The sequence below is a fragment of the Elaeis guineensis genome, chromosome 13 (assembly GCF_000442705.2).
Source record: "Elaeis guineensis isolate ETL-2024a chromosome 13, EG11, whole genome shotgun sequence".
Lineage (NCBI taxonomy): Eukaryota > Viridiplantae > Streptophyta > Magnoliopsida > Arecales > Arecaceae > Elaeis > Elaeis guineensis.
In genome coordinates, this window is record NC_026005.2 from 77,020,844 (window position 1) to 77,092,932 (window position 72,089).

Sequence of the window (72,089 nt, forward strand, 5' to 3'; positions counted from 1 at the left end):
AACAAGACTGTGGGGGCACATAAGGGCCGTTGTAAGGGCCTCTCCCTCCATCCGGTCTTTAAGAAATCGGACCTTCGACTTTGCTCATGTTAGGACGAGGTTCTCCTCCTGTTCCTAACAAGCTGTGGGGGCACATAAGGGCCGTTGTAAGGGCCTCTCCCCCCATCCGGTCTTTAAGAAATCGGGCCTTCGACTTGCTCATGTTAGGATGAGGTTCTCCTCCTGTTCCTAACGCACTTAATTTCGTTTGTACGGGGGAGTTATCTCTTATCGTTATAAGCTCATACCAAAAGAAAAGAGAAAAAATGCGCGAATATGAAAAAAATTTTCATTCAGGGTAAAGTTGTTGGTAATACATTCGTAGGTTTTTCGAACCCTATAGCCGCGGAAGGTCTGCTCCCCGCCGGGGTCCCCCCGAGATGGAGTTGATAATCCCAATTGGAGGCCGATCTTCTAGCTGCTCCTCCCTCCTTGGCGGTTCCGGCTACGGCAGGGCCCTAGGCCGATCTTCTCTTCCTTCAGGTCGGCGTCGAATAAATCTGTCGAGTCGGCCTCATCTGATGAGCTCCTCGATCTCGTCTCAGAGCTGAATACATTCCTCCATATCGTGGCCGTGGTCACGATGATAGAGGCAGAATTTGTTCAGGTTGCACTTTCCGGGGTGCGAGCGCATCCTCTCCGGCCTTGGGAGCTGCTCCCTAATCTCCATTAGCACTTGCATTTTCGATGCGTTGAGAGGGGCGTAGCTGTGGAATCTTTCGGGAGGAGAGCCTCGCCGAACTCGACGGTTTGGGCTCCTCTGTTTACGAGCTCGGGGAGGAGTCTGGACGTGCCTATGTCCGGGAGGAGTTCGAGAACGTGGCCGAGCTTCACTCGGCCCTTTTTCGACTGCGGGCTTGCTCGAGTCCCCCGCCTACCGCTCTCTTGCGGTCTCTTCGTCCTTCATCTTGAAGGCTTTTTCTGCTCGGACATACCTTTCGGCCCGAGTCAGCAAATCGGCAAAATTTCTGGGGTACTTCTTTTTCAGGGAGAACAGAAGGTCGTTCTTTTGAAGGCCGCCTTTCAGAGCGGCCATAACGACCGATTGGTCCAAGTTCCGGACCTCCAATGCAGCGACGTTGAAATGGTTGACGTAAGTCCGGATGGACTCCCCCTCTCTTTGCTTGATGTTGATGAGGGACTCCGAACCTCTCCGAGGATGCTGGCTGCTAACAAAATGAGTCGTGAACTGGTGGCTCATCTGATCAAAAGAAAAGATGGTACCCGGCTTCAACGTCGAGTACCAGTTCCTTGCTGCTCCCTTCAGGGTGGATGGGAAAGCTCGGCACAGAATGGCGTCCGGTGCGTCATGGAGCAGCATCATTGTCCGGAAGGCTTCCAGGTGGTCAATCGGGTCCGATGTCCCGTCATAGCTTTCGAATTGGGGGAGCTTGAAGTTCGGCAGGATCGGTTCCTGCATGATCATTTGAGAAAAAGGAGGGTCAGTACAGATATCCTCACCATAAGCAGGGGAGCGTGGCGGAGTTCTTCAATCCGCCGGTTGATCTCTTGGAGCCTTCGATCCAGGAGGTCCTCGCGACTGCGGGTTTCGAGGGTCTTCGGGCAGAATGGAGGTAAAGATCCTTCGGGAGTGGAATCGTGATCGGACTGAGGGCTCTCCACCCTTGGGTTTGTCTTTCTGAGAAAGACGGGGCGACTGGCCCAAGTGGCTCGCTCTACCATCAGATTTTGGAATTCCGACGACGCTCTCTCCAATCGCACCGACGTCTGCGGCTGTTGTTGCTGTTGCATGGCCTGCACCACTTCAGTGAGGCCCCTGACCTGCTGAACCAGCAGGTCGAATTGCTCCGCTCCGACCGTCGTTGCCGGAGGAGGAGGAGGAGGGGTCTAGAAAACTGGAGGTGAGGTCGGAGCCTGAGATCTGGCCGTGGAGACCGTGGATCGCCTGGTGGATGCTCTGCGGGGAGGCATCAATTGAGGATCTAATAGAAGAAGGAGAAGAGAATGTCGGAGAAGATGATCGGAATCGGTCCCGTTGAGCACTCCTTTAAGAACAAGGGTACTGCGAAGACACAGTCGGTCCTTCCTCTAGTGCCAATTCTGTTGGTGCAGAATTCCGTCGAAGTCGGAGAAACTGGAGCTGGGATGACCGCGGCCGCTGTCGGGACCTGCAAAGAAAGTCTAAACCGGAGTTGGGGGTGCTCCGACAAGACCCTCCGACGCTCAAGTCAGTATTCTGCTTCAACAGAAATGGAGTGCTCGAGCGAAAATTTTGGTAGAGTTTCGAGATAGAGTTACTAGCTTAGAGAAGAACGTGTCTGGGGGTTCCTTATTTATAGACGGAGGGTGTAACTGACTGACAGCGACGTCTGTAACCGTCTGGTAGTGGACCTCTCAGAGCCGTGTGGAGTTTGTTACGGAAAGTAGTGGCGTTAGGGGTCGTTCAGGACCATGTGGAGCTTGTTGTGGAGAGTGGTGGAGCGGCATGAAATCTGTTGCAGGGAGTGGAGCAGGAGGGCGGCTCTTGTCGTGACTTGTCAGAGAGCTCTGATCCATCGATTGGAGCTCGACTGGGACATCTGATGGAGCGGAATGGCTCTCTATTGTTGGTCTGGGAGAAGCTCGGATGTCCCCGAAGCTGCTGACGAGTCTACTGTTGTCGGGTGGCTTAGGCGCTGATACTACAGGTGGGAGTTACCTGCTACACAAGCTCAGATGGAGACTTTCCATTGGCGAAGCCCGGTAGGAATCCGATGGTTGGAGAAGTCCGTTTGGGATTCGCCCAATATGGAAACTCGTCTGAAAATGATCCGTTGGAAAAGTTTGATTTTGTGAAGGATCTGGTGGAGGGTCGGCCGGTGATGGACTTCGGATGGCATTGGGGAGGTTCGGCAGATATCGGAGGCGATCGATCATTGTAGGAATCCAGCTGCTGGAGCCCGATCGTCGTAGAAGCTCGTCCAATATCCAACCGTCATGGAAGTTCGGTCGAAGTCTGGTTCTTGTAGAAGGCTGAAAGGAGACCGCTTATTGTAAAAGCTCGGTCGAAGGTCAGTTGTCGCGGGACCCGACTACGAAGAAGCTCGGCTGAAGTCTACCTGTAGTAGAAGTTCGGAAGGAATATGTTTACAGCAGAGGCTCGGATGGGATTTGCTTACAGTAGGGATCCGAGGTAGGCCGTCTGCTGTAAGGGTTCGGAGTAGACTGCTCGCAGCAGGAGTTCGGGGCAGACCACTCGTAGTGGAAGTTCGGAGTAGGCCGCTCGCGATAGAAGTTCGGCTCTCGTGGGAGCTCGATTAGGATCCGGGGGGTGGTCGGCCGCCGTAGAAACTCGGATGGAGTCTGGTTATCGTAGAAATCACATTGTCGGGGAAGCTCGGATGCCGGCGAAGCTCGGGAGAAGTTCGGGGTAGAAACTCAGAGGGTCGGTTACTGTAGAAGGCTGGTAGACAGTGAGTCCCAGAGGGCCTTCGGGGCGGCCCGATGGATGAATGCAGAAGTTCACTATCGGAGAAGTTCGGATGATTGAGGAGGTTCAGAGAGGCGCCATGCACAAGGTCGGGAGCCAGAAGAACCCTGAAAAGATCGGTCCTTCACAAACTTCGGCCGGGGGGGGGGGGGTGGGGGTATTTTATACCCAACAGTATGGATTCTTATTTCCATGTTTCTATACCTTTGAAAAGTTTCTTTGTTGATGTACCTGGCATTAATCACACCTATTTAGTATTTCATATCCCTTAAACAGTATAATTATTTAAAGTTTCCATAGTAGATTTACGAGATAGTTGCCTGCGGAAGTAGATTTACGAGATAGTTGCCTGCGGACACAAGGACCACAAAGGGAAAGAAAGAAGCGTCCAATTACTGAGATATAGAAAAGCATGAAAACATTCTCATTAATTACTCTAAGATGATTGTCACGGAATTTGGAGAAACTACCAAATATGAACTACATTGGGAGTAGATATTTTTTGAGCCATGATATTGCTTATAAGGTTAATTTTCATCAAGGGCAACGGTTAGATTCTGCCAGAAACTCCACTTAAAGTACTAATGCTTGGAAAAAAGAAATATAATGAAGCTTCTGGAGAATTGGTTACGAGCAAATGATCATCATGAAAATTACTAAGCTGCTGACATGGAAAATGCTGAGGACATGAATAAATAATACTCGGTACTTGGAGACATGACTGTTTTTGGATAATAATAAGGATAAAAAATTGCCAGATCATGGGATTAAAAATGCCAGATGAAAGCTTTTAGTGACAGAGTAAGAAACAACCTTCACAACTAAAATACGGAAACTCATGATCAACCAGTTCGGACTTTTGTTAGAAGTAGTTTTGCTTTAGGCTCAACATGTGGGTGATTTTTTCTGTTGATTTGATTGTATAATTAGCTTGTGCGGTAAAATTTAAAATTTTGTTGTAGTGGAAGTGCTATTATAGCTTCTGTGCGGAAGAAGATGAAAACTTATTAAATCCTTTGTATTATTGTAAGAACTAATCAACCAAATCTTCTGAGGGAAGCAGAAACAACATATATGAGATTTCACATGATAAGATGCTTGGAACATTAGATGATCCTAAGTACTTAAATTTTCTTTTATGGAGGTGATGGCCATAAGGAATTTGGTTTATCTTTTTACCTAGGAAGAGGATAACGAGGAGAACAGTGACCATCCAATCAGCAAAAATGACGTCAAAAGCGACTCCAACGCTGATGCCCAACATAAGCATGGGCTGAAACAGCAAAGCGAGGTCATAATCAATGATTGGCAAGTCCAATGTCGGGTGGCGTAGCCTCAAGTTATAGTACACTGTGGATCCTGCTGCACCCATAATCATACCTGCAAGATAAGTGGTGTTGAATTTTGTTGGGTGGATGTCTGATCAGGACACTATCTTCCAAGATTCTTTCAGTACCACATGATGCAGCAGGAAGAAAAAGAAACAAAATAAAAGAAAAACAATCAAAATACATGGATCAGCCACAAAAGGGCTCGCTTCCACTGGGTATGCAAACTTCACTATGAAAAAAAAATTTTACAAGAGGAGACCTCACCCTCAACCCTTGTATACCCAATTCTCTCTCACCTGAAGTTCTCCTCACAAAAGCTCTCTCTCTCTTGGAGACCCCCTGAACCCCTGAAGAGCCTGGCAACCGCTGTCCAGGAGCCTCCTGCTCCTTCTCTCACAGCGCTCTCGCCTCTCTCTCTTCTCGATTCGGCCGAGAAACCCTTGCCTCTGTTCGTCACAGGAGCTTTTATAGACATTAATCACTACTTAGATCATGATTAGGACTCCTTAATCAACTCAAATCACGTCCCAGATCGTCGGATCAAGATCGGGAGCCACCTGGGCCCTTCGATCGCGCTCGATCCACGGAATAGTGCTGTGGACCGTGAGAAATATGTGGGAAACGCCCACGCGGTCCACAGGCCCCACCGTGGACCGCTCGGTCCACGATGGACCGGGGCAAAGGGCCAGCAGGCCAGGCTGGGCCTGGGCCGGCCCGCGCGCGCGGGCCTGGGCCACGCGCCCCGCTGGGCCGCCGCCCGCCTGGGCCATGAGCCTGGGTCGCGCGTCCCGCGCCAGCCGCTACGGCCGCGCCGCTGCCGCCCGCCGCCGCCGGTCCTCCGTCGCTTGATTCTCGTGCCGACTTCAAAAGCTCGTATCTCCTCCATCCGAGCTTCGTTTCAGGTGATCTTGATCTTGTTGGACTCCATTTTTCACCGCGAATCTCGTTGTGGGCTCAATGTGGGCTGAATCTCGAGGCGTCAAATCCTAACAATCTCCACCTCGACTCGATATTCGGTCTCCAAACTCTGAGAGCTTCTGGATCTCCTTGCCCCATGCCTGGGGCAATCGTCTGCTGATCATGGATGGGCAAACATGGGAGTCGAGCCAGGCTGCTCGATCCTATCTCCGTCGTATGCTGTGCTCCTCCTGACCTGAGACCTGCTCGGGGCATCATCCTGCGGCAATAGGAATCTCACCTTGCGACGTCGCCTTTCGTCCTCCGAGTCTCCTGTCTCGTGCCCGATCCGCCTCCTGGAGCTCCACCTCGCTCGGGCTCCACCTGGCTCCCGAAGCTCCACCTCGCACTGGGCTCCCCGTCAGGTAATAATATCCTCTGCTCCCTTTCTTCCCCTCCAGCACAATCCTATCGCCATGTAGCACCCTCAGGATTCCTCCACCAGCTACCGTCTTGTAGCCTCTCGAATCCAGTCTGCTAAGTGAGATAAGATTTCGCCTGAAATCGGGTATGTATCGGACCTCCCCCAATCTCCTCACTGCACCGTCATGTGTCCTCCAACTGACCGTCCCAATGCCTCTGATCACACAGCTCGATCCATCCGGCAAATATACAGTGCTCTCACTGTTCTCCAGGGAGTCGAATTGCTCCTCTCTGCAACATACATGATAGGGGCATGCAGAATCTAATATCCACTGCTGGGAAGAAGTAGATACCTTGTCAGATATCTCAAAGACATCTCCATCTAAATCGCTGCCGGCCGTCGCTACAGCAGCCACCGTTCGATTTTTCAGTTGAGGGCAATCTCTGGCTAGATGCCCCAACTCTTCACACCGGTAACACCTGGTTTTGCTCAAGTCCCTCCTGGACTTAGACCGCCCTCGTTGCGATCTCCTGTCGCTCCGTCTACCGCCTCCTGCTCCTCCAGAAGCCACCAAAGCTGAGCTACCGCCACCTGAGCTCGAAGCTGGGTTCTCCCTCCTGAGAACCTCGTTCTGGAGTATCGCCGTGGTGACCTCGTCCATCTTGATAGTGCTCTTCCCCACTAGAAGAGCAGTCACCAAGGACTCGTACGAAGGGGGAAGCGACGCCAGCAAAACCAGCGCCCTGGTCTTCTCCTCAACGTTCTCGCCAACGCTGAGAAGGTCGGTGAGGATCTTCTGGAAGTGGCTCAAATGCTCCTGCACGCTCTGTCCCTCAGTCATCCGCAGTTGGTAAAACTGCCTCCAGAGAAAAAGTGTGTTGGTGAGAGACTTCGCCATGTACAACTCCTCGAGCTTCGACCACAGTACCATCGGGAAAGTCTCGCTCAGCACATGGATCACCACCTCATCCGTCAGGTACATGTGGATGGTACTCACCGCCTGCATCTGTAGCCGTTTCCAATCCCGCACCTCCATGGTGGTCGGCTTCTCATTGCACAAGAGAGCATTGATGAACCCCTGTTGGATGAGCACTCCTTCACCCTTGCCTGCCACAAGGAGAAATTGCTCTTACCATCGAACTTTTGATCTCCATCTTGATTGTTCCTGTCTTCTCCATCTTTAGTCTTGCTCACCACCACTGCAATCTGCGTCCTTGTACCGCTTTGCTCTGATACCACTTGTTGGGTGGATGTCTGGTCAGGACACCACCTCCCAAGATCCTTTCAGTACCACGCGATACAGCAGGAAGAAAGAAGAAACAAAACAAAAGGAAAAACAATCAAAATACGTGGATCAGCCACAGAAGGGCTCGCCTCCACTGGGCATGCAAACTTCACTATGAAAAAAAAAATTTTACAAGAGGAGACCTTATCCTCAATCCTTGTACACCCAATTTTTTCTCACCTGAAGTTCCCCTCACAAAAGCTTTCTCTCTCTTGGAGACCCCCTGAACCTCTGAAGAGCCTGGCGACCACTGTCCAGGAGCCTCCTGCTCCTTCTCTCACAACGCTCTCGTCTCTCTCTCTCTCTTCTCGGATTCGTACGGTGCGAGAGACCAACCCTTGCCTCTCTGTTCGTCACAGGAGCTTTTATAGACATTAATCACTACTTAGATCATGATTAGGACTCCTTAATCAATCCAAATCACGTCCCAGACCGTCGGATCAAGATCGGGAGCCATCTGGGCCTTTGATCGCGCTCCGGTCCACAAAATAATACCGTGGACCATGAGAAACGCGTGGGAAATGCCCACGCGGTCCACAGGCCCCACCGTGGATCGTCCGGTCCATGGTGGACTAGGGCAAAGGGCCAGCAGGCCCGACAGGGCTTGGGCCGGCCCGCGCCTGTCGCGGGCCTGCGCGCGCCTGGCCGCGCGCCGCCTGGGCCGCGCGCCCGCCTGAGCCGCGGGCCTGGGTCGCGCATCCCGTGCGCCGCCGCCTGCGGCCGCGCCGCTGCCGCCCGCCGCCGGTCGCCGGCGGTCCTCCGCCGTCTCGATTCTCGTGCCGACTTCAAAAGCTCGTATCTCCTCCATCCGAGCTCCGTTTCAGGTGATCTTGGTCTCGTTGGACTCCGTTTTTCACCGCGAATCTCGCTGTGGGCTCAATGTGGGCTGAATCTCGAGGCGTCAAATCCTAACAGATTTAAATGAGGAAATGGAACCAGATCATGACTTAGAAGAATAAAATACAATCAGAGATTCAACTTTGTATGCATAACAAAATTTAAATTAATACAAAACACCGGGTTCTGAACTACAAAACAGAAGAGTAACCATTAGTTTATTTTGTTTTATATAGCTCCAGATTAAAGAGAAACAGAATGCTTAAATTAAGAACCTGCAATGCAGCCTGTTTTCAGAAGAAGAAAGAAATATAGAAAGAAGGAAACATTCTTTCTACATCACTCCATCTATATTAGCATGTATGCTATGTCTTACACTTGGAGATGGCTGTCGATGTCTTTGGGTCGAAGCCAATGATCAAGGTAAGCATGCGAACAAAAATCCCACCTCCACCGACACCTCCAATACTGCCCAGAGCAGCACCTAGGAACCCGATGATCGAACCCAACAGGACCCTCCAACCCAACTCCATGTCCTGAATCCAATCCCATCCAATTCGATTCAAGCCCACAATTACAGCAAAAGAAGAAATGATTCACATATACAAATACCAGAACAACGGCAAATGAGTTGTATTCTAAGAGAAGCAGAGTGAGGAACCACATACTGGCCAAACATGGGTGTAAGAAGAGTCGCATTGTCGAACAGCGAATGAAAGATGTTGCTGAGTAAATTTTTGTAATCCTTCTCTATAATCTTGTTGTGGTTGGTGCTGCTATGTCTGGTGCTACTGCTACCACTTCCCATCTCATGAGGTGAGGATGCAAGGGGCCTGTTTTCTAAGACCACCTCCCTTTCCAAGGCCAGGTTCAATCAAAGGAGCAACATTCCGATCCACCACACCCACCTCTCCGGTCTTCCACCCATTGCTCTCTTTTCCTAACACCTACTTAAAAAATGAACTCAAAATGTTCGAAAGCCTCTCACTCTCTTCCCTCTCTTTTTACGGAAGAGATAGCTCTGGAGTGTCTTCCATCCCTCTCTCACAGGTTGGCTGGAATACTACTTTGGTAAGATGGTGGGGTTCACACTTGCCTTTGCTACAACTCTGTATCTCTAGCTCTTTCCTTCTCGTAACTGCTGCTTGCAATTGATTCTACTCCCTTACATAGAAATACAAAATAGTTCTTACCTAGTATATATACAAAATAGTTCCCTTACATAGAAAAAGATGTATTCTTTGACCTCATTAGTGTTTTCTAATCTTAAATGGTTTGTGGATAGTAGGTTTGCTATTGATGTTGTTCAGAATATGTGAATATCTTCTAGTCAGTTGGCTCGGTGGCCTACACCTATGGATTTTAGTACTTAACAAAATCTTAAAGTGAAGGATATTTTGGTAGAGGGTGAATATAAGTAGGATCAATCTTTAATAAGGCAGTATTTCTCAAATGATTTGGTGAATAGAATTCTTTTGATTCATTGACAGAAGATAGTGTTGATAGGATGGTATTAAGTCCTACAGGATTGATGGGTAGTTTTGGAGTTTTTACAAGTTTTTAATGCCTTAACCTTCGATTTCATATAGTTTTGGTTGGATTTGGAAGCTTGACGTGAAGGAAAATTCTCTGATCTGATCGAATCACCAAGATGTATTTTATTATTTTTTTTATTCTAATGATAATATAATAATATTTATATTTATCTTGGTTGCAGTGGAATAGGGATCAAATACGAGGTTTGAAAGCACTAGCTCTCTATTTTGCATGCACGCCAAGCTACGTGGGAAAAAGGGTGATTTCTTTTGCATCAGTCCTTCAGAAGGGCATCTGGGATGTAACTCTTCATGCTTAGGAAGTGGATGTTAAGGAGAAGGACGCCCAAAAATATGCACGGCAAGGAAGAAGGGATAGTTCCCTTCTTGTTGCTGCATGCCTCTTCTCACAACTCATGGTGTCTTGGATTTTGTCGCACAAATATTTCTTAGATCACTGGTTGTAAGAGGTCCTCCCTTTTTATAGTTGAGGTGTCTTAAATCTGATCTGAATCCTTAGTTGGTTAGGTATCCTAATCTTATCTATAGAAGGAGACCGGATGAAAGGAGAGCACCAACCTCTTCACACAAAGCTTCATGCATGCACATCTTATGGGCAGAATAAATTTAGCGCTCCTTCCCTTCTGGTCGGCCATTTTATGAGAGAGAGTTTATGGTATTAGGGACTCTTTGATTCTAAACCAAATCACTTCAGGCTTGACTTAAATTGGATCCAATTCGAATCCGATTCGAAAAATCTGTCAATCCTAATCTAATTAGAATTCTGATCCAAATCTAACTTAAATTTTTTAATCTAATTAATTCTTAATTAAATCAAATCTAATCTGAAATTAATTAGGATATAAATTCAAACTCTCATAAATTTTTTGAATCATTGATCGGATCATTATCATCTCCAAAATTAAACAGAACTTCAGATCTAGTGTTAGCTAGACATAGTCAACTTTTTAATCTCGTATGATCCTTAACTTAATTCTCAATTAAGCTAATCTATTTGTTCCATCCAGTCAAGTACTTCAAAATTAAACTCATAGACTTGGATCAATTCTTTTTTACGTTGCTTGACTTTGTGCATGACTCCATAGATTCGAATATTAAATTGGTAGCATAGGAATAACTTTCTGTACAAATCGAAGTTACTATCTAGCAATCATTTTCGATGTTCGGATAGATCGAATATGTGCAAGGCAATATTTAAGAACTAATACACATGGTTACTGTATAATTTATCCTTTTGACCTCGAATGCTCGAGGATGACTTAGGGTTTAACTGTCAACCCTGGATGAGTCATCCACATTGTATTTCAACCTTTCACATCCATCATATGGATTATTTGGGTCCAAGATTTACTTAATTGAAATATAGTAATGCATTATTTTTTATAATCCAAAGGAATCAATTCCATCTTGATTCATACACAGACTTCGCAAATACTTGATTATACCCAATAGCCTTCTATCATTGCATTAAAAATATAGGTAGTCTGACATCAAAATACAGTGAGTTGCTTGTAAGTCATCATGATGATCTCAGGTCTGAGAGATATTTATGCCCATAGCTTCGCAAGATGCTTTTGACAGCAGAGCGCTCCACAGATGAGTCACTTATTCAGTGATGATGTACTCCTACATCTCATCTGTATGCCATACCAATATCTCCACACTTGATTATGAGGACAACCAATCTATATGGCACATAATGACTTACACTTAATAAATATCATCATCTCTTAATGACGTATCATTTGGTCGTGAATATATTTAAGAACTATTCAATAAATCCTCTTTTATCGATCATCATATAGTTCTAAAGACTTCATCATAACAGAAGAGTTCTAATAAGGAAGATGTACACTTGGTGATGAAAAATGCCTAATAATTTTTATTCATTCATAATTCATATATAAATTATAAAGAGTACAATGTAGAGTACAATTGTCCAAATGATTAGCTTTAGGACATATTTTCTAACATGATGCTGATCTAAGAATTGCATTAAAGTTTGTGGAAGATTACATGGCATCGGCTCCCTTGTCATGGCTTCCTATCCAGAGAAGGGTTACACATTCCACATTATTGTGATATTTATTCTAATATAGAAGAATCCATCTTTCATATTATCTTGAATTGTAGTATGGCTACACAGGTTTGGCGACATGCCAATCTTATTGATACACCTGATATATCATTATTTTCTATGGACAAGTTTATCCAGAGAATTGAAAAGAAAAATCAGTTAGAAGCATCAAAGGTATGAAATGAGTTTGATATCTTATGTTGCTCAGCATATTTAGTTGGCCAAGAATACTTATATCTTTCAGAAGGCTCGTTGCAATCCTAAATTGATTTTGATGAAACTTCCCTACTTAGCTAAAGAATTTGTGTTCAACCTCCTCAAAAAAACCTTTGGTAGCAAGAGAAATCTATGATTCCTACTCTATAAATTTTGTATCTTCTGGATCGATTTAATTCTCCTAAAAAGCACCATCATTTGGTTTTTTTAAGATTAATTTTGATAGGAGTGTTCAAAATAAAGATAAGTTGGGAGGTGGAGGGGCTAGTTTTGTTATAAAGAGTTTGAGTGGTGTACTAGTGGCAGCAGATGGACTTACTTTTTATGAATGATTGAGTTGTGGGTTGCACGGAAAGGTTTGTTATATGCAATAAAATATCATAAGGCTTTCGATATCATTTTTGAAGGATATTTGTTGACGGTGAGTAGATGATTAAAGAATCCATCAAGTTCTTGAGCTTTCCATCCAATAGTACATGATTGTCAGAGAATGATTTACGCTTTTCTTTCATATGAAGTGACTCATATGTCTAGGAAATCTAATGTCATCATTAATTGGATGGCGACAAATGTGGCTAATATAGGAACTACTTAATGTGCTTCATTTTTTAATTTATCTTCTATTTTTTGTATATTTATTTTCTAATTCCTATGGATGTATATTTTCTAGATAAGTATAAATAAAATTTGACTTTATCCCAAAAAAATAAAGCTTAAAATGTGATGGTATGGTCTAATTGGATTATCCTATTAGAAATTGGCTCATGTCCCCACCTAAAACCCCACCAACAAAAAAAAGAAGCCTCTTGAATGGAGTCTTCTTCCTCCTCTTCGATAAATCCAGGATGAAGTCAGAGTCCTAAGCCCTAGAACTTTCTATAAAAAGAAACCCATGTCCCTTCAAAGCTCTCCATTACTGAGCATAGTCCTCTCTTCCATCTTTCCCTTGTTTGATTTCTGCTATATCCCATGCTTATGCCCATCAGAAATTGGAGCCAAGACACTATCGGAGCCAAGATAAGTCCCCCATCCTTCCTCCTCTCTCTCTTTTCCATCTTCTCTTGGTTTTAGGCACCGCTGTCGGCCATCGGTATCGCTGTAAATCCATCATAAAAAAAATCTCTTGTTTTATGCTATTATTCTTTTCTCTTTTCTTTGGCTGCTTTCACCACTGGCGATCATCATAGAGGGCCCCTTGCATTGGGCCATGGCCAACATTGGGGTCCCAACTACCGGTGAGTGGGTTGGGATCAGAGGATGACTAAGAAAAGGGCTACGGTTTGGCCCTCTTTTTGATGATTTTTGCCAGTAACCATTGCCCCCAGTTGTTCGCCACTCCACCACCGTCGGTCACTTACCCCTGCCACCCATCGTTGGTCTGTCAGTGACTAGCCACCACCCACTCCCTTTGCTCCTTTGTTCAGCCAAGAAAAGAAGAAAAGACAAGAAAAAAAAGAGAAGAAAAGAAAAAAAAAGAAAGAGAGAGAGAGAGAATTATATCTTGTATCTCTCTCTCTCCTTCCCTCTCTAGGATTTTTCTTTCTTTACTCTTTTCTCTCTCTATCTGATCCATGAACCTTAGTACGAATCTGAGATAAAAATAAGATGACCCAAAACTGCTTTGATATCCATATAGTATGTCAATCCCATGCTGGCCATATCGAGTATCTTTGAAATTTATTATTGATGAATCTTATTGATCGATCTTGATTTTGATCCAATCTGTGTTTCACGATTTCTTGATTAAGTTGCTTAAATCTAACCCTTGGCTAAGAAGCTCTGAATTGTCCGACGTCTAGACAGCCTATTGAACTAACCACCCAATCCACAGTTTTCTTTCCTTATGATTGAATTTATCAAATAAAAATTAATTATATTTTTAATATGTTAAATAGGTTTGATAAATTCATCTAGTAAAGTTTGAAAAGTTAGGATGGAAATGATAGATAGTCCCTATACTTCTTGCTTGCTTTTGAATTATCGATTATTTTATCATAAAAAAATAATTTTATATTTTCATAAGATAAAGATCGAACATATTATTAGAAACTCATGATTTATCATAAAATATTGATTCTATAAATATTTTAATATGAACAACTTGTTTATGAAATATGAATTCTATATTTATAAAATTTATATTTTATCATGAAAAGAATGATTTCATGATTATTTTACTGTTAAAAATTATTTATGGACCATGAGCTTTATAAAATTATCTAGTATCTTATTTACTCATAATCTAAGAAAACATAATTTGTTGAAATATCATTTAAAAATATTTATTTAAAAAAAATATGGTAGAAGACTCTTAAATAGCTATATATAATCCTACCAATGGATAATAGTAGTTGGTATATGATCCTGCTAATGGATAATTGTAGTTGGTATATGACCCCATCAATAGATAATAGTAGTTGATACTTTGACGATTATGATCCTATGATGGGTATAAGTGATCTTAGTATTTAGTTCGAAAAAATTATTAAAAATTATGATATAGTAAACTGACAGATGATTTTTTATTTGATCTATATCGTTAATATGATTTATGAATTTTTTATGTTATGCATTGAAAATTATTTTTAAGTAAATTATATGATTTATACATATACAATAGTATGATGATTAATGATATACTATTATTATGAAAATTTTATATTCTAATGATAATTCTTTAAAAAATTTATTATGGTATGTATAAACTTATGCTTGATCTAATAAGATAGTGTAAGGTTTACTTACTAAGCTGCTATAGTTTATATCATTTTTTTTTCTTTTTTCATCTAGATGAATGAGGTTAGGAATGAAGGATGATTCCGACTAGAGGATCTATACTAGCGAGGTTGGAGATTTTGTAATTAAACCTTAGTTTATTGGATAATTATAGATTTATAGTCAATTATTAATGAATTTTGAGACATGAATTTGATATTTGATTTTGAATTTAGATGCTCTAAATCTATTTTATTTTATTTGCTTAATAAATAATAGAATTAAATTTTTTATTATATTTTATTTATGATAGATTTTAACTAATTATGATCGATAGTTTTATGTTATCGAAAATGGTACTGACCGTGTTATATCTCGAATTTGAGGTATGATATAAAAAGAATTAGTTCTATCTCTCACATACAAGGTAATTGCACTTAGGCTATCCGAAGATAAGGACTTTGATCCTCTAATAGATTAGGATTGAATTAGAGAGCCTGGCTCCGGACCCCCTATATTTCATGCTATTCTCCAATCATCATTTATTATCAGGAGATTCTTTTGGCCATATAGGATATGCTCAAAAGCACCGTCATACATGTACATTTTGATTTTTTTTATTTTAGAATATTTGGATTAAAATGAAAAATTACTACAATGTGTTTTCAAACAGGAGGCACCAAAATAAAAATTTTAAGGGATCTGAGTATTTTCTTACAATTGAATTGAATGAAAAATGTAACAAAAAAAATTGAATAAAAAAAAGTTTTCTAATCTAGAGACGTCTATTGATGGCTATATTTGAATTTGATTCGCATCTTTGGTTGGCAAATGATATCGTAGCCCTCGTCTCCAGGTACCGGCTTCTCGAAAGAAATGCGGACTATTAGCATGGAATGTGGCGGGAAGCATTGGCGCCAATGATTTCCTGCACTTTTCTAGCTTAAAACCGAACCCCCCTCTCATCGGCCCTCCGTCTCCATCCCCTCCCCCCACCTCCCTCAGAACTCTTCCAACTCGCCTCTCCCGGGTCAACAAGGCAGCCAACGGCACAACGGAGAATGGCAGCCCCAGCATCCAGGAGCCCTCTCTCAAAGTCCCCAAGCTCTCGGATAATGGTGCCACCGTGGACCAGCACCACCTCACTCTCCCTCTCCCTCTCCTCAAGGTCAAGAAGCTCTCCCAAAATGCTGTCTTGCCTTCGAGAGCTTCCCCTCTATCTGTTCGTTACGACCTCTCCAGGTTAAAAACCTTCATTTCTTTTGGTCTCTTTCAATCGTGGGAATCAAATCCTAGATCTCCGATACTAAACTCTCTTGTCCTTTTACCAGCCCGCTGAAGCGAAAGTCTTCGCTCGAGGGAAAGCTCTTACTCCCACCGATCTCAACATTGCCATCCCTGAAGGGACCTACGCCCGTTTCGGTAATCCCTTTTTCTCCAGATCATCTTTTTTTTCCCTTGGAGTTGCTGTCCACGTGTTTGATAAAATGCTTTTGCCTCATCTGATGGTTTGTAGTGCCTCGGTCGGGGCTGGCGTGGAAGCATTCCATTGATGTGGGAGCGGGTGTGATCGATGCGGATTACCGCGGACCGATCAGCGTCGTTATGTTCAACCACTTGGATGTAGATTTCGAGGTGAAGCCCGACGATCGGATTGCTCAGATGATCATGGAGAGGATTATGACTCCAGATGTGGTCGAGGTTGGTGATTTGGTTCCACTGTTAGGGGAGCTGGAGGATTTGGATCCGTTGGGGTTTGAAAATGGGAAATAATATATAGATGCTATTGATGTTTAAGATTTTTGGGGATGGCACTCTTCTTGCTTCTTGGGAAGGGAATTCTACCAGTGAAGTGTGATCAGTGAATCATGTTCTGTTACTATGAACTGAGCACCTCATCAATCTAAATGGTTTAATGTTTGGTTCATTCTCTTTCATTATTCATCCTTTCAGTGTTTTTTGTCTTACTATCAGTAATTAATTAATGGACCATCCAAGAGGCCTTTGTGATCCATCCATCTAGAAACTTTAGGTCTTGTGAAATCTCATTTGGATCTAAATTGTGACCAAATCAAGAATTAGGAAAAGAATTGAAATAAAGAATGCAAGTCTATTGAAATATTTTATATCTATTTCCACGACAACAAACATGCGAGAGAGAAAAATAAGGAACAATGTCATTAGAAATAACACATTGCATCACTGTATGTTAGTTCATAATTATTTTCTGTTTGAACTAATTGTGTATAATTCATGAATAAATAAGTTTTTTTTAAAAAAAAATCAGTTTGGTCAAATGATTCTTACTTAATTTGTTGGTAGAATTTAGAGATGTAGCAAAAATTTCGATACGACCTCCTTCGTATCTGATCGTAAATACCTTGCGTGAAACTTGGATGTTACTCTAGCAATCGACAAAGAAGAGAGAAGGATGCCAGGGTTTAGCGTTGGAACTAGAGAGGGAGAGAAAATAAGGGAGAAAAGATCTTTATTCACTCAATCACGCTATGAAATCCTAATACAACTTATGTATATTTGTACACAGCCATTAGATCTGATTAAAAACTCTTTTTGACTAAATCCAATATACGAAAGTACTCACCGAACCATGTCTAATCTATATCTCATAGCTCTCACCCCTTAGATTTAATTCTAGCTCAAACTCTTGAGTTAGCCCCTTCAAGATCTCCCAAACAAGGCCTCAAGATGCAAAATCAATCCTAGTCGAAGCCAGAATCCATGCATCATTCTGTTCCCAATTCGAGTCGACTCGTTAGACCTCGAGCTGGCTCGACTGTCGTTCCACCGCACGTGTCAGTGAATTCCGCTCTTTGTTTCGCATCTAAACCGGCTCTCTCAGGATCTCGAGCTGGCTCAACTCAGTCTCAGTCGACTCGATCCAGATCCAAGTCGGCTCCTTTGCTGCAAAAACAGATCTTCTTTCTAGGACTTCTTCCGTCCTAGTCCTAAGACCCATACCTGATCCTAGCTTCTGGAATCATCATCATGACTCTCTCATGGCCTCCCAAGGCTTGGGAGCACCATCCATTTACAACAATCTTCACCTTAGTGCTCCAAGTCTTGGCAAACCTCGCACAATCCATCTGCATAACCCTCCTGCCTTCCTTGTCTCTTGGCATCCACCAATGTCCTGTTGTCCTTCAATACTTCTGCTCATACATCTGATGCATCTGCATTTGCTGCCGCTAAAATAGATCTCCTGTGCACCACGCCCTGTGCATCAATCCTGCACTCTGTGTGCCTCTGCCACCAAGGAACTCGAAGCCTGTGTCCTCCAAGATATCCTCCTCAGTCCCGGTACTCCACAGCCTCCACCTAGATCCCAGACTCCCACAACTGCATGTAGTCCAGATATGTCTCTGTCCCACAGCCGTCTGTATCCGGTTGTGCCTTCTATCGCGGCTCCGCAACTATCTGTCTCTGCAGCTGCGCCTGTGCTCGGTCTAGGACTGCCTATCTCCACAGTCGTGCCTGTGCTGCAGCTCCATAGCCGCCTCTCTCCGCCATGCTCATGCTGCAGCCCCATGCCACCTCCTGTATCCCGACTGCATTTGTCTCATGATTCACAACTGTCTGTTCTCCAGTTGCCTCAATGCCGCGCCTCCGGTCCATAGCTGTCTATCCCCCAGCTACTTCTAAGCCGTCTCTGTGGTCCATAGCTGTCTGTCTCCAGCTGCCTTTGTGCCACTCCATATAACTGCCTATATTCTGGGTCTCCCGGTTGCATCCATATCATGACTCCACAACCGCCTGTCTCCAATCGTATCTTTATCGCATCCTACAGCTGTCTGTGTCCTAGCTGCACCTCGACTTCCATCGCTGCTTCTTTGGACTCTCTGCACTCTGCGGACCTCTACGAAGCCGTTTCGGATCTTCCGCACCCCATGGGCTTCTCCAAAACTATCAAGAGATCATCTATCTTTTTGCTTTCAATGACTTTCCCGATTGAGTCCCTCTCTTTTCCTCCTTTATTCCGCAATGGACAATCCTTCTTGAAATGTCCAGTCTTGTGGTACCTTTAACACTTCAGAACCTTCTCTGATCTGTCCCTGGATTTTTCTCTCTTCCTAGGTCTTCCTCGCCTCTCATGAATAACGAACGCCTCTGAAGTAGTCTTCCTTGCAGATCTTCTCCCGCTGCACGTTTGACCTCAGGACACCCACAATCTCCCCATACTCCAAGGACTCCTTGCTGTTAGGCCTAAAACCAATCGTGTGACGATTGAGTTCATCTTTGTATATGAATTATTGATTATTGAATAAAAATTATTCTGACATTTTTCATCACAAAGTTACATCTTCCTTGAACTTTTGTGTTGTGATGAAGTCTTTAGAACTATGCTAGTGTGCGATAAAGAGAGGATTTATCATATAGTTCTAAACATGTTCGCGACCAAAAGTGCTTGTGAAATACATAGGTATAAGTATCCTTCAGAACTGAGATTACCATAGTGACTTATAAGCAACTCACTATGCTTTGGTGCCGAACTATCTGGATTTCTAATCCAGTAACGGAAGGCTACTGGGTACAGTCAAGTACTTGCGAAGTCTGTGTGTGGATTAAGATGAGATTATCCCTCCAGATTATTGGAGTTGATGTATTGTTGTATTTCAATTTAGCAAAATCTTGGCCAGGATAATTCATGAGATAGATTTGAAAGGTTGAAATACAATGCGGATGAAGCAATCTCGGTTGACAGTTAACCTGAGACCATCCTAGAGCATTCAGGATCAAAAGGATGAATTATGCGGTAACCATGTGTATGGATTCTGAAATATTCTTTTACGATAATTCAACCTATTTAGACATCAGGAACCATTACTAGATGGTATCTGATTAGTGCAGGAATTGGTTCCTGTGCTACCGGCTTAGTGTTTGAACCTATGGAGTCATGTACACAAGTCAGACAAAGTAGGAAAGAATTGATCTATATTTATATGTCCAATTTGAAAGTACTTGACTTGATTGAATATGTAAGCTAACTTGATGAGAATTAAGTTATGGATCAAATGAGATTGAAGAGTTGACTATATTTAGCTAGCACTACACATGAGGTTCAGGTTCGATCTCGGGGATGAACAGTTTCTGATCTATGATCCATGGAGCATATGAAAGATTAGATTTAAGTGCTGATTAATTTCAGATTACATCTGAATTAATTAATCTTAATTAGATCTAAAATCTAAGTTAGATTTGGTACAAATATCTTAAAGAGTTTGGGATTGACAGCCTTTCGAAATTATTTCGAACCAGCTTCGAATTGGATTCGAACTGGATCCATTTTGATGAGATATAAGTATTCCCACTTGCATCAGGATTCTTCTCTCATGTAGGATGACCAACATCTGATTTGATGTTGGTTTGGGGCATCCTAAGTGGGTGTGGGAGTGGGTGTAAAGTGGATATCATAAGTGATGGCAATTCTATCTCATGTAGGAATCCTTCTTTCATGAATATTGGACTGATTCAAATCAGATTTGAGTTAGGAGTCCTACTCTCATTGAGTCATGAAATCATCTATAAATAGAGAGGGTCTCTACCTATGGATGCATAGAAAAAAAATCAGATTGAGAGAAGAGAGAAAGAAGAGAGAGGCGTGTGAAGAGAGAGGTCCTTCATCTCTCCCTTTGCTGCCGCCTCTTCTCCTTGGGCGTGGATCCTTCTTGGGCATCCCATCTGCTGGTGTGAGGTGTCACACCAGTACATCTCCTCCCTCATTTGGTTGGCTTTCGAAGGTAATTAGATTGGAGTTCATCTACTTTTTTGCAGCATCTGACGTGCATGCAAGTAGAGGGTCTGCACATCCAGGCCTCCATAAGGTTTATATCAGATAATTTGAGATTTAATCTCTAATTTCACTACAAATCAGGTAAGATTTGATCCTTAATCATGTAGATGAATAGAAAAATTTTTAGATACAACCTGGGCTTTCCGAGAAGAAACAGTTTCTTTCCCTTCAGTTGGTATCAGAGCAGGTTGAAATATATACATGCATGATAGAATTTTTCGAGAATAATTACATCAGAAGTAATTGAGATTTTTTGTGTGACATTAAATTTGATTTAAATCTATTTATATAAAATTTTTGACCTAATTTTGATTAGATTAGAGGTGCCTAATCAATGGTTGATTGAGGTTGTTATAAGCTGTTATAACAGAATTCTGCTGTTGCTAAATTTCTAATGGAATAACAACGTGAATTAAAATTTATTTTAAATTTATTTTAATAAAATTTTAATATTATTTTTTTTATGAAGTGAGGTTTATTTTAAATCTAAATTGGATCCATTTCGATGGATATTTAGATTTGAATCCTATCGAAATTTAGCATGGTACGAAAATAAATTTTACCAGAAATTTATTCTTTATGCATTCATATTTGCATCTAATTAATTTTCTATGTGATGTCAAATCTGAAATTGATATTTTATAATCAATATAAGAAGTTTTCAGATCTGATATGATGTATATAATATATTAAATCTAATTAGATTAGATGAAGAATATAATTGATAAGATCAAAAATATATTCATAACATAAAATAATTTTTCAATAATTGCATATTGATGTAATTATATATGAAATTAATTTCAGATCTTAGTAGCCTAGTACTCGATTGATGAGATCACAGACCATCCAGTCATAAGAGATTGAAGAGATTAATCTCTCTTTTGTCTATTCGATGGGCTCTCTTATGACGTGTAGGGGTGCCATTGTGATCCGATTTTATGAAGAAGAAAAGTGAATAGATTTTTATGTATTATTTTGATCATAAATATATTTAGATTAAATCTAAAGTAATTTATGATTCATTACAATAGGATAAAATTCAGATATAAAATTATTTTAGATCTGAATTATATGTTACATATGATGTAATCGGTATTGATCTAAAGATGTCATGATACATGAGATGTATGTATGAAGTTTAGATCATATCTATGTATGTTTAATTGTCAAACATATTATGAAAATTTATTTTCATATATTGAAACATATGGTATGCTTCACTTGAAATCTTTGTAGAATAGTTCTACAAACTGAAACACACATTTCACACATTTAATTATGAATTAAGTTTTGAATGATCTAAATTTGAGAATTGAAAATCATTAAGACACCACATAAAATGATAGGCAAAGAGTTAGATGAATCAGGTCCTTCTAATGGGTTAGACCTAGGGTTAGAAATATATATAAACCAAATAGAGAAATTGATTAAATATAATCAAGTATTGAATTAGATCAGATCAGTATTTCTCTAAATCAATCTCAATGTTGTAGTTTGATCAAGTCTATGTGTTTGACCCTAATAAATGGACCATGATCATGGCTCCGTGATTGAGTCCGAATCTTCTAGTGAGCCAAATCAAAATTAATTAATCAGTTGGTGTCTAAGGTAAGTTTGATAGATTTGATCAAGTGATTTTTAATTGGAAGCTATTCACCTAGATGCGTCTACAGTGAGTTAAGGGCATATCCCTCCCACTGATCTCGCTTACCTGACCAATATAGTAGATTATGTTTTGATTAGGCCTTAGTCGATTCATGCAGACCTATGCCATTAAGGTGAATCAGTGTGACTGATTTAGGTGTCTTTAGACCAGCTTGTGTATAATCCTTTACATGACTTGGTGAAGTTAGTGGAAGAATCTGCAGCTTGCAGGTCAACTTCTTCTCTTATTTTCAGATTAATGAAATTAAATTTTTTAAATTATTAGGTCCATAAAGTGATAAAGTTATGAGATAACTTGGTCATTACCTCCCATTAAGGTGCGTGATAATGAGTCCAATATTCCAAATAGACATTGGAGGCGCCACACGCCTGGTATCTATTACATATTGAAATTATCATTCATCATATGATCATCATGATGTACCTTCAGATCAATGCTCAGATTGATCGAGCCACACTCGGACTTGGACATTCATTTGTTGGATACACTTGGTGTGCCATGTTAATGATTGGACCTAATCGAAATTTTCAGTGGAGGCACTATACACCTGCTGAAGGGATGCCTGGGGCAAAACTTATTGTTAGAAGTTGTTTGGAGAAATAATTAGTTATGAACCTACCTATGGATGCACTAGGGTTGGCCGAGCTATACTCGGGCCCGAATGCTGTCCGTGTGAATTCTAGTATCCGCTAAGAAATTAGTGTAATTCTCGAGTTGGAGGTAGAGGCTACCAATTCATAAAAATAGTGGGAAGACCTTTAGACTAAAGTCCATGTCTTCAGGATCAAAAATAATTGATATACTAATGGGCTAATATTTTTTCTTTCAGTTATGGCCAACACACTATCCCTCCGTGCGCTGTTAGACAGCAACAGGCTCACCGGACCCAATTTCGATAGCTGATATCGAAAGTTGAAGATCATCTTGGAGCACGAGAAGATTTTGTACGTCCTTACGGATCAGGCACCTGTAGCCAATGCTTCTCGTACCGCGAGAGACACTTACATGAAGTGGCTCAATGATCGCATGACTGTATGTTACGTTATGAAGACAGCTATGAACGATGAACTTAGTCATAAGTTCGAAGATGCACAGTCAGAGGAGATCATTCAAATGTTGAATGAGTCCTTCGGCACCTCTAAGGATGCAGAGAGACATAAAACCTCCTGTACATATTCAATGCCGTATGTGAGTGGGAGCTTTAGTCATCGATCATGTATTATACATGATTGAGCAGATTGAATGCCTTAGCAAATTTGACTTTTCATTGCATGAACAGTTAGGCATGGATGCTATCCTCAATTCGCTACCGAAATCCTACCTACTCTTTTTTAGTCATTATAGAATGATGAAATTGTGGTAAACTACCATGGTTTGCTAGGATTACTGCAGACTTTTGAGAAGGATCACCAGCTCCAGAAGAAGCCAGTGAATTTAGTGGGAGGTTCATCTGCACGACATCGATCTTCTAGGAGAGGAAAGAAGAAAAAAGTACAGAAATCCATGCCATCGATCCTAAGCAAAGCAAATCGTCAATATTGACAAGAGCCAAGCAGAGTGCTTCTTCTGCAAGAAGCTGGGTCATTAGAAAAGAATTATCCTGCTGACATAGCCACCCTTGACCTAAACAAGACTAAAAACAAGAGAAAGAAGCAAGCGGTTGCTTCGCAAGGTACTTATATGATAACACCTTGTAATTTTCTGTTTGTGATACTACTACCTAGGTATTGGATACCGAAAGTCTTATTAATATTATAATTTATTGCAGGGACTGCAGGTAAGTAGGAAGTTTCGAGAGGACGAGCGGTTCCTTAACGTTAGAGATGGAAGTCTTGTTCCAGTTCTGGCCTTAGAACTTTGCAACTTGTCTTCGAGTCTAGTGGTGTCATGTTAAATGATTATCATTATTTTTTCCTTTTTGATGAATGTCATCTCTATAGCCTTTTGGTCAAACTTGGTTACAAGTTTTAATAAAGGATGATTTTTATGATATCATTATGAAAGATACTACAATTATGCATGGACAATTGAAACATGACATATACATAATATCACGGCCTGTTAGTATAATGTATACACTCAGTAAATATCCTAAATTAGATAATGTCAGTGAATCCTACCTTTGGCATTGTAGGCTTGGTCATATGAATAAGAATAGGATTGACAGGTTGATCAAGGAACATATCCTTGAGATAGATGATTGTGAATCATTGCCTACCTGTAAGTCCTGTCTACTTGGTAAGATGACTAAGTCACCTTTTAAAAAAAAGGTGAAAGAGCCAGCGATGTCCTAGGTCTAATACATACTAATGTTTGCGGGCCTATGAACATAAGTGCCAGAGAAAGATACTGCTACTTCATTACATTTACAAATGGCCTATCGAGGTATGGGTCTGTCTATCTTATGAAGCATAAGTCAGAATCATTTGAAATATTCAAATGATTCCGTGCTGAAGTAGAGAAACAAACTGAAAAGGGTATTAAGATCCTTCGATCAGATCGAGGAGGTGAATACCTCATAATGAGTTTCTGACATATCTGGAAGAGAATAGGATTCTCTCACAGTGGATCCCTTCTGGAACACCATAACATAACGGGGTGTCGAGAGAAAAAATTGAACCTTGTTAGATATGGTCCGATCCATGATGGGCTTTGCGAGTCTGCTAATCTCCTTTTGGGGATATGCTCTAAAAATTGCTTGCTATATTCTGAATAAGGTGCCCAGCAAGTCTGTCGATAAAACTCATATGAGATATGGACTGGACGTAAGCGGTGCTCTCACACCTTAGAGTCTGGGGGTATCCAGCTTATGTCAAGTGTTTAAAGAAAATAAGCTTGGATCGAGGTCTGATAGATGCTTATTCATAGGATACTTAAAGAAAATTAAAGGGTACTACTTCTACCTCGCTGTAGAATAAAAGGTTTTGTCAGCAGTCGAACAGTCTTTTTGAAAAAGGAGTTCCTTGGTGAAGGAGCTAATGCCTGTAAAATTAAACTTGATGAAGTTTATGAGGTGGAAGGACCAACACATAAAATTGGATTTGATTGATGAATCAAATTCGAGCCAGTAGAGATGCCATTAAGGAGATATGGTAGAGTACTGCGTAAGACGAACATATACTATGATTTTTTTATCTGAGATGGTGATCTCATCGAACTTGATGAGAATGATGAGGATCCAATCACCTATATGGAAGCTATGCAAAGGTCCGACTCTGAAAAATAGCTTGAGGCCATGAAGTTCGAGATGGAGTCTATGGAGATCAATGGTGTATGGAACTAGTTGATCCATCCGAAGGGATAAAATCATAGGGTGTAAATAATTTTTTTTTAAAAAAAAGAGCAGACGGGAAGGTAGAGACTTATAAAGCCCGTCTAGTTGCAAGGGTTACCGTCAGTGTTATGGTATTGACTATGACGAGATGTTCTCTTCTGTGACAATGCTCAAGTCCATCTGGATTATGCTTGCTATTACTGCACACTTTGATTATGAGATCTGACAGATAGATATCAAAACTGCTTTCCTTAATGGGAGCTGGAAGAAGAGGTGTATATGATACAATCTGAAGGATTCATATTTACAGACGAGTCAAAAGTGTGCAACTGAAAAGATCTATTTATGGACTTGAGTAGGCATCTAAGAGTTAGAACATGCATTTTAATAAGGTGATCAAAATGTATGGCTTTGTTAGGAACGGGAAGAGCCTTGTGTCTACAAGTGGGCTTCTGATTCTGTAGTCATTTCCTTGTGCTATATGTACATGACATACTGTTACTAGAAAATGATATCCTAACTTTGCAGAGTGTGAAGCTGTGGATATTATCACAGTTCTCCATGAAGAACTTGGAAGAAGCATCCTACATCCTAAGGATGCAGATCTATAGGGATAGATCTAGAAAGTTACTTGGATTATCTCAAACCACATACATCGACATCCTATTGAAGGGTTCAACATGGATAATTTCAAGAAGGGCTATCTTCTAATAGGCCATGAATTACTTTTTTCAAGAAAGATTGTCCGACAACTCTTGAGGAGAGAGAGTGTATGAGTAGAATACCATATGCTTCGGCTGTAGAATCTATCATGTATGCTATGATATGTATGAGATCATATATGACCTATTCACTAGGGATAGTGAGTAGGTACCAGTCTGATCCGGATGAGAAGTATTTGAAGATTGCAAAAGCAATTCTTAAGTATTTGAGAAATACTAAAGATTAATGGCTTATCTATGGAGACACTGATCTGAAACTTATGGGATATACTGATTCTAATTTTCAGTCAGATTGTGATGATAGCAAAAGTGTGTCGAACTACGTATTTACTCTGAATGGATGAGCTGTTTGCTGGAAGAGTTTCAAGCAACATACTGTGACCGATTCTGTATGCGAAGTAAAATACATTGCTGCATCGGATGCTGCAAAGGAGGCGGTGTGGTTGCGAAAGTTCATCAACGAGCTGGGGTTACACCTTCCATTGATGGTCCTGTATTGCTATACTGTGACAGCTCCAGTGCCATAGCTCAGGCAAAAAATCTAAATCGTACCATCATACCAAGCAATCTGCGCTGCTATCATCTGGTGCGAGAGATCATGAACTGTGGTGATATCGAACTTCAGAAGAATGACGAAAAGGAGAATCTAGTCGATCCCTTCACTAAAGCTCTCAAGATCAAAGAGTTCGATGATTTCAAATGGAAGATGGGTATAAGATACTGTCCGATTGGCTTTAGTCCAAGTGGGAGTTATTGAGAATTGTGTCCTAAAATCAATGGTGTGACGATTGAGTTCATCTTTGTATATGAATTATTGATTATTGAATAAAAATTATTCTGGTAGTTTTCATCACAAAGTTACATTTTTCTTGAACTCTTGTGTTGTGATGAAGTCTTTAGAACTATGTTAGTGTGCGATAAAGAGAAGATTTATCGTATAGTTCTTAACATGTCCGCGACTAAATGACACGTCATTACAGAACGATGACGTTTATCGAGTAGAGATCGTTGTGTGCTATATGGGTTGGTTATCCTCTTAACCAAGGAGTGTGGTGACACTGGTATGGCTTACAGATGAGATGTAGAGGTACATCATCACTGAACAAGTGACTCACCTACTGAGTATTTTGCTGTCAAGAGCTGCTCGTGAAAACATGGGTATAAGTGTCCTTCAGACCTGAAATCACCATTGTGACTTGCAAGCAACTCACTGTACTTTAATGCCGGACTATCTGAATTTTTAATTCAGTAACGGAAGGCTATTGGGTACGGTCAAGTATTACGAAGTCTGTGTGTGGATCAAGATAGGATTGACTTCTTTGGATTATTGGAGTTGATGTATGCTGTATTTTAATTTAGCAAAGACTCGACTAGGGTAATCCATGAGATAGATTTGAAAGGTTGAAATACAATGCGGATGAAGTGTTGCTCCTTGAATTAATTTTGATGATTACAAAGCATTTGAGGGGGTTACTAATGATTTTAGCTTGAAAAAAGATTTATTATTTTTCAGGAGCAAAATCATAATTTCACCAAGTCCTAACTCGAAAGTCTCAAGAGCAAGAACAGAAGATTTGTGATCTATTGGAGAAATTTCATACTTTTTGGATATATATTTTGAAAGAAAAAAATATTTATAAAATTGAGTCGACCCCATGAGTCGACTCATGTCAAATAGGACAGAACGACATGCTGTTTTTTGACTGGCACACCCAATTGAGTCGACCCATGAGTTGACCCTTGTGCATGAGTTGACCTCTATTGTTGTGCACGTTAAAATTACAGAACAATCATTTTCTGTTCTGTGCCACAAAAGTCGACCCCATGAGTCGACTCATGTGTATGAGTCGACTCTATGAGTCGATCTCTGCGACGAAAAAAACTCCATAATGGCTAGTTTTTCAGCTCGTTTTGACACATTTAATGCTCATTTAATGATCTCCAACGGCTCAAAAACTATTCAGATCACTCTCCACCATCATTTGAAGCTATAAAAGGCACTTAAAGGAAAAAAAAGAAGTTTTGAAGAGGATTTTCAAGCATTCATTTCAGCCCTAAGCAAAGAGCCCTCTTAAAGTTAAAGAAACTTTTATTTCAAGTTCACCAACTTTTCAAAAGCTCATTCAAGTCTTCAACCACCTTGAGAAAAATTAGAAAAGCTTCCTTCTTATTGTGTAAAGTAATTTAAAATTTTATTTACTCATTAAAGGAGCTATATTTGTATTTTTGTATGGTTAACTGTTATACTCTATTTTTGAATTGATCTTTAGTTTTGGAAGGTTTCAAAATGTGAAAAAGTTGATCCGAACCTTGAATCGGATTGTATTGGGTTGGCTTGTATCCGAAAAATAAGTATTCTAGCTTGGGATAGCTAGAGTCGGAGGTACCGACGTTGTATTCTTGTTGAATACGGTTTAGTGATTTGAATTCCCAAGTAGGAGCTTGGAGAGTGGATGTAGGTGCAAGGTTGGCACCGAACTACTTTAAATCTTAGTTGTTTGTGGTGTGCTTACTTGTTCTCTATCTTATTTTTTTTTTCTTCTTACACTCTTGTATCTAATATCTTCACTTTGCTTAAATCACTCACTTCAACTAACTTGCCTTTTATTACTTAATCCTTATGGTTCTAGATTAAATTTAAATTTTTAAAAATCTAATTCATCCCCCCTTTTGGGTTGCATAGCTGGACAACAAGTGATATCAGAGCTCGGTGCTCTAGCCCTACTTTGATTTAACTATCAAAGAGCTAAAGATCTATGGCAATTCAAGTTGGTGCTTCACTAGCCGAGAGGCAGTCCATAAACTGACCTCTACTTTTCAATGGATCAAATTATACCTATTGGAAAGCTCGGATGAAAATCTTTATTCAAGTACTTGACTATGATATATGGAGTATCATAGTAAATGGACCACACACATCCACTAAAATAATTGATGGCATGAAATCAACCAAATCCGAAAAAGAATGGGATGAGGTTGACAAGAAAATGGCTCAACTTAATACAAAAGCCATAAATATTTTATATTGTGCTCTAGATGCTAATGAATTCAGTCATATTTCAACATGCATGTCAGCTAAGAAAATATGGATAGATTAGAAGTAACTGATGAAGGAACTAATCAAGTGAAGGAATCAAAAATTAACATGCTTGTGCATAAATATGAACTCTTTAAAATGGAGCATGATGAATCAATAACTGAAATGTTTACTCATTTTACTGATATTATTAATGTCTAAAAAGTCTTGGTAAGTTTATTCTAACAGTGATCTCGTGAGAAAGATTCTTAGGTCTTTACCAAGGACTTGGGAGGCCAAAATGACTGCAATCCAAAAAGTCAAAGATTTGAATATCTTATCCTTGGAGGAGCTTCTAGGATCGCTAATGACACACGAGCTAAGTATGAAACAACATCAAGAAGAAGATGTCAAAAAGAAGAGGACAATCGCCCTCCAATCTACTACTCAACTTGATGAGAAATTCGATAATACGAAAAATGAAGAGCAGGATGAAGAAATGGCCCTCATTACTAGAAAGTTTAAAAAATTTTTGAAGAAAAGAAGACAAAGAATGAGGAAGATGCCACCTACAAAAGGGGAACATAGCAAAGAGAAAGATAAGGAGCAATCCCTTATTTGTTATGAATGTAAGAAGCGGGACACTTTAAGTCTGAATATCCACAACTTAAGAAGGATCCCAAGAAGTACAAGAAAAAAGCTATGACGGCTATATGGAGCGGAAGTGATGAGTCAAGCTCCGAAGAAAAAGATTCAAATGAACAAGCCAACTTGTGCCTTATGGCACATGAAAATGAGGTAAACACTGAAACTCCTAATGATTTTACCTTTGAAGAACTTCATGAAGCGTTTTATGATCTAATTGATGAACTAAAAAACTAGGGTAAAAAATAAAAATTAAAATCAAAGAATCAATCTTTACTAAAAGAAAATGAGATTATTTCAAATGAAAAATCAATCTTATCTCAAAAAATCTGAACTTAAAAAATGAGACTGCCAAGTTAAAACCAATAGTTAAAAATTTACTTTAAGTTCAAATAAACTTCAAATGATACTTGACAATTAAAAAGTCATTTATGATAAAGCCGGTCTTGGATATAATCCTTTAAAGAAATAAAAATTTTTGAAAAATATCTTTGTAAACTCATCATGCAACAAGTTTTCAAATATTACTTATTTTAAATATGGTAAAGTAGGACACAAATCCTATACATATTTTTTAACAAATCTGAAAATTTTAATATAAAAAAATATGGGTTTCAAAAGAAACCACTGTAACTAACCAAAAAGGATCCAAGAAAGTTTGGATAGCTAAAGTGAAAACTTGATTTTTGCATGCAGGTGTGTCTTGCATCCCAAAGAACAAATCGAAAATGGTATCTTGATAGTAGGTGCTCAAGACACATGATCGGTGATGAATTCTAATTCATCACATTTGATGCAAAAGATGGAGGGATGGTCACCTTTGGAGACAATAGCAAAGAAAAAATCATCGATATAGGTAACATTGGTATCACTCCCTCCAAATACATTAAAAATATTTTGTTAGTAGATGGTTTGAAATATAATCTATTAAGCATCAGTCAATTTTGTGAAAAGGGATACAAAGTCATTTTTGAATCTTCATTTTGCATAGTAACTAGTCCTATTGGTGAAGGCATTAAATTTATTAGGCATAGACATGATAATGTTTATATGGTAGATTTGAATGATCTTTCCAAAATAAATATGCAATGCCTAGTAGCCTTGAATGCCAAGATTAATGAGACTAGTTGGCTTTGACATCGTAGGCTTGCACATATTAGCATGCATTCACTTTCAAAATTATTAAAAAAGAATTGATTATCGACTTACCCAAATTGAATTTTGAAAAGGATAGAATTTGTAATGCATGCCAACTGGGTAAATAAATAAGAGTCTTATTCAAATCTAAAAATATTGTTTCAACTTCTAGGCATTAGAACTATTGCACATGGATTTATTTGGATCCACTATAACTACTAGTCTAGGTGGAAAATGATATAGCTATGTGATTATTGATGATTTCTCTCGTTTTACATGAGTCTTCTTTTTGGTACATAAGGATGAAACTTTTCATATGTTCTCAAAATTTTATCGAAAAGTCACTAATGCAAAAAATTTTTAATTCAAAATATTCGAAGTGATCATGGAATCGAATTTGAAAATCAAGATTTTGAAAAGTTTTGTAATGAAAAAGGTATTGACCACAACTTCTCATCACTAGGACATCCCAACAAAATGGGATAGTAGAAAGAAAAAATAGAATCCTCGAAGAAATGGTTCGTACCATGCTATGTGAAAGCAATCTCCCAAGATATTTTTGGACGGAAGCAATTAACACGGCATGTTACATATTAAACCATGCTTTAATTAGATCAATTTTAAAAAAAACTTCCTATGAGCTTTGGAAAGGAAGAAAATCAAACATTGCATATTTTTATGTTTTTGGTTGTCGATGTTTTTTTTGAATAATGGTAAAGAAAGACTAGAAAAATTTGATGCAAAATTCGATAAAGCTATTTTTCTAGGTTACTCCTCTTCTAGCAAAGCTTTTAGAGTTTTCAACAAAAGAACTTTAGTAGTAGAGGAGTCAATGCATGTTGTTTTTGATGAAACTAACGATCTTCCTTCAAGGAAGAATGAAGGTATTGATGATGCAGATCTTCTTATAGAAGGGATGAAGGAGATCATCCTAAAAGACTCAACAATTCAAAATGAAAAAGAATATAAAACAAACAAGAGGATGAAGGTGAAGAACAATAAGAACAACCTCAAGGCTCAAATGATCTACTTAAAGAATTGAGGTATGATCACAATCACCCAAAAGAATTGATCATTGGTGATCCTACACATGGAATAAAAACTCGTTCCTCTCTTAGAGATGCATACAATCATTTTGATTTATTTCTCATTTTGAACCTAAAATCATAGATGAAGCTGAAAAAGATTATAATTGGATAAATGCAATGCAAGAAGAACTTAATCAATTCGAAAGAAATAATGTATGGACTTTAGTATCAAGACCTAAAATTATCCAGTAATTGGCACAAAATGGGTATATAGAAATAAACTGGATGAACATAAAAATATAATTAGAAATAAAGCAAGATTGGTTGCAAAAGATTATAATCAAGAAGAGAAAATTGATTTTGATGAGATCTTTGCATCTGTTGCTAGATTAGAAGCAATTAGACTTTTACTTGCATATGCTTGCTTTATGAATTTTAAGTTATTTCAAATGGATGTCAAAAGTATTTTTCTAAATGGATATATTGCTAAAGAAGTTTATGTAGAACAACCTTCCGATTTTGAAAATATGCTTTTCTTTATCATATTTTTAAATTAAACAAAGCATTATATAGTTTGAAACAAGTACCTAGGGCTTGGTATGAAAGACTAAGTAAATTTCTGCTTAATAATAGTTTTTCAAGAGAAAATGTAGACACAACCCTTTTCATTAAAAGAAATCAATATGATATCTTAGTTATACAAATATACGTTGATGACATTATTTTTGGATCTACTAATGAAACTCTTTATCAAGATTTTGCTAAGCTCATGCAGGGAGAGTTCGAGATGAGCATGATGGGAGAACTTACATTCTTCCTCGGACTCCAAATCAAACAAACAAAGGAAGGAATCTCTATCACTCAAAATAAATATACAAGAGAACTACTCAAAAGATTTAGAATGGAGGGTTCCAAAGCAATTGGTACACCCATGAACTCATCATGTAAGCTTGACAAGGATGAAGGAGATAAACATGTAGACTTAAAATTTTATAGAGGCATGATTGGTTCTCTATTGTATTTAACTGTTAGTAGACCAGATATTATGTTTAGTGTATGTCTTTGTGCTCGCTTTCAATCAAATCTAAAAGAATCACACTTGAATGCGGTTAAAAGAATCCTTAGATATTTAAATGATACACAAACTCTAGGACTATGGTATTCTAAGGACTCATTAATTGACTTGATAGGATATTCAGATGTCGATTTTGCTGGATGTAGATTAGATAGAAAAAGTACTAGTGAAACTTGCCAATTTTTTGGAGTTAACTTAATCTATTAGTTTTGCAAGAAGCAAAATTCGGTGGCATTATCTATGGCCGAGGCCAAATACATTGCAGCCGGAAGTTGTTGTGTTCAAATCTTATGGATTAAGCAACAACTTGAGGATTTGACATCAAACTCAATAAAACTTCCATAAGATGTGATAACACTAGTGCTATCAATCTAACTAAAAATCCAATTTAACACTCTAGATCAAAAATATTGAAATTAGATATCATTTTATAAGAGAACATGTTCAAAATAATAATATAATTCTTGACTATGTATGTACTGAAAAATAATTGGCTGACATTTTTACCAAGGTCTTAAGTGAAAATAGATTTTGTGAAATTAGAAGAGAACTAGGAATCCTTGATCCATCAGTTAAGTATCTCTCTAATTTCAAGTTCTTAATACCAAAAATTTATTGAACCAAATTTGTTGAGCTCAATTCTCATTTCTTCTTTTCTCTTAAAAGCTCAAAACTGTACTTCACATGATCAATCTCTAGGTAGACACTTTTTTCTCAAAGTTTTAAATTTTTTCAAATTTTTCATCATTCTTATGAATTTTTCTGTGCCATGAGTCGACCCCAGGGTCGATCCTAGGGTAAACTTGTAATTCTGTCAAAATTCTTCGGATGCTCTCTTTTTATTGTGAAATTTTCTTTGAGTCGACTTAGCCCTTCTTCTTCTTCCCTCCACCGAACGAAAGCTCTCCCTCTCTTCTCCCTCAAATCGAAGATTTCTCTCAAATCTCTCTTCCCACCGATTTTCACCTTTTAAATCGTCCATTCAGAAACCAACTTTCTCTCCTCTTTCTTCCTCGTTTGGACGGTTCGAGCTTGCCCTAGATTCCACCTCTCTTCTCCAAATTGGTGCTTCACCTCTCTAAAATCTTGGCTTTTCTACTAAAATCTTTCCTCTCTACCTCATTTAGTCTCCTAAACTCCTTGCAAGTCCTTCTTGTCTAAATGGCTCCCAAAATGAAGCTCCCACAGAGAAGAAAATCTGTTCGCAGGTTGGAAGAGACTGAGCGCAGAAAAAGAATGGCAACCGAGCCCTCTCCTTCTCCAATCTCAGCTCCAAGTCCTGCTTCAGCTTCTACACAGTCCTTAATCAGTCCAAGCAAGGTACCTCTCTTTGATCGAAAAGTGAAATTCGAGAAGAATATAGATTTCAAGTTTTTTGAAAAAGAAGGGTTCTCCGTTGGAACAAAGATTAAAAATCAAAGATGGGAGTTTTACTGTCTATTGAAAGAAAACACTTATGTTGATCTGGTCAGATAATTTTATTTGAATTTAAGTTACTTCAATGAACAGTAAAGTCTATAGTGAAAGGTGTTGATATTATTCTTGATCCTTTGCATTTGGGATAAATTCTGCACTTGCCTTGTGAAGGCTATACTAATATAAAGCTCCCAATTAAAGAAGAAAGAATTAATGCTATCTTAGGCAGAACTTTTACTGGTAGTTTAAATAAATTAGAAGCCAAGATACTTTCAGTGGAGATGAGGCTGTTACATCACATGGTAACCAAACTGTTTGTCCCTAGGAGTGACAGATATGACCTCCTATCTGGTAGGAACATTTGCATCATGTACCATGTGATCATCGAGACCCCCTTGAACCTTCCTGCTTTAATGTTTGAGGCCATGAGAGAGATCCTGAACAGGTCTAAGGCTCACTTGCCTTATGGTATCACTACAAGAAATTTGACTTTTAACGATGAAATTTTAGCGACGAAATTTATTTCGTCGCAAATAACTAAGCTTTTGCAACGAAATTTAAATTTCATCCCCAAAAATCAGGTATTTGCGACGAAAAAAATTGCGTTGCAAAAAGTTATATCTTTTGCAACGAAATTTTTATTTTTGTTGCTAGAAGTTGATTTTTAGCGACGAATTTTTTTTTTGTTGCAAAAAATAATTTTTTTTGTGATGAAATATTTTTTTTCGTAGTAAAAAAATATTTTTTTGCGATAAAAAAAAAATTTGTCGCAAAAAAATTATATTTTTTACGACGAAATTGATATTTCGTTGCAAAAAAGAAAGGCTTTTGCGATCAATTTTATTTATATTTAGCGACGAAACTATTGCGTCGCTAAATTTTATTTTGTTGAAAAATTTGAATATTTTGCGACGAAAATTTAAATTTCGTTGCTAGAAATTGATCTTTAGCGACAAAATTTTTTTAATCGTAAAAAAATATTTTTTTTGGCGACGGAAAAATTTTTTGTTGCTAATTTTTTTTTACGGCGAAAATAATTACGTCGCAAAAAAATTGATTTTATGCGATGAAATATTTATTTCGTTGGGAAAAACTTGATTTTACGATCATTTTTTATATTTGCGACGAAATTAAATTTTCGTTGCAAAAAATTAATCATTTCGACAAAAAAATTTTTGTTGCAAAAAAAATATTTTTTTGCGACAGAATATTTATTTTTAGCAACAAATGTATTTCGTCGCTACATATTTTTTAATTAAATAAAAAAAACCCCTTTGATATTTTGCCCTAATTGAAAATAAACCTGTTGATTTCTCCCTCCCCGATCTCCGCCGCGGTCGTCCAAATTTTCTCCCTCCCGATCGCCGATCGTCCTTCCCGGTAAGTTCTCTCCCTCCCCGCCACCATCCTCTCTCTCTCTCCCTCCCCACCGTCGTCGAGCCCTCCCTCCCCGCCACCATCGCCGCTCGAGCCCGCCCCCCGTCGCTGATCGAGCCCACCTCCCAGCGCGCCATCTCCCTCCCACCTCGCCACCCTCTCCTCCGCACACCGTCTCCCTCTCGGTCTCCACTGTGTCGCCATCTCCCTCCTCCCCCACCGTTTCCCTCCTCGCCTGTCCTCTCCCTCCTCGCCTCCACCGTTTTCCTCTCCCTCCGCTTCCTCTCCGACTCCGACCTCCTCCTCCTCCCCTCCCAAACTCGGTCCCTCGAATCCTCCCTCTTCTCTGCCTCCTTCCCTCCGGTTCCCTTCAATCCCTCGAAACCCTAACCTAGAGCCCTCTCCTTCATCATCTTCTTCCTCTTCTGCCCCTCTTCCGCCTCGCCCACGCTGCCCCCTTCCGCGGCGTCGCCTGCCGCTTTGGCCTCCCGTCCCCCGCCGCCGCCTACCGCTTCGGCCTACCGCCGCCTACCGTCATAATAGAATGAAAGGTCTACACTAATTCTACTCATGGGTGCCGTTTCCTCTGTCTGTTTTCAGTAGCATCTTGCTGCTTTACTATGTGTGTCTCAACACAGGTGTTCATTCCTACAGACAGCCCACACCATGAGACAACTCCCTCCTTCGATTCTTTCACCAACTCCCCTTTCTGTCCTTTCAATTTTGTTAGTCTAATTTTTGAAATGGATCTAATTTTTCAATTACCCTTTCTGTGAGAAATTTTCTTATATGCATTGTACCTATCAAATTATAGCATTTTAAACATTTTCTGCCTTGGGCTTGTGGAAACTTCTGTTGAGAAATTATACCAAACTGTGGGGCAACGCTTCAATCTTTTGGGCAAGTTTCCTCTGCACAGAGCTCCAATTAGATTATTATGATTCTAATAGTACTCTACTATCTTTTTTGACCCCATTTCTGGTTGAAAGTTATCGAGGTTCCATGTTGTGTTTTAACTTTTAACCAAGCAAGCCAGTTCTATATAGGTAAGTGGAACCAGTTACCACCAGAGGTGGAAGATTGTCTGGAAACAGGAATCGTATAAAGTGACTTGAAGTTTTTTTTATGCTATGAATTATGGTCAGCTGATGATAAAACTTAAAAGGGACAGCTTTGAACCTAATTACCTGAATGCAAATTTATTAAAAGGCTCTGGTATTTGAACCAGGTAGAGAATATTGAAAAAGAAATGTTGCTATATATGTGGTCGAAGAGGAGATGTGGTAATCATTTGGAGATTATGAAGATATAGATAGAACTGTCTCCTTTTATTTTTTTGTTGTCTATTTTTGTATTTGTCCTTGAATTCATCAATAGACCTGCTCATTTTCTTGTCAGTTCTTGAGCAGGACATAATCTTCATTCCAATTGAAGAATCTAAACAGGTAGAAAATTTTGGATAAGTAGCTATAACTCAATATTTACTGAATTTTGCTTTAAATTTGGTTGGTTGTCAGTATTTCTGGATGCAATATTTTGTCTTCGTAAAGGAACTTAGATTTGTCTCTGAGCCAATTTCAGGGGAGAATCTGTACTAAGAAGCTGCCGTCTGTATCAATTTATCTTTGATGAACGCGTTGCTTTCTTCTCTCAAGTTCTCTAGCTAGTATGGGACTAAAATGTTGCGGCATTTTCAGGTTCTACTGATGGAGAAGGAATCTAGTGTGGTGTCGTGATGCAATTTAGTGGGACACCCAGGAACTTGCTGAATCACACCCACTCATTCTTGTCGGCTGGAATGAGATTATTGGTCTAATTTTGTTCTTATACTGCATTTATTTTTGCAAAAATTTTAATGAACAAACACTGGGATCTTTTGTGTCACATGATGGAACCATCAAGTTGGGGCAGCAGCTGCGTGTCTATATATTTTTGTGCATCAATAGGTGCATATATGCATATGGATATGTATGCAACAGTAAACAATTTTCTTTTAACCACTTATTCAATGTAGGATTCATTTTAATGGACTTTATTACGAGATGAGTCCAAGCTTTTGATCTGGTCAATTAGCGCGGGTTCAGTTTGATTAAGCGCATATTTCGTGCCTTTTACCTAAGTGTTTTCTTTGCACGGTTCTTGCTATATAGCTATTAAGAATGGAAATGGGCGGGGATGAGTTCTATCAGTAAGTGATAACATTACAATACATTCTAAAGGTTAAGAAAGTTGCATTTTTTTCCCATAACCGTCGTACTTCTTCCCTGCCATGTGCATTTCAATCCAAGGTTGTTGCAAAGCATGATCTTCCAGCAACTTAACTGAGGGCCACCTTGCCATGTGATTTATGATGATGTAATAAGACTTGCCATGTCATCATTGCAGCATCATGACTGGTCCTGGACGTAGATATTCACGAGGTAGGCAGCAGGCTTCGCTTGATGATACACATCCTCACTTTAGCATTTTGCATGATGAGTCAGAAGATTTAGATGAGACTCAGTTGCCCGAGTTTACAGAGCAGACTAGTGCTCAGTCAGAGCTTGCCCAACCGGAGGTCATGGTACCGCAGCATCATCTCCTTACAGGTACATCTCTATCAATTTATAAACCATATATTTTTTTTTGTTATATGCATTTAGTGATACATGATATATGTTCATTACTCTACATTTTGAATACTTTTAAAGAGTTTGAAAAAAATTTATGATTTTATTTGGTTTATTGTGAAGAAAAAATGTTAGAATTGAGAGACCAGGCGACGAGGGAGATGGGATCTGACGGTGATACTGGATCGCAGCAGGTTTGTTTGATGACAGATGATACGATTTTGGATACCATCCTGGACGGCAGCTAGGATCTGGTCATAGCATGCGGTCCAAAAAATCATGCAGTTCGTCATCCGACCGGTCTAATAATGCATCAGTGCCAGAGGCAGTTAGGACATCCATGAGCATGATGCAAGATCAGATTAGTTACTGGATGAATCGTAGTCAGATGCTCGAGAGGATAGTAGCTGCGATGGCGGGATGGCTGGTATTGATGCTTCTGAGTTAGCACCTCTACAGTCACATGATGCCGCCTCTGCACCACCATCGCGACACATATCGGATCAGGGATCGACGCCTGGAGAAGGAAACGAGGGCAACGAGTCAGATCATACCTAGTTTGTAGTTATTTTAAATTTAAAATATGTATGGACTTATATTTTTGTATATGACAAAGATGGTTATGAAACTTTTTGATATTTGGAATTGGTCTTTTGACTTAGAATATTTTTGTTGTGTTAATATACTGTTTATTTAAAATATGTTTGATCAGAGAATTTGTATTTGAGCAGATTTTTTTTGAAAAAAAAATAAAAATTTTATTTTTTATCCAAAATTTATTTTAGCGACGAAATTAATATTTCGTCGCAAAAAAATTATGAACCCAAAAAAGTAAAATTTTTATTATACATTGCGACGAAATTTTTTATTTCGTTGCTATTTTTGCGACGAAAAAATAGTTTCGTCGCTAAAAATTTTAACTTTTTGCGATGAAATTTTTATTTCGTTGCAATTATGACGATGAATTTTTTTATTTTGTCACCCTTATAGCGACGAAATTTTTATTTCGTTGCTATTTTTGCGACGAAAAAATAGTTTCATCGCTAAAAATTTTAACTTTTTGTGACGAAATTTTTATTTCGTCGCAATTATGGCGACAATTTTTTTATTTCGTCGCCCTTATAGCGACGAAATTTTTATTTCGTTGCTATTTTTGCGACGAAAAAATAATTTCATCGCTAAAAATTTTAACTTTTTGCGATGAAATTTTTATTTCGTCGCAATTATGGCGATAAATTTTTTTATTTCGTCGCAATTATGGCGATAAATTTTTTTATTTCGTCGCCTTATAGCGACGAAATTTTTATTTCGTCGTCATTATAGCGACAAATTTTTTTTTCGTTGCAATTATAGTAACGAATATTTTTTTCGTCGCAATTATTGCGACGAAATTTTATGACAAATTTTGTTTGCGACGAAATCCGTCGCTAAGTTTTGCGACGAATTTCGTTTTCGTCGTAAAAAATAAGAGAATATTTTTTTTTAATCACAATATTTAGCGACGAAATTATTTTTCATTGCAATTTTAGCGACAAAAATTTAAGCTCTTGTGACAAAATATTTTCGTCGCTAATACAGCACATACTTCGTCGTCTATGTTTACTATTTTTTGCGATGAAATAAAATCATTTCGTCGCTAAGGTCTTTTGCTATGAGGCTTTCTCTACAAATTTTTAACGATGATATATTTCATCGCAAATACTTTTAGCGACGAAAATATGATTTTTAGCGATGAAAAAATTTCATTGCAAAAAGTCAAATTTCTTGTAGTGTATGGCACTCACTCTGATCTTTAGGAGGTTCGGAGTCAGTTTTGAAGAGAAGACAGTCACCAGATTATCTCATTCTGACACCATCAATCATCACACATTGCATCGTATGGATTTTTCAAAGACTGATGGCGGTTGGTCAAAGGGTATTGAGGAGAGAGCAGAGGAGGAGGAGGGACCATCTTCACCTCCTCATGATCACTGAGCATCTCCAGATATTCAGTTCGTGTCTGATCTCGAGACTGATTCTTCAGAGTCTGTGAGGAGGCATGTTTTTGTATCGCAGTCTGGAAGCAGAGTAGATCATTCAGAGATCAGACTGGCAGACGATCAGATTGAGATGATGTCCCAGCGTGTTGCCTCCATTTTATCTCAGCAGTTTACCACCTCAGGTTTTGCTCAGGGGATGACTTCTCAGGCTGTTTCAGATCAGACCATGATCCCTCATATCTCTACTGTCTTTAGATACTTACTGCTCAATCTGTACATATTGAGCAGCTTGAGAGATATATTTTGAGACTGACAGGCAGAGTTTTAGACTTGCAGGGATAAGTTTTAGCTTTAGCCCATCTCCACCGTAAGAGAACATCATGGAGGTCTCAGACCTATTTGCAGAGGTGGCTAGACTTCGAGGAGTTTTAGAGAGTAGATTTGACTTTTTGAGGAGAGAGATCAGGGGCTCCAGTGAGACTGTCTCTACTCAGTTTAGTACTCTGATGCAGTCTGTGTCGAGAGCATTGGATCTTTTGGACACCATCAGACTTTTTCTTCTTGCACAGTCCGTAGTTTCTTAGGCTCCAAGATCCTATCGCCCCTCTACTCGTGCCAGTACTTCTACCCATAGTCGAGGCAGATGTGGTCGAGATTGTGCCCGTGGATTTGATCCTACATCTCCTCATTATATCTCTGACTCTTCAGATTCTAATCCCTCTAGCCATGATATCTATTAGATCTAGAATAGTTAATCTTTTTTATTTTTGTCTAGGATCTATTTTATGGCCTTTGTATTTTGTTGGCCGATTAACTCTTGGATAATTGTTATCCATGATTTTTGTATGATCTATGTATTTTGACTTAATATATTAGTCACATTTTGATATATACATTTTTTTATGCTTTGAATTTCAATGAATGTCTTTGGATTAATGTTTATGAATGGGATCAATTAAAATATTTTAATGACTCATATATGTGTGATGAAATATCATGAATAGCAATATCTTCTAAATGAGCAAATTGATATGTCTTTTATAATTGCTATAGTGAGGAGGAGTAGAGAAATAAACAATCAAAAAGGGAGAGTAAAGAAAAAAAATATGGTATTAAAAAGGGGGAGTAAAGAAAATATATCCTTTATGTTATCTTTTTTTTCTCTCTTCAAAATCTCTTAAGATCTTAATTGATGCCGTCAAAAAGGAAGAGTAGAGAATCAAAAATCAAGATCGAGCAATAAACAATAAAGAAATAGAATCGAGAGCAATAAGCAAAATTGTCAAAGCAAATATGTCAAAGAATCAAAATTATCAGTAATTTTTAATTTAATCTTCAAAGCAAATGACCTTATAAGCAAATTTAAATTGATCTTCAAACTACTCATGATGTATTTCATTCAAATAACTGGCTATGATGGTTAAGTGATGCATCTTCATAAATTTTAAATTCATGTTCAATGCTTTATATATGTTATACTCTGCTTTTGCTCAAGTATTTTGTCATCATCAAAAAGGGAGAGATTGTTGCTCCTTGAATTGATTTTGATGATTACAAAGTATTTGAGGGGTTTCTAATGATTTTGGCTTAAAAAAAGATTTATTATTTTTCAGAGATAAAATCATAATTTTATCAAGTCCTAATCGAAAGCCTCAAGAGCAAGAACAGAAGATTTGTGATCTATTAGAGAAATTTCACACTTTTTGAATGTATATTTTGAAAAAAATAATATTTATAAAATTGAGTCGATCCCATGAGTTGACTCATATCAAATAGGGCTGAACGATGTTGTTTTTTGGCTGGCACACCCAATTGAGTCGACCCTGTGCATGAGTCGACCTCTGTTGCTGTGCATGTCAAAATTATAGAATAATCATTTTCTATTCTGTACCACAGAAGTCACCCCATAAGTCGACTCATGTGTATGAGTCGACCCTTGCGACGAAAAAAACTCCGTAACGACTATTTTTCAGCTCATTTTGGTGCATTTAATACTCATTTAATGATCTCCAATGCCTCAAAAACTATCCAGATTACTCTCCACCATCATTTGAAGCTATAAAAGGCACTTAAAGGAGGGAATAAAGAAGATTTTGAAGAAGATTTTCAAGCATTCATTTCAGCCCTAAGCAAAGAGCCATCTTGAAGTTAAAGAAGCTTTCATTTCAAGTTCACCAACTCCTCAAGAGCTCATTCAAGTCTTCAACCACCTTGAGAAAAATCAGAAAAGCTTCCTTCTTATTGTGTAAAGTGCATTAAAAATTTTATTTGCTCATTAAAGGAGCTACATTTATATTTCGTGTGATTAACTGTTATACTCTATTTTTGAATTGATCTTTAGTTTTGGAAGGATTCTAAAACGTGGAAAGATTGATCCGAACCTTGAATCGGATTGTATTGGGTTGGTTTGTATCCGAAAAGTAAGTGTTCTAGCTTGGGATAGCTAGAGTCAGAGGTACCGACGTTGTATTCTTGTTGAATACGGTTTAGTAGATTTGAATTTCCAAGTAAGAGCTTGGGGAGTGAATGTAGGTGCAAGGTTGTCACTGAACCACTATAAATCTTGGTTGTTTGTAGTGTGCTTACTTATTCTCTATCTTTTTTTTCTTTTCCTTCTTGCACTCTTGCATCTAATATCTTCACTTTACTTAAATCACTCACTTCAACTAATTTGCCTTTTATTACTTAATTTTTGTGGTTCTAGATTAAATTTAAATTTTGAAAAACCTAATTCACCCCCTCCTCTTGGGTTGCATAGCGGGCAACATGAATCAATCTTGGTTGATAGTTAACCTAAGACCATCCTAGAGCATTCAGGGTCAAAAGGATGAATTATGTGATAACCATCTGTATGGGTTATGAAATATTCTTTTACGATAATTTGACTTATCTGGATGTCGAGAACCATTGCTAGATGGTATCTCGATTAGTACAGAAATTAGTTCTTGTGCCACCGATTTAGTGTTTGAACCTATGGAGTCACGCACACAAGTCAGACAAAGTAGGAAAGAATTGACCTATATTTATATGTCCAATTTAGAAGTACTTGACTTGATTGAACATATAAACTAATTTGATTGAGAATTAAGTTATGGATCAAACGGAATTGAAAAGTTGACTATGTTTAGTTAGCACTATACATGAGGTTCAGGTTCGATATCGGAGAGACTGCTAAATATGTGTAAAGCTCTTCTCCGTTTTAGGCTTGCAAAGGAGTGGCAGAGAAGCTAAGTAGCTCTTCAGTTCTTCGAAGGCATGGCTGCATTCTAGAGTCCAAAAGAAGTCCTTGGGTTATCTCAAGACCATGAAGAACGGGCGACATCGTTCAGCTAACTTGGACACAAATCGATTAAGCGTCGCTACCCGCTTGGTGAGACTCTAGACCTCTTTTATAGTTTTTGGAGGGCTCATGCTCTGGATAGCTTTGATCTTCTCCAGATTGGCTTCCACACCTTGGTTTGACGCTAGAAATCTCAGGAACTTCATTGAGGTTATGCCGAAAACATATTTGGCCAGTTCAGCTTCATCCGATATCTTCGAAGTGTGGCGAAGGTCTCCTTGAGGTCGTCCACGTGGCAGAACGAAGCTTTGCTCTTGACAAGCATATCATCCACGTAAACTTTTATATTCCAATCAATCTAATGTTCAAACATTTTATTCACTAGGTGCTAGTAAGTAGCACCTATATTTTTTAGGCCGAAGGACATAATCTTATAACAAAAAAGACCTCGATCAATAAGAAAGGTGGTCTTCTTCTCATCTTCATGTGCCATCTGAATTTGATTATATCCTAAGAACACATCCATGAAGGTGAGGAGCTGATACCCTAAAGTAGCATCTATCAACTAATCAATTGAGGGAAAAGGGTGATCGTCCTTCGGACATGCTTTGTTTAAATCCCTGAAATCTATACAAATCTGTCACTTGCCATTTGCTTTTTTTTACCAAAACAATATTGGCAAGCCAGTCAGGGTAAGATACTTCTCGAATGAAGTTGGCCTTAAGTAATTTGTCTACTTCTTCGTCTATGGCTTTTTATCATTCGAAGGTGAAGTTTCTTCTCTTCTACTTGACTAGATGATAAGTAAGCTTGATACTCAGCCGATGCATCGTTATTGTGGGATCAATCTTGGGTATGTTCGCTAGAGTCCAGACGAAAACATCTGTATTTTTCTACAAAAAAGAAACAAGTTATTTGCTTACTTCTGGATCTAATTCGGATCTGATTTGCACCATTTGCTCTGGGTTCCCATCGTTTAATGGGATCGTCTCAAGATCTTCTATCAACTCTCTTCATTCCTTGGTCAGATCATCATGAGTGTCCAGTTCATCGATAGGGTAGGTCACTGATTGTTTGACATCTTGAAGGGCGATGGTGTAACATTGGCACACCAAAGCCTGATCCCGTTGAACTTCACCAATCCCCTCATGGGTTGGAAACTTCATTTTGAGATGGTAAGTGGACACCACGACCCAAAGGGCCTTAAATCCAAGGTGCCCGATGATGGCATTATATGCAGAGGGCACCTGCACCACCAAGAAGTCCATCTGAACCGACAATCATCGAGGGGTTTGGCAAGCAATCACGGGCAATATGACTACTTCAACAGGTATCGCGTCACCCATAAATTCTACCAACGGAGCATCTAGTTGCCCTAGACGCTCAAGGGGTATTTTCATCTTGGAGAAGGCATCATAAAACAATACATCCGTAGAACTTCCATTATCTATCAAGACACGATGTACAACATAGATTTCTATGTTAAGGGTTATAACAATCGCATCATTATGTGGATACAAAACTCCTTGAGCGTCTTCCTCAGTGAATGGGATCAATTATGTATGTCATGCTATGTACAGGCCTGATGTAGCTTATGCTTTGGGCATAGCTATCAAATTTCAAGTTGATCCAAGGGAGGATTATTGGAAAGCGGATGATAGCAAGTCGATATCAAAATATGTGTTTACCCTAAATAATGGGGCAGTGAGTTGGAAGAGCTCCAAGTAACAGATAGTATCTAGCTCAATTATTGAGGCAGAGTACATCACTGCTAGTGAAGCCATTAAGGAAGCTGTCTGGATGAAAAAAATTCATCATAGATTTAGGAGTCATTCCTAAGAATGAAGGATCGATGTCACTCTATCGTGATAACACTGGGGCCATTATTCAAGCAAAGGAACCTAGGTCTCATTATAGATCCAAGCACATCTTCAGACGCTTTTATCTCGTTAGAGACAAGATGTTGTCTTTGAATGAGTAGACAGAAAGAACAATATAACAGATTCATTCACTAAGGCCATACCAAAGCAGCTATATAATCATCATCTTATGAGATATAAAGGTGATTGGCTTTAGTGCAAGTAGGAGAATGAAAGAAGAGTGCCTATAAGCCAATCGTAAGTGTATTGCGATGGAACTTTTCTTTATAATTTTTTAACTCATGAAATGATATTTATTATTTGAGGTGTTGATTCATTATATTAGTTGTATCTTATTATGTCTAAGATTATGATGAACCCCAAAAATTATGGTAATAGTTTTAGGAGACATGAATGGGTCATGCTAGTGAGACCTAAAATCCTAAAATCTTAATTTTAAACATTCCTAGTCGTAGGAGTATTGAGTCGGGGATCGATGTTTCGGATAGACTGGCACATCTTATGTATGCTCGATGGAGAGGGTGAAGATCTCACTAGCCACTTGTGTGGACACTAATACAAGGATGTGGGTGCTCATTTGAAAAATAAGTCCACTAAATTGACTCGATGAAAGAGAATATTTTATGAAAGCCTTACTTGCATATCAAAGATGGTTCTCTAAGTGAAAGTTATGCAAGTGATCCTGAGACCTGAGACCACCATAGAATCTTGTGCACATGAATCCATATTTTGGTTCATACCTAGACATGGTATTAAGACATGTATGGAGTGTTCTGGATATGGTAGAGTGTATATGGAGGTTGTGAGTAGGTCAATATGAAATCGATCATCCTAGTAAGAGGAGATCACATCCTGTGTATTCTCAATCCTAGATGACTTGAAAAAAGTCTTTTGGCCAAAAGCAGAAAGAAGATTAGAAAGAGTTTCTAATACTTTTTTATTGAAGTCATCATTGCTTAATTAAGAATCGATATGAGTATATGTTTGAGTTTGACATGATTCCATACTCATGAACATATTCAGGATGCAGGGATGATCGAAGGATTAAATTGTATGGTAACTTACCACTGAAGGATATATTTGATATTTTTATCAAAATTCTACATCTTCTGGATAGTTATGATACATTGCTAGACGTCAATCTTGACTAGTAGTTTTTAATAGAATTAAAGAGTTTAATTCGATCGTCAATTAGAAAGGATTATAATTGTTGAACTCGGGTTAGCTCGATTGGACCTAAATCGATTAGATTGAAATCTAATTAAATTTGATCAACTTACATTCAGATGTACTGCCAGCTAGATGTGGAACTCAATGGGTCACACACATATAAAAATTGGCCAAGGATCCTTTTGAAAAAGATTGATTGGAATCAATCAGGGCTCCGGTAAGCATGCTAGCACGTGTGGAACCCTTGCTCCTTTGGAGGTCAATTTGGTCTCATCCCTTACTAATTAGCTAGCCCAATTTAGTGGATATTTGGGTCAGGTCATACCACCTGAAAGCAGCCCAAATTGGGGTGCCACATCTCATTTTAACGTCAATTATGAAGAGACCAAGTTGTGAAGGACTCTTGGCACAAAACAGGTTCTGCGTACAAGTGTTGGTGTGGGCAGAAGAAAAGAGTCTTTCTGGCATGAGATTAAGATACATGTCGCAGTGCATACCACCCTCCATTTGTAGGAATTTTTATCTTTCTTCGCATGAAAGGATGTGAGAACACATCCATTTGTAGGAATTTTTATCTACTCATTATATGTTCTGGAATCATGATTGAATCCTCTATCCATATGAATTTTTGAAGATTTTTTTGATTGGAGAAGGGATGTGAAAATATTCCTTCTCTGATCGTGCATGTAGAGCAGGGTGTTGATCGACGTATCATTGATAAGAGTCCTTCTGTTTGAAGAAACTCTTATCTCTGATAATCAGATCAGATAGGCCTTTTGGATGAGGCACATCCTCTCTTTTGGCATCCCTTTAGTGACTATAAATTGAACAGGGCATTGGGTGTCCGATGTAATTCAGAAAAATTTTTAATTTTATCTCCGTTGCTCTCTTTTCTTTCTTACAACCTATCTTAGTTTTAGGATAAGACTTTGGGATTTAAGACAAAGCCATATTTGGTCCTAACAAGGGTTGAGATGATCCTAAAGAAGGAGCATCAGAAGTTCAGAGGAGATTCTGAGAGTGTGGAGTCAGTTTCTTAGAGAAATCTGATTGGTATGAGGCTAGTCGGGTTCTAGTGGCTAGAACTCTTGAAGCAAGGTAAAGAAGGAGTGCTGTCCTTGGTTCAGTTTTCGTGTGGATCACCATTGGAGGACGGATACTTGGACGCTTGTGAAAATTGAGATTAGCACTATCAGTATTTTCTTATCTTAATTTATATTTATTATACTTTGATTATTATAGTTAAAAATTTTTGGGCATTGGGATTTTCAGTGCATCAGGTGTTTTGAATAAAAATTTTAAACACCTAACCCTTCCACTGCACTGCTGGAACCCATCACGGTTGCGCCTTGAAGGGGATCAGGCTCATCGAGAATCTTTTTTCTGTGTCTCCCTCGGATGTAGGTCCATCTATGAAAGCTTCGTCAGCACGAGCATATTTTTTTGCTCTAGCCAGTATCTCTGCGAAGTCTCAGGGATAAGACTTCTCCAAAGAGTATTGGAGATCATTCTTCAAAAGTATGCCTTTTAAGGCGGTCATTGTGATTGACTGATCTAAGTCATGTACTTCTAAAATGCCCACATTGAAACAGCCAAGATAAGATCAGAGAGACTCTCCTTTTTTTTTTTGCTTTATGTTGATTAGGGAGTCGGACCCCTTTCTTTGCTTCCAACTACTGACAAAGTGGGTTACAAAAAGATGACTCATCTAGTCGAATGACAAGATTGAGTGCGGCTTTAAAACTAGAGTACGAGTGTCGAGCCACATCTTTAAGGGTAAAGGAGAATGCCCCATAAAGGGTGGCATCAGCGGCTCCGTGGAGAAGCATTACCGCCTTAAAACTCTCCAAATGTACATGAGGTTCGTTGATCCATCATAACTCTCCAACTGGGGCATCTTGAAATAGCAAGGGAGCGACTGGCTCATAATCTCAATACTGAAAGGGGGATCAGTGTTATAACCATCATCCCTGGCAAGAGTTCGATTTTATAAGGCCCAGATCATTTGATTCACATTCCGAAGCTGGTGATTGGTTTCTGCATCTCTGGTGGTGCAGACTCTAGAACGGGGGAGTAGGCCAGGTCCGGAGTAGAGTCATACTTCGAGCGAGGAATGGGAGACCGTCAAGCATCATGCTCGAGCCCCCTCAAATGACTCTGATGGGTTTGTCTCTGTAGTTGGGCTTGAGGATGTTCAGACAAAAATGCAGCAGGTGGTGGGGGATTATTTTGTTGCATCACCTGCACTGTCGTAGTTAAATCTCGGATCTACTGGACCAATAGGTTGAACTGGTCCACACTTACAGCCGCTTCAAGTGGTGGAGTGGCTGATGGTGGAACCTCCGATGGTGGTGCTTGTACTAGTTGATCAGGTAGATTGTTTGCTAGTCAAGAGGTTGCGATGTTTGATCGGTGGGAAGATGTTACTTTACGTGGTGCCATAACAATTTCATAGGCTCTCTCTTCTCCTTCTCAGAGCGGGCCTACTCCTTCCTCTAGCGTCAATCTGTTGTGGAAGATTTTCGACCCCATATAAAAAATGATTGGAGTAGATGGGAGACCACCGGAGCAGCGTTCCTGCAAAAATAAGTTTCGACTGGGATTGATCTCAATGAGGACCCTCCGACGGTCAAGTCAGAAATATGGCACAACAGAGGAGAAGGAGAGAAAACAATGGGAGAACAAAAGGTATTTTTTGGGCACACACGAGCATAATTGGGGGTCTCCTTACCTCCATTTATAGGAGGATTAATGATAATGACCCATACAGATTATGTCAGTTGGTAAGTCATCTTTTGCCTGAGATGCAGCTGACAAAGGAGGTGATATGACATGGGCTTAGTAGGCACGTAGGCGGCGACTGAAATGGTGGTGATATATACTGACTTGACATATTTATACAAAAATCATTATTAACCCTTGGGCCTATTCGTGGAGTGGTTGTCTGCTGTCCAGTGCTCAATCCCTCCTTGGATGCCGAAGTCGGGGGACCAACAGGAGTTTCTATTATTAAATAGAGAGCATCAGCCAAAGAGGGGGATCGGCCGATTGGCTCGAGTTCATCCATCCATTAATTGGTAGGGATCGAAATCGGCAGCGGAGATACGGACTCCAAAAAACTTTCTGTAGGATCCTATTCGGAGGATCAATATTATAGAGGCCAACCTTCTAGAAATGATTAGTTGTAATAGTAAAAGATCTCTAATCCGATTAGGAGTAAGGATTGGCCAAAAACCTAGAGAATAGTTGTCTTTTCTGGTTCAATACTTGGTGCCCAAAAGTTACTTTGGAAGGAGATGACTACCTATGGTTCAATGAAGCATAGAAATATGTGGCTATATTAGAGGATCGGTGCCACCACCTTAGCTAAAGTCCCTCCAAGAGAGGATTGAGATCAAAGGTGAAAAGATAAATAATTATTATTACTGTACCTTATCGCATAAAGTCGTGTGAGGTATTTAAATATCTCTGACAGCAGTCATAAATTGGCTCGATGTGCAGTTAGCCATGAAAGAGATGGTGATAAGACATGGTGTGCGACAGGTAAGCAAAATGACACAACTGGGTGACAGAGCCTTCCGGATCAATAGGGGGATCATTAGGTGTTCTTTTGCTTGAATTTCGGATGGGGATCGGAGAGGACATAGCAGTGCCGAACTCTTATAAAGAGGATCGGTTCTATCTAGTGGTCAATGAAGATGGGTTCCATTGCCGAACCCCTGTGGGGGGATCGGTTCTGTACCTTCTAGTAATGTGTAGTATCATCCATCTTCTTTTCTTATGGGCACTCCTCAAGGATACTTAGTCGGCGGTTCTTTCAGGCCAACCGTTGATGGAATGTCAAGATGCATCTTGCAAAGCAAGGTCGAGAATCTTAACCTTTTTCTTTAATATGTGGTGGCTAACATATTACCCTCTCCAATAATTTGGTAGTCCTAGAATGTCAATCGAACGTTCTCTTAATTCTCTTAATTCAAAAATATAGCTTCACCAGAGCACTAGCATCTATGTTTCATCTCACATGTATTCCACATCTTAAATGGTGCATCTCGCGTGCCACAGGGCACGTATCTTTTGTAGGTTAGAATTCATTTTATGTCTCTATCAATTGCTAAAACATTGATTGTTATCCTAATAAAAGAGTGAACTCATTTATTTCATCTTCACTAAATGTCACTAAGGTGGGGACCGGTTGCACTCAGGCTATCCGAAGATAAGGACTTTGATCCTCCAATAGATTAGGATTGAATTAGAGAGCCTAGGTCCGAGATCCCCTATATTTCATGTTATTCTCCAATCATCATTTATTATTATGAGGTTCTTTTGGCAATAGAATTGCCCAGAAGCACCATCATATATGAACATTTTGATTTTTTTTTTTATTTTAGAATATTTGAATCGAAAAGAAAAATTACTGCAATGTGTTTTCAAACAGGCGGCACCAAAATAAAAATTTTAGAGGATCTGAGTATTTTCTTACAATTGAATTGAATAAAAAATGTAACAAAAAAAATTGAATAAAAAAAAAATTCTAATCTAGAGACGTCTATTGATGGCCATATTTGAATTTGATTCGCATTTTTGCTGGGCAAATGACATCGTAGCCGTCGTCTTCTGGTGTCGGCTTCTCGAAAGAAATGCGGACTATAGCATGGAATGTGGCGGAAAGCATTGGCGCCAATGATTTTCCACGCTTTTCTAACTTAAAACCGAATCCCCCACACATCGGCCCTCCAACCCCAACCCCCCCCCCCCCCCCGCGAACTCTTCCAACTTGCCTCTCCCGGGTCAATGGCGCAACGGAGAACGACAGCCCTGGCATCCAGGAGCCCTCTCTCAAAGTCCCCAAGCTCTCGGAAACGGTGCCGCCATGGACCACCACCACCTCACTCTCCCTCTTCCTCTCCCTCTCCTTAAGGTCAAGAAGCTCTCCCAAAATTCTGTCTTGCCTTTGAGAGCTTCCTCTCTCTCTGCTGGTTACGACCTCTCCAGATTAAAAACCCTTCCTTTCTTTCGGTCTCTTCCAACCGTGAGAATCAAATCCTAGATCTCCGATACTATGAAGTCTCTTGTTCTCTTTCCAGCGCCGCTGAAGCGAAAGTCCCCGCTCGAGGGAAAGCTCTTATTCCCACCAATCTCAGCATTGCCATCCCTGAACGGACCTACGCCCGCATCGGTAATCCGTTTTTCTCCAGATCATCTTTTTTTTTCCCTTGGAGTTGCTGTCCACGTGTTTGATAAAATGCTTTAGCATCATCTGATGGTTTGCAGCGCCTCCGTCGGGGCTGGCGTGGAAGCATTCCATTGATGTGGGAACGGGTGTGATCGATACGGATTACCATGGACCGGTCAGCGTCATTTTATTCAACCACTCGGATGTGGATTTCGAGGTGAAGCCCGGCGATCGGATTGCTCAGATGATCATAGAGAGGATTATGCCTCCAGGTGTGGTCGAGGTTGGTGATTTGGATTCCACTGTTAGGGGAGCTGGAGGGTTTGGATCCACAGGGGTTTGAAAATGGGAAATAATATATAGATGCTATTGATGTTTAAGATTTTTGGGGATGGCACTCTTCTTGCTTCTTGGGAAGGGAATTCTACTAGTGAAGTGTGATCAGTGAATCATGTTTTGTTACTGTGAACTAAGCACCTCATCTATCTGAATGGTTTAATGTTTGGTTCATTCTCTTTCATTATTCATCCTTTCAGTGTTTTTTGTCTTACTGTCAGTAATTAATGGACCATCCAAAAGGCCTTTGAGACCTATTGATCTAGAAACTTTAGATGTTGTGAAATCTCAATTGGATCTAAATTGTGACCAAATCAAGAATTAGGAAAAGAATTGAAATAGAGAATGCAAGTCTATTGAAATATTTTATATTCATTTCCATAACAACAAACATGCGAGACAGAAACAAGGAACAATGTCATTAGAAATAACACATCGCATCACTATATTTTAGTTTATAATTATTTTTTTTTCTGTTTGAACTAATTATGTATAATTCATGAATAAATATTTTTTTAAAAAAAATCTGTGGTCTTTGACCAAGGAATTTAAGCCGGCAGAAAGAAACCATGGATGCAATCATGAATGCGTCCTGAAGAGCTATAATGAATAAGAAATGTTATGGAAAAATTGATATGTAACTCTGGGCGGCAGGAAAATTCTTAGGTTCTTCCTGATGTATGTTATCTTTCTAAAGTCAATGCATGGGGCGGTTATTAGACAACCTCTTAGTCAAGTCACCGCTGTTGCATCAGTAGATGGGTTTCAACTTTCAATACCGGTGTCCTAGTGGAAGGATAAAGAGGCATGACTTCCATTTGGTCCGTATGTTTCAAATCTTTCTCATCTCTTCACATGCATATAATGATACCTTCTAATATATACCAAAGACGAGAAGCGAAAGTGAAAGCAAGCATGACATGCATGTGCCCATGGTTCTGAACAGCTCCTTTCATGCTGGAAAAAACTCTTCAGTCTGCTCTTGAACATGAGGTGAGGAACTTCCACCTTTGGGCTGATGATTTAAACCCCCCATGCTTATAGTGCAAAACAATGCTGCTTTCGCCTTTCTTCCAAAACACACGTAGGCATGCAAGCATATGCGTGCATGAAAATAAAAAAGCTATGATCTTTATGGCAAAGAATAGGCATGCAACTCTACATTCTATTAGTAATGTCTGGTAGCCCTAGAATGTCAACCGAATGTTCTCTTAATTCAGAAATACAGCTTCACCAGAGCATTAGCATCTATGTTCCATCTCACATGTATTCCACATCTTACATGGTGCATCTCACGTGCAGGGCATGCATCCTTTGTAGGTTAGAATTCAGTTTATGCCTCTATCAATTGTTAAAACATTGATTGTTATCCTGATGAAAGAGTGAACTCTTTTATTTCATCTTCACTAAATGTCATGGTTCATACCTCTGAAGTTTGAACACCCTAGCCTTATGCTGGGTAAGTTTGGCTCTCTGGTTCTCTATGCAAGTGAATGAAGGCTTACTGATGGTAGACATAGCATAGATATCATTATATTAACTTTAATTATTTGGATTCAATATCCAAGACTTACACGTCAAACTGCTTCGAAGATTAGGCCTCAATTTTTTTCAGGCTAGATACCTTGAACATTGAATATGGCCAATTGTATCAGTGGCTTCAGGAATGCAATGGCTTTCAGTAATTTTGGGAATTTTCAAAGAGCAACCAGATTGTTCAATAAACCCTGCAAGAACATAAGTAAAACATAACAGCATAATTCTTGTCTTGCTTGGATTAAACCTATCTGCCACTGCTTACATAAGTGTTCTTTTTTCTTCCTGGTAAAAAGCTTGCTAACAGCAGCTGGGGTGGTTCTAAAATGGGGAAACTAAAGTGATAAGCTAAACCCTCCAGTATCTTGAATGCCAAATCTGACATGTGATGCCTGTATACTATCTTTAAACGACTGCGTATCATCAAAAACGTTGGCTCAGATGGCATACCTTGCCATGACAGAGTGATGGGGAAGAGAGCCCCCATTTCCGTTTTCCAGTACCTCAGTTCGGTGAGTATTAAGTTTCGTGTGCCTGGGAATCTGGATTCAAACCAAATAGAAGGGAGCAAGGGTACAGGATAATTGTCGAGTTAGAAACCCTCACCATTCTTTCTTTCTTTCCTTCCTTTCTTTAAAAAAAAAAAAAAAAAGAGATTGCATATCGTACATCCTACGTATAAAACCGTTAAACATGTCCTAAAAAACTCTTCTTCCAACAACGTTGCTATTTGGTTGCATGCATTCACCAATCATAGTACTTGCTGTCACTCTGCTGGCGAACAGCCCTATTCCAGTGAGCCATCGCATGCAATGTCCCAAGTTGGAGATAGTTAAATTAGAATAGAAATGATTTATAAGATTAGGATACTCGAGAAAAGACAAGACAGGCAAATACATGTAGCAAGTCAAAGTATAGAGACCACAGCAAATCAGCGTGTCCAGCACCACCTGATTACAACTGCTATAGATCCGGGGACCTTGTGATAGATCTCCAAAGGTTACCATGTGAAGACAGATTTGCAGCTTCTGGGGGGAAGAAGAGTTTCACCATCGAAGTATAAAGCCTAAACTTTCTGGTTAAATCCCACCCGCTCACACAGATCAGAGTCATTTTATAATAAGCACTAGCCATAAAGTTAATAGGAAAGTAAGAACAGTACCAGAGAAAAGTATCATTATAATACAACCACTTCTCCCAAACAGTTTAAACAACAGAAACATCCAAAGTTAAGTCTTTATTTATTTATTTTTTTTTGATACAGACGCACAACCATATCATTCTAATACCAGTATAGTCTAAAAAATTAAAAAATAAAATATCACAAAACGCTTATAGACATATATCTCCATGGCACCATGACCAATCTTTGATATGCTAGCAACAAAAGATGCTATCCAATCCGCGACTCTATTCACCTCCTGATAGATATGTCAAACAGACATTGCAGAAAAATGATAACGAAACTCTCAAATATCATGAAGTAGCGGATGAATTCCCACCCACTTTGTTATATCCGAATCTAGACAATGACTGTCGTAGAGTCACCTTCCACAAAAATGCTCTCTGCCTGCAGCTCCTGCCATGCACACCTAATGCCTACCCAAGCTACTTGAAGCTCCGCACTTGGAACTAATGGTTCAAATAAATACGATCCCTCAGCAGTCAGAAGTCTACCGTCTGGACCCCGAATGATAAAACTTGCACTACCTCGGCCATCTCTAACACTGTCATCAAAGTTAATCTTGACAAATCTCGAGAGAGGAGGCTTCCAAGCAATGAAAAGAGTCCTTCAGACTGTTGCATATGCAACAGGGGAGCTCTAGAGACTCAAGGTATCAAGGGGAATGTCCAGCAGTGTTGAACCAATGGTACTCGTCTGTAAGAAAATAAGCTCTCTCCAAAATCCAATGTGTAGGCGCTACCTCAGCGTCAAAGATTTTAGTTCTATGACAGCCATATTTGATAAGCGATATATGCCATTTGCCCACCAATGGCCTGTTCCTCTATCGTGCAGTGGCAAATCATGTCCAAGAAAGAGGGAAGGCAGGAGACAGTCATAGCTCTCCAGGGTTGGCATCCAACCATCTTCCAGATCAAGCATGCTCGCAGATAGCAAAGTAAGACATGTTCCATTATCTCATCCTCCAATCCATAACAGGATAGGCAACAAGTAGCTCTATACCTTTATCTTTGAGAAGTACCCGAGTCGGAAGTCAGTCCCAAACCACCTTCTAGAGGAAGAGCCGGACCCTAAGATGGGCCGCCATACACCAGATCCAAGCAGCATTAATCCTTCACTCAGGAGCAGACATGTATATCACAACAAGATCTTTGGTAGGGGCTTTGGAGTAGCATGACCGACCCCACACTCAAATCATGGCTCTGATGTATGGAAATGGGCATAGTAAGGATCCGATCAGCAAGCTCGCCACCAAAAAGACAACAACATCCTGGGCACTCCAATCGTTGCCATCAGTAATGAGCAACTCGCAAATGTGCATGCCAGGAGCCACCTTTATGCTTACATACGTCGACCAATGAGATAGGGGAATAGTAAAAATCCATGCATCCTGGTTCACATCAATAAATGCCCTGTCACTAATTAGCTATCTGATCTGGATCATTACAGCAGGGGCACGGAGATAGATCTCCTTCTAGATCAAGGAACAGCTGCACTTAAAATGAATCTGGGACCGCTGCCTTCAAACATCATATCGAGCTCTCATTACTCTGCTCCACAAGTTGTCGGGCTGAGTAAGAAATCTGGTAGTATGTCTGACGAGCAAAGCTTCCCTTCTAACCAGCAAAGACTGGATATCCAAACCTTCATCACTCACCGACTGGCAAACAATCTCCCAAGATAACAAGGCCACACGCGCTATATCGGGAGCCCTAAAGAATGTTATATAGCTGCTACTCCAGAAGTCAGAGACAAGAGCATGGAACAACAGTATTCGTCAGAAGATATACCAAGATGAAACTCAAAATGGATCTGATAAGAGTGATTCACCCTATCATAGAGAGAGTGTTGGCTTACCAACCATTTAGCTGCTCCTGGATTCGCTGCTCCATGAGTCGACAGTCAGCTCTGTGAAGTCGCTACCCGATGATAGGGACCCCAAGGTAGGTCAAAGTATCGGTGAGCTCAGGGATCGCCAGCCTATCCTGATTCGCCTGCTTCATTTGGGGCTTCATCTTGGGACTAAAAATTATACTATATTTTTGTAGATTCATAAGCTGGCCCGACACTCGACAATAGGCCTCAACAATAGATGCGAAAGTATCTCACATTCCATATAGAAGTACAATCAATGAGCAAACAATTATCTGCAAAGAGAAGATATGAGAGCGGCTGCATCCCGAGGGCAGGCCAGTAAAGCTCTAGCTCTGCCTCCTGAACTACCTCTCGAAGAGCACGAGAAAGAGCATCAGCATATAAAATAAATAAGCAAAGGGAGAGAGGGTACCCTTCATGAAGACCCGCCTGTGAATGAAAAAACTCTATAGGAAAACCATTAACCAAGATAGTATAACACTACAACAAAACAAGTTATTAGCGACGAAAAATTTTCGTCGCTAATAACCGATTTTCATCGTTAATAATATTAGTGACGAAATTTTTATCGCTAATATTTTGTCATAAATAATTCCGTCGTTGATAATATTTTACAACGAAAAAAAAAAATTTATCGCTAATAAAAGATATTTGCGATGAATATTTTTTATCGTTAAAAAAAATTGATGAAAAAATTTAATTTAAAAAAAGATATTTACGATAAAAAATTTTCGTCGCTATTATTTGTTAAATTTTTAGCGATAAAAATTTTCATCAAAAAAATTTATTTTTGCAACGAAAATAATTCGTCGCTATTAATTTAATAAAAAAATTATTTTAAAAAAATTGAATAATATTAGCAATAAAAAAAATCATCATAAAAAAATTATTTACGATGAATATTTTTTTGTCACTGTTAATTATATATTTATTGATAAATTAAATTATGTTAGTAAAATATTTTAGCGATGAATATTTCATCGAAAATAATTCCATCGCTAATAATTTAGTCATATTTTTTTAAAATAATTTAATAATATATATTTTAAATTTATATATATAATATTTTTTTATAAATTTAAAAAAATAAAAATAAAAAAATTATATAATAAATTGATAAATAATTTTTATTATTTTATTATATTAAATTAAAATTATAAGATGTTTGAATAAAAAAATACATCAGTAAGCTGTCAAATATCGATATTTGGAGAACGAGCTGGAGATGGAGAGTGCTCAACGGAGCTCGGATCGGTGATGGAGCTCGGATCAACCTGCTGCTGCCTCATCAGCTATATCGTCTGCTCCATCTGCGCCATCCGCTCTATCATCTGTATCTGAAAGTACTGATAGTCGTCGATGTGTGTAGCCAACTCCTGAGCTCGCTGTCGATCCTCGATAGCCTGTCTCTGCACTTCCATCAGTCGAGCCTCGCACGCAGAATGGATGTCTGCCCTAGATGTGCATGAAGATGAAGGAGTAGTGATCCTATACCCTAGACCCCTAACATAATAGGGTCTCGTATCGAGCACCCGAACACAGATCTCATCATTTGTAGATGCGGTCGAGCCCTCAGGGATAGACTGATATCTAATCTCTATCATACGATTCTAAAAATTAAAATTAAAATTATTTTAATTTTATAATAATAATCAGATTATGAATAAAAAATAATTAAAAAAAATTATAAAGAGCTCCTGATTTTCCGTCATCCACTCCCCTGACCGTCGTTGGTGGGTCCGTTGGTAGATATCGATCCTATCAGGAAACTCGCCACTCTTAGCATCTCTCTGCAATTTGAGAATTAATTAAAAATTTTTAAATAACTAGAAAATTATATGCTCATTAAAAATTAAAAATTACCTATCATGTGCTCCATGTGATGAGCAAACGATCTCAAACCCCCATAATGCGGCATAGTCTGTCTCGCCCGGTTCACCGCATTTTGGGCACATCGTCTCTATAAAATTATCAGTAAAATTAGTAGATAAAAAATTTAATTTAAGAATAAATGATTAAGTCATTAAACTATAAAAAAATTTAGATGTGTAACCTGATATGTCGGATCCTTATACTGCCGGCATATAGTAGTCCAATCATCTATGGTGATGTTGTCATAGGGCTGCTACCGCACTGCCTCCTTCTCATGATCCTGCACCACTCGATATCAATGCTGATGCATGTGATGGCGATAGTCCTTGAAATGTAACGATAACTGAATGTCGATGGCTCATCTCACACGATCCTCCTCAAAATCAGCGATATCAAATACATCCTGCCAATAATAAATATTAGAAGAATACTATGCAAATTAAATATTCATAATATAATTTATTTTATCTGTAAGTGGGTATAGAAAATCTCTTTCTGAGCCTATAGAATGTGACGCTAATCGAAGAGCGTCACGGGGGCATAACTACGGCATATGATGTCCAGCTCAGTTTGTCATGGGTTACACCATCCCCTAATGGGTCTGGTGGAGCCGACTGGTATCTCGATCCATAGATGCTGTCCAATACGGTAGTTTGAAAATGATGCTTCGCTTCATCCAATTCAGCTCAGCTTCAGTACGCTTTCACTTGCGAGTACCTGATGTTTTTCAAAATTGGACGTTTCTAATGACTTCAAGTTGTTCTAAAATTTTTGCTCCACTTAACTTCTTAGGTGGCAGATGCCGATCAGACTTATCATCAAAATATTGATTATAGCTGGTCCTTCAAGAATGATTAGCAGAAAAAAATCACTGATGACCCATGAAACATATTTTTCGTTCGTACTTTAAATATAAAGAGGATGCATTCCTATTATATATTGGACATGCAAGATATCCTTTGGTGCTCCATCCAGATAAATTTTTATATGTCGGAAAATCATTTATGGTTTATAGAATCGAAACATGCAACTTAAAATTACTTCGACTCGCAGAATCATATGTTTGTACCCCATTTTCTTATAACTCCTTCAGATCATCAATTAAAGATCGTAGATATACATCAAGTTCATTACCTGATACTTTCAGACTCGAAATCAACAGTGATATAAAAATAAATGGTTCTTTCATACACTTCCAAAGTGACACATTATATACAACTAGCATCACATGCCACAAGCTGTAAGAGGTACTCAGATTGCCAAAGGGATTAAATCCATCTGTCGCTAGACCAAGCCGGATATTGTACAGGTCACACGCAAAGTACGGATGCTTTACATCGAAGTCTTTCCACACTAAAGAGTCGGTCAGGTGGCTAAGTATGTTCTCCTCTAGAACCCGCTGCTCATAATACCATCTCATTTCTTCAACTGTCTTTGTGGACATATACAATCTTTGAAGTCTTCGAATCAATAAAAAATATCTCAAAATCTTTTGAGGTATCTTCTTTGCTTTCTTATTATCGATTTTGTATCTAGGCTCACCTCATTTCGGACATTCAATTGCTTATTCGTTATCCTTATAAAATAATATGCAGTCATTTTTGCAGGCATGTATAGGAGTATAACCAAGTCTCATTTTTCGCATGTATATTGTTGCTTCAGAATATGATTTTGGAAGTCTCTCTCCATCAGACAGAGCTGCTTTAATCAATGTTAAAATTTGGTCAAATGACTTCTGACTCCAATGATTTACGATTTTAATATGAAGCAATTTTATCAAAAACTCTAACTTAAAAAACTTTGTAGAATTTGGATAGAGTGGCTCTCGTGAATCTCTTACAAGCTTTGCAAACTGTTCATAAGTCCCTTCTACCTCAAGCCGGATATTATGCTCATGATCAGAATTGCTTTCAGATGCAGCAATATTCATGTGTACATTTGAACAAGCACCTTGGTGTAAATCATCTAACAATTCTCCAATACCACTATGTTCGACAGGTCCAGCACCATCAGTACTATCATCTTCAGTAACGTCATCGTCGCGCACCACTTCATTCGGATCACCCTTCCTATGCCATATCCAACAAATATACTTCTTATCCATACCATATTATAGCAAATGATCCTCAATAAGTATTATGTGACGATATATCAAATTGACACATCTCTTGCGTGGATATTTTATCTAACAAGCACTGTCAGCCTTATGCCGTGCAAAGTCAATGAAATCTCGAACTCTTTTTCGATATTCAGGCAAAAAAATACCTCTAGCATTTATCCAACTTTTGTTGATATTCATCTAACAATAAAGATAAAATCATTAACAACCAAAATAAACTTTAGTGATATTCTGGATCCCGATCTAAATTTTGGACTGAATGACGTTCCGAATTCCAGCTAAAATCTCGATCCGGATCCAGATTCAGATCACTTGATACAAAATGCATGATCCTATCATTTTCAAATCATTACTAACAGGTGTGGTCCTATCCTTTTCAGAAAAGTAATAATCTCATTATTGTTATTAGTGGATATTTCGTATCATTTTCGTAAAAATTTCGACAGCATCTCCTCATGATTCTCCAAGTATACGATGTGGATATGGTGCCTACGCATCTTATCTACCATATACTCGGAGAACAATGGACAAATAACTACTTAATACCACATAATGAAATGAAATATCAACTATTAACAATAATAATATTATTATTTTTCTAAAAAATTTGAATACGAGACATCCAAGTTTCGATATCAATGAAGATCGAAACTTGAACGAAAATCTACGGCTCAATATAATTTAAGCAGCATCTTTAAACGTGCATTCGAAGATGGATTTCTAATTTATCAAAAAAAAACTTCGTATTGAAATTTCTTCATTAGAAATTTTAATAAAATTTTTTTTAAAATAAAAATATTTTTTTATTTATAATTTCAGCAGCATACAAAATAGCATATAAAATAATTTAATTATAACAAGTAACAGCAATGTGTATTGTGTTAGTGAAAAAATAATTAGTCAAATAATTAAATAATTTCAGTAGAAATACTAAAAAGTAATATGCAACAATTATAATAATTTCAGTCCGACACGACCAGGCCCGATCTGAAACTGACCCGACCTACCCCGACCCGACCAATCCCGACCCCACTCGACCTGCCGGACCGCCCTATCTCCCCATCCCCGGAGGCCCCGACCCGACCCAGAACCGACCCGATTAGGATCCGACCTCGACCCAACTCATACCAGACCCGACCTGACCCGAACCTGACCTGACCCGACCCGACCCTCCCTGACCCAACCAGGACTGGACCCGACCCGACCCGGCCCAGTCACGGACCCGACCCACCATAGCTCGACCCGCCTCGGCTCCACTCGACCCCCCCAGCCTGACCCGACCCGACCCGTCCCCGGCCTCGGCCCGTCGGACCCGGCCAGCAGGCCCTGCGGCCCCGGACCGCCGTCGCCGGCCCTGACCCGCCATCCCCGGCCCCGGCTCGCAGGCCTTGGCCAGCCGGCCCGGTCACTGTCCCCATCCCCGACCCGAATCCCCCCTCAAAAAAAGGAATAAGCTTACCTCGACGGTGGTGCTGGCGACGGCTTTGCGGACGGCGATGGCGATGGCGACGGCGAAGCTAACGGTGACGACGGCCGGACACGGGGAGAGACGCGGGATGCCGGGGGGGAGGAAATACGAGAAAGAGAATGCCGAGTGTGGGCGGAGGGGAAAGAAAATTGGTTTCAGATGGGATATGATGGGGCGCGGGGTATTAGCGATGAAACTTTTCGTTGCTAATAATTTATTTTCATCATAAATAATTTAAATGAAAAAAATTTTACGACGAAAATAACTTTTTCGTCGCTAATACACTAGCTAGCGACGAATAACTTTTCGTCGCTAATATTTTTCGTCAAAAAAAATTTCGCTAGAAAAAAAAAATTTTCAAAAATTTTCATCGCTAATAATATATTTTCATCTCAAATAATTTAAATAAAAAAAAATTGTGACAAAAATAAGCTTTTAACTAACTAGCGACGAATAACTTTTCGTCGCTAATATTTTCGATAAAAAAAAATTTTAGTCTGAAATTTTTTTTTCAAATATATTATTTACCATAAAAATATATTATTTTGTTGCTAATAGTCCCAAAATTTTATTTACGATGATTAATTTTGTCACTAATTATGTTATTAACGATGAAAATTTTCTTCCATCGCTAATAATTACTAAAAAAGACTTTTTCATTTATAAGTTTTTAATAAGTAATTATATGATGGTCGCATGATAAAATTTGTTCAAATCCAATTGACAAGATAGACGGTAGGATCATATTGATTCATTGAAAGTGAGTTCAAGGATTTGCATGACTGCAAATTTTTTAACTCAGGACTTTCTGTGAAAAATAATGATATTTGAGAGGTCAAAAAATAAAACTAGGCCTCTTTAGCACCAGAGCCCAGATATGTGGTACAAAATTTTTTCTTGATCTACTGCCATATCACTTTTTTTATTTTTTCTTTTATTTATTAAGTAAAATAGATGAAAGATCAACCAAAATCGGACAAAAGCATGATTCAAACTAGGGGTGTCAATGGGTTAAATTGTATTTGGTTTAGATGCAGGTTGAAGTAGGTTCGACCCATTCAAACTTTTTCTTTTTATTCATTACTTATGTCTATAACTAAGAAATAAAACAAAATGAGATTTTCAAATATTACAAGCAACAAAATCAAGATTTATCTTTAAATATATCATTATAAATATAATAAATATAAAATTTAGTATATATGATAATTATGAACTAACTAACGATAAAATTAGATAAAATATAATATTCTAAAATATTAGCGATGAAAATTTTTCATCGTAAATAGTAATTATTTATGATGAAATTATATTTTTCATCGTAAATATATATTATTTATGATGAAAATAGAGTTTTCATGACAAATAATTTATAATTTTTAAATTTATAATTTTTTTTTATTTTTTCTCATTTATTAGTGAAAAAAAATTTTCATCGTAAATAATAGAGTAATTACAATAAAAATTGAGTTTTTGTCATCAATATTCTATTATTGATGATGATAAATTTTTATCGTAAATAATTTATAATTTTTAAATTTTTAAAATTTTTTATTTTTTTATATATTAGCGATGAAAATATTATATCATGAATATTAAAGTATTTGTGATAAAAAATTATTTTTCATCATAAATATATAAATATTTATGATGTAATATTATTATCGTAAATAATCTATAATTTTTAAATTTTTTTATTTTTTACACATATTAGCAATAAAAAAAAATTCATAAATAAAATATATTTATGATGAAAATATTATTTTCATCGCCAATAATTATCATTATAATGTTTTATTTTTGTCACCAATAATCTATAATTTTTAAATTTTTTATTTTCTTTCAAATATTAGCGATGAAAATTTTTTATCATAAATACTTAAGTATTTATGATAGAAAATAATTTTTCATCAAAAATATGTCTGTATTTGTAACGTAATATTTTTTATCATAAATAATCTATAATTTTAAATTTTTAAAATTTTTTATTTTTTAAACATATTAGCAATAAAAAATTTTTATTATAAATAATATTAATTTATGATAAAAATTTAGTTTTCATCATCAATATCTTATTATTTACGATATAATATTTTGATCATAAATAATTTTTAATTATTAAATTTTTAAAATTTTTTATTTTTTTTTCAAATATTAGTGACGAAAAATTTTTATCATAAATAATATGTATTTACGATGAAAATTTAATTTTTATTGTAAATACTTTCATTATTTACGATGAAACTATTTTCATCGCTAATATTTAAAATTTAAAATTAAAATAAATATTTTATTATTTATGATGATTAATTTTATCGTAAATAATTTATATTTATGATGAAATTTTTTTCGTCGTCAATATAAAGATATTTATGTTGAAAAATTAGTTTCATCGTAAATAAATAATTATTAGCGATGAATTTTGATTTTCGTCATAAATATTATTATTTGTGATGAAATATATTTTCGTCGTAAATAAATTTATCGTAAAAAATAGTATTTCTTGTAGTGTAACTTGGAGCCTCGACATCATCCATGACCCAGTCAATCCATCTGGTATGGAAGCCAAACTCAATAAGTGTACGATGTAGAAAGTGCCAGGTCGTTTGATCATACATCGGCTCCATATCCAGTTTGATGGCCATCAAGCTCTAATGAATAGGAGCATACTGCAGATCATGCATAAACTCCTGAACCAATAGGACATTATCGGTGATACAATGATCGTTAAAAAAAGCACCATGCTCCTGGCTGATCAATCGAAGAATAATCGGCTGCAAACATCCAACTAAAATCTGTGCACACACTTTATAGAGAGTGGTGCAAAGAATGATTGGTCTGAAATGCCCCGGAGCCATTGCATCAGATCACTTCAGGATGAGGATAATCAACATTTGCTTCCACTGAACTGAGATGCCTCTGGCATAAAAGACCATCTGCACTGCCTTCGTCACCTTATCACCGATAATCGGCCAATATCTACAAAAAAAAGGAAGGAAAGCCATCCAACATCAGGACTCTATCCTCTTCGAGAGATCAAAGGGCTCCACGCACCTCAGCAGCAGACACTGAACGAATCAAAGCCATATTTTCATCATCAGAGATGCCACAAGTAGAATGAAATCCATAAGGATGGGCATCCTCGCCCAAGGGAGCAATCAATCGGGATTTGAAGAATTGAAAGGCGCCCTCAGCTGTCTAATGTAATTGGTCGACCTTTAAAGCATGATAGCCTGATGAAAGAATCTGATATTGTAGTCACCTTCTCTGATCCACTGCATCTTGGACTTCTGTCTCCAAAAAGTCTCCTACTATCATAAGAGAGTGGTGCTCTGAGAGTTTGTGGCAGAGCTCCCTGAGATCAGACTTTGCCAGACCTCTCTCCTGATCTTCTCTCCTCTGGAGTGCCGCAATGTCTACCTCTACCTGCTCAAGCTGCCTGAAGATATTTCGAACCCCAAGACGGTTCCATCAAGTAAGTCTACATCTCACCAACTCGAGCCTCCTAGTAACCTGGTATGTCGCATCCCCGTGAACAGGCATCCTCCAAACTTTCTTGATCAAATCCCATGAGTGCAGATAGAACGTCCAGAACTTCTCAAATCTGAATGGACCCATGGACTGTCATAGGGTATTAGTAGTAATTAGAAGTGGACAATGATCTAAAGCGATCTTCGAAAGATACTGTATCTGATGGCGAGGGAATCGCTGGAGCCAATCTACGATAGTAAGTGTCCGATCAATCCTCTCCCAAACCCTGACTCTCCTTAGATGGTTGTTATACTAAGTGAATCAGGGTCCAGTATAGCCGAGGTCAATCAAGCCCAAGTCACCAATGAACTATCTAAACTCTTTGGAGTCAATAGTATGTACATACTGTCTGCCGTCCATCTTCTCATGGGGCCCCACAATACAATTGAAGTCTCCAGCAATGAGAGAAGGTAGGCCCTGCATCGCAAGCTGGGATATCTCGGACCAAAGAATCCTCTGCTTTCTATACTCAGTGCTTGCATAGATAGTGTTGGTGCAAAAATCCGCTTGCGCCGGAGAAGCTGGAGTCGAGGGAGTCGCGGTCGCCGCCGGGACCTGCAAAGGAAGTCTAAACCGGAGGTGGGGTTGCTCCGGCAAGATCCTCCGACGCTCAAGTCAGTTCTCTGCCTCAACAAAAATGGAGTGCTCGAACGGAGAATTTAGCAGAGTTTTGAGGTAAAGAATTAGAGCTTATAGAATAACGTATCTAGGACCCCCTTTTATAGGCGGAGGGGCGGTAGCCTGATAGCGATATCTGTAACCGTCTGGCAGTGGGCTGCCCAGGGTCAGGCGGAGTTTGTTGCAAAGAGTAGTGGAGTGGACCCGTGGCTATCATCGGAGTGTGCCACGTGGAGTCTGTCGAGGGAAGTGAAGCGGCGTCCGTTGTCGCGACTTGCCAGCGGATGGAAGAATCGCGCGGTATCCGTCGCAGGAAGTGGAGCAGGATTGTGGCCGTTATTGTGACTTGTCAGGGAGTGATGGAGCTACGCGGAATCCACTGCAGGAAGTGGAGCGGGATCATGGTGGTTGCTGTGTCGCGCCTGGGAGTGCAGATCCGTCGGCTGAAGTTTGGCAGCGGTCGGAGCTGATGACGGAGTCCGGCTCCCGTAGGAGTCCGGGCGGAGTCCTCCTGCAATTAAAGTCAGGTGCGAAGTCCGACTCCCGTAGGAGTCCGGACGGATCTTACCGGCGATTGAAGTTGGCGACGGAGCTCGGCTCCCGTAGGAGTCCGGGCGGAGTTTCCTTTGAGGTTGGAGTCGTGGGCGGAGCCCGGCTCCCGTAGGAGTCCGAGCGGAGTCCTCTTAGAGTTGAAGTTGCGGGCAGAGCCCGACTCCCGTAGGAGTCCGGACGGAGTCCTCCTGCAATTAAAGTTAGGTGCGAAGTCTGGCTTCCGTAGGAGTCCGGACGGATCTTACTGGCGGTTGAAGTTGGCGACGGAGCCCGGCTCCCGTAGGAGTCCGGGCGGAGTCCCCCTTGAGGTTGGAGTCGTGGGCGGAGCCCGGCTCCCGTAGGAGTCCGGGCAGAGTCCTCTCAGAGTTGATGTTGCGGGCGGAGCCCGACTCCCGTAGGAGTCCGGGCGGAGTCCTCCTGCAATTAAAGTTAGGTGCGAAGTCCGGCTCCCGTAGGAGTCCGGACGGATCTTACCGGCGGTTGAAGTTGGCGACGGAGCCCGACTCCCGTAGGAGTCCGGGCGGAGTCCCCCTTGAGGTTGGAGTCATGGGCGGAGCCCGACTCCCGTAGGAGTCCGGGCAGAGTCCTCTCAGAGTTGATGTTGCGGGCGGAGCCCGGCTCCCGTAGGAGTTCGGGCGGAGTCCTCCTGCAATTAAAGTTAGGTGCAAAGTCCGGCTCCAGTAGGAGTCCGGACGGATCTTACCGGCGGTTGAAGTTGGCGACGGAGCCCGGCTCCCGTAGGAGTCCGGGCGGAGTCCCCCTTGAGGTTGGAGTCGTGGGCGGAGACCGGCTCCCGTAGGAGTTCGGGTGGAGTCCTCTCAGAGTTGATGTTGCGGGCGAAGCCCGGCTCCCGTAGGAGTCCGGGCGGAGTCCTCCTGCAATTAAAGTTAGGTGCAAAGTCTGGCTCCCATAGGAGTCCGGACAGATCTTACCGGCAGTTGAAGTTGGCGACGGAGTCCGGCTCCCGTAGGAGTCCGGCTCCCGTAGGAGTCCGGGCGGAGTCCCCCTTGAGGTTGGAGTCGTGGGCGGAGCCCGGCTCCCGTAGGAGTCCGGGCGGAGTCCTCTCAGAGTTGATGTTGCGGGCGGAGCCCGGCTCCCATAGGTGTCCGGGCAGAGTCCTCCTGCAATTAAAGTTAGGTGCGAAGTCTGGCTCCCGTAGGAGTTCGGACGGATCTTACCGGCGGTTGAAGTTGGCGACGGAGCCCGGCTCCCGTAGGAATCTGGGCGGAGTCCCCCTTGAGGTTGGAGTCGTGGGCGGAGCCCGGCTCCCGTAGGAGTCCGGGCAGAGTCCTCTCAGAGTTGATGTTGCGGGCGGAGCCCGGCTCCCGTAGGAGTCCGGACGAAGTCCTCCTGCAATTAAAGTTAGGTGCGAAGTCCGGCTCCCGTAGGAGTCCGGACGGATCTTACCGACGGTTGAAGTTGGCGACGGAGCCCGGCTCCCGTAGGAGTCCGGACGGAGTCCCCCATGAGGTTGGAGTCGTGGGCGGAGCCGGCTCCCGTAGGAGTCCGGGCAGAGTCCTCTCAGAGTTGATGTTGCGGGCGGAGCCTGGCTCCCGTAGGAGTCTGGGCGGAGTCCTCCTGTAATTAAAGTTAGGTGCAAAGTCCGGCTCCCGTAGGAGTCCGGACGGATCTTAGCGGCGGTTGAAGTTGGCGATGGAGCCCGGCTCCCGTAGGAGTCCGGGCGGAGTCCCCCCTGAGGTTGGAGTCGATTTTGCTGAGAACTTCGACTGTGGGTATTTTATACCCAACACCTTCCCTTTTTGTTGTTTTGCTTTTCTTTCCTTGGCCTTCCGGGCTTTGTAGCATGCATTTCAGAAATGGAATGAAAAGGATGTTTTGTGTTACCTCGTCCGCGCGTTGTACTAAATTATCGTTCGCCGAACTTTTCTTGTCGCTCGACTTGTCCGATGTAGACGTCGTTGGGAGGCGCCCAGTCGTCGATGCGATAGCTTTCCTTTCTCGTCGTGCATGGCCGCAAGCCCGAGCTTGGTCGTCCGAACTCCGCATTACTTTGGAGATGTCGCTATCTTCCTAACCTGTGTCGGGAGTCTTTTTAGAGGTCGGGGGTGTTTGGTAGGAACTCCCCGTCTCCGTCGGAACGAAGTCCTTCAGGTCTTTGGCGCGGTTCGTCCTTCATCTGTTTCCGCCATAGTTCGTCACCCTTCCTTTTTAATTTTCCTCTTCTCCGAGTGAGGGTCCTCCCCTCGCTTTTTACGGGGTTGCATAGGACCGAGGAGGTGCCGCTGAGGGGCTTTTTCCTTTCCCTCGATCTTGTTGGGCGGCCGGGTCTCGCCATCATCAGGACGAGGTTCTTCTCCCGTTCCCGCGGGGCACGTAAGGGCCATTGCCAGGGCGGGCGGAGTCTCCCTCGCTGCAGAAGTCATGGGTGGAGCCCGGCTCCCGTAGGAGTCTGGGTGGAGTCATCCTTGGTGTTGTGGGCGGAGCCCGGCTCTCGTAGGAGTCCGGGCGGAGTCTTCCTTGGCGTCGTGGACGGAGCCCGGCTCCCGTAGGAGTCCGGGTGGAGTCTTCCTTGGCATCGTGGATGGAGCCCGGCTCTCGTAGGAGTTCGGGCGGAGTCTTCCTTGGCATCGTGGACGGAGCCCGGCTCCCGTAGGAGTCTGGGTGGAGTCTTTCTTGGCATCGTGGATGGAGCCCGGCTCTCGTAGGAGTCCGGGCGGAGTCTTCCTTGGCGTCGTGGATGGAGCCCGGCTCCCGTAGGAGTCCGGGCCTTCTACTTTGCTCAAGCCAGGGCGAGGTTCTCCTTCCGTTCCCGACTTGGCTGTGGGGGCGCGTTAAGGCGCTGTAAGGCCTCTCCCCCCATCCGGTCTAAAAGAACCGGGCCTTTGACTTTGCTCATGTCAGGACGAAGTTCTCCTCCTGTTCCTGACATGGCTGTGGGGGCACATTAGGGCGCTGTGAGGTCTCTCCCCCCATTCGGTCTAAAAGAACCGGGCCTTTGACTATGCTCATGTCAGGACGAGGTTCTCCTCCTGTTCCTGACATGACTGTGGGGGCACATTAGGGCGCTGTAAGGCCTCTCCCCCCATCCGGTCTAAAAGAACTGGGCCTTTGACTTTGCTCATGTCAGGACGAGGTTCTCCTCCTGTTTCTGACATGGCTGTGGGGGCACATTAGGGTGCTGTGAGGCCTCTCCCCCCATTCGGTCTAAAAGAACCGGGCCTTTGACTTAGCTCATGTCAGGACGAGGTTCTCCTCCTGTTCCTGACATGGCTGTGGGGGCACATTAGGGCGCTGTAAGGCCTCTCCCCCCATCCGGTCTAAAAGAACCGGGCCTTTGACTTTGCTCATGTCAGGACGAGGTCCTCCTCCTGTTCCTGACATGGCCGTGGGGGCACATTAGGGCATTGTAAGGCCTCTCCCCCAATCCAATTTCGAGATAGTCGGACTTTCATTTTAGGTATGTTAGGATGGGGTTCTCCCCCCGCTCCTAACATAACTTCGTTTCAGACGTTTGGAGGGGTCATATCCAGTCGTGACAAATCCATGCCAGATGGGAAGAGTACGTCAAGTAGAAAGAAATTTAGATTCAAGGTGAAATCGTAAGTGATACATTTACAGATTTTTCGAGTTCCACGGTTGCGGGAGATCTGCTCCTCCTTGAGGCCCTCCGGTGATGGAGTCGATGGTCCCGATGGGGGGCCGGTCCCCGGGTTGCTCCTCCCTTCTTGGCGGTTCAGGATGCGGAAGGGCCCTTGGCCGATCTCCTCTACCCTCAGGCCTGCGTCGGATGAACCTGTCGAGTCGACCTCGTCGAATGAGCTCCTCGATTTCATCCCGGAGCTGGATGCATTCCTCTGTATCGTGGCTGTGGTCGCGGTGGTAGAGGCAGAACTTGTTGGGGTTGCGCTTTCCGGGGTGTGTGCGCATCCTCTCCGGCCTAGGGAGCTGCTCCCTGACCTCCATCAGTACCTGGGCCTTCGAGGCGTTGAGGGGGGCGTAGCTGCGAAATCTTCCTGGTGGGGAACCCCGCCGAACCCCGCGATCCGGACTTCTCTGCCTGCGCACCCGGGGTGGAGTATGGGCGCGCTTGTACCCAGGAGGGGATCGAGAACGCGGCCGGGCTTCCCTTGGCTTTTTTTCAATTGCGGGCTTACTCGAGCCTCTCGCTTGCCGCTCCCTCGCTGTCTCTTCATCCTTCATTTTGAAGGCTTCTTCCGCTCGGGCGTATCCTTCAGCCCGAGCCAGCAAATCAATAAAATTTCTGAGGTACTTCTTCTCCAGAGAGAACAAAAGGTCATTCTTCTGAAGGCCACCCTTCAGGGCGGCCATTGCGACTGATTGGTCCAAGTTCCGGACCTCTAGCGCCGCGACGTTGAAACGGTTGATGTAGGCCCGAATGGACTCCCCTTCCCTCTGCTTGATGTTGATGAGGAACTCCGAACCCTTCCGGGGGCGCCGGCTGCTGACAAAATGGGCCACGAATTGGTGGCTCATTTGATCGAAGAAAAAGATGGTACCCGATTTCAAAGCCGAGTACCAGTTCCTCGCCGCTCCCTTCAAGGTGGACGGGAAGGCCCGGCATAGGATGGCATTAGGAGCACCGTGAAGCAGCATCATCGTCCGGAAGGCCTCCAGATGATCAACCGGGTCCGAAGTCCCGTCGTAGCTTTCGAACTGGGGAAGCTTGAAGTTTGGCGGGATCGGTTCCTGCATGATCATTTGAGAGAAGGGAGGGTCAGTACAAATATCCTCACCATAAGCGGGGGGTGCATGACGGAGTTCTTCGATCCGCCGGTTCATCTCCTGGAGCCTCCGGTCCAGGAAATCCTCCCGACTTCGAGTCTCGAGGGTCCTCTGGCAGAATGGGGGCAGGGATCTTCCAGGGGTGGAGTCGTGATCCGATTGAGGGCTCTCCACCCTCGGGTTCATTTTCCCAGGAAGGACGGGGCGGCTGGCCCAGGTGGCCCGCCCC

General features: G+C 40.4%; 1 long non-coding RNA gene and 1 other non-coding gene across 2 annotated transcripts; both read left to right on the top strand.

Annotated features, from left to right (window-relative positions):
* Positions 1–15,644: 15,644 nt before the first annotated feature.
* Positions 15,645–16,734, top strand: LOC140850858 (uncharacterized). Its single transcript, XR_012136504.1, has 3 exons — positions 15,645–16,049; positions 16,139–16,229; positions 16,324–16,734. It is a non-coding gene; the product is annotated as an uncharacterized lncRNA (long non-coding RNA).
* A 34,768-nt stretch (positions 16,735–51,502) lies between these two features.
* LOC105055866 (uncharacterized) lies at positions 51,503–52,586 on the top strand. Its single transcript, XR_012136304.1, has 2 exons — positions 51,503–52,069; positions 52,165–52,586. It is a non-coding gene; the product is annotated as an uncharacterized protein (transcript).
* The last annotated feature ends 19,503 nt before the right edge of the window (positions 52,587–72,089 follow it).